Source organism: Alexandromys fortis, unplaced genomic scaffold, assembly GCF_014885135.2.
Source record: "Alexandromys fortis isolate MF-2015 unplaced genomic scaffold, M_Fortis_MF-2015_v1.1 scaffold_75, whole genome shotgun sequence".
Taxonomy (NCBI): Eukaryota; Metazoa; Chordata; class Mammalia; order Rodentia; family Cricetidae; genus Alexandromys; species Alexandromys fortis.
The window spans coordinates 8261933-8321147 of record NW_026067956.1 but is presented as its reverse complement, the minus strand read 5'-3'; the positions used below and the strand labels follow the sequence as shown (position 1 = coordinate 8321147).

The 59215-nt window shown below is 47.8% G+C and overlaps 1 protein-coding gene across 1 annotated transcript; it reads right to left on the bottom strand.

The window, feature by feature from the left end:
• Positions 1 to 2285: 2285 nt before the first annotated feature.
• Lats2 (large tumor suppressor kinase 2) lies at positions 2286 to 53479 on the bottom strand. The gene is made up of 8 exons (XM_050152165.1): positions 51358 to 53479; positions 39460 to 40001; positions 14682 to 14814; positions 11623 to 12917; positions 9592 to 10174; positions 8945 to 9127; positions 7162 to 7268; positions 2286 to 4400 (listed from the first exon to the last, which is right to left on the bottom strand). The coding sequence occupies exons 2-8, from the start codon at positions 39796 to 39798 to the stop codon at positions 3918 to 3920; spliced, it is 3123 nt and encodes a 1040-aa protein (XP_050008122.1). The 5' UTR covers positions 39799 to 40001; positions 51358 to 53479; the 3' UTR covers positions 2286 to 3917.
• Positions 53480 to 59215: the final 5736 nt, after the last annotated feature.

Sequence of the window (59215 nt, the reverse complement as noted above, 5' to 3'; positions counted from 1 at the left end):
AAAAACAAAAAAAAAAAAAAAAAAAAAAAAAAAAAAAAAAAAAAAAAAAAAACAAGCAAACAGATTGACATTAGATGCCTGTAACACTAAAAGCAGGGAAAAAAGGATGATGGACAAAGCCTGTATGCTCAATTTTCACTTTAGGATTTTATACCCAAGCACATTTTCAGTCTGGTAGAAAAGGGGGCATTTTCATCATACAAATATTTTTCCAGGCACAAGTCATAAAAGAAGGTCTGGCATCTGGCAAAAATGAGATCCAGCCCAGGAAGAGAGACAAAGAGAACGCCAGAGATGACAGCTCTTTGTCAGGGTTGGAGAGCAACCCCATCCAGGCTGGAGGAGGACGAGGCTCCTGGAAAACAGCCTGGCCCTGGGCAGATGCTCCCGAGAGACTGAAACAGGAAATGGGTGTGGGTGGGGTGAGCTGGAGGGTGGGTCCTTCACCCCCATAAAAGAGGAAAAACCTCAAACAAAACCAAACCCTCTGAAGGCTTAGACAGTAATGCAAGCTAGAAAAATAAGGTAACAATTCTAAAAGGGAAAAATAAACATAACCAAGATACATTATTTGGTTCAAAGACTACTTACATATGCTCTTAATATTACTTATATTGAAAACTCGTCATCTAAAGATTACGACAGAAATAGATTAAGAAACAGAGGTTGAAGTAGAGAATATTAAGAAATGACTGTAATACACAGCTAATAAAAGAAAATATTTAAAGTAAGTAAATCAAGATAAATCTTTAAAAACATGTAAAGGTTTTTTAAAGAATGGTTGTTTGGAGAGAAGTTGCAAGAGACGGAAAGATGACTTTTCCTTTTTCTTTTTGGTTCATTTTGGTTTTTCGAGACAGAATTTCTTTGTGTAGCTCTGGCTGTCCTGGAACTCACTCTGTAGACTAGGCTGGGCTTGAACTCACAGAGATCCGCCTGCCTCTGCCACCACCACCCGGCCAGTGCTGCATACTTTTTTTTTTTAAATATTTATTATGTACACAATATTCTGTCTGTGTGTATGCCTGCAGGCCAGAAGAGGGCACCAGACCCCATTACAGATGGTTGTGAGCCACCATGTGGTTGCTGGGAATTGAACTCAGGACCTTTGGAAGAGCAAGCAGTGCTCTTAACCTCTGAGCCATCTCTCCAGCCCGCTGCACACTTTTAATACCAGAATTTTTGAGAGGCAGAAGCAGGCAAATCTCTTTGAATTTGAAACCAGCCTGGTCTACACATAGAGAGTTCACGGACAGTCAAGACTGCATGATGAGACCCTATAACAAAATGAACTATCCCAGAAACTGAAGGCCAATGTGAGGGGGCTGTTTCCAAAACCTTACTAGAATACTATGCAGTAACAATAAAGAATGATGAGTTGGGATCTAGCTTAGTGTAGCACTAAGGTATGCATGAGGCCTTGGGTTCAAGCTCAGCATTGCAAGAATAAGTTTCCATGATGAAAAGGCACAGTATTCTTGCATGGTACAGCATGTTTCTCCGTATAGTGCTCTTCTCCCAGGATGCGCAATTATGACTACTTGTGGTCTGTAGGGAAATGAAATGACTTTTAAACCATAGTCAAAAGAAAGACTACCCCAGAGTAAACCAGACATCAGCCACTTCCAACATAAGGCTGTGAGCTCGCCATCATCGCTCACCAGTGTGACTGTTGAACGAGGGGGGGATTCTGGCTTATGGATGCAGAGGGCTCAATCTGTGGTCAGCCTGTTCCAAGTGAGGGCCTGAGGTGAGGCTGATCGCTCAGCGAAACAACCCACCCTACCAAGGACAAAGCAGAGAGCTAGGAAGGGGCGGGGCACAGCACGCACTGCAGGCTCTCAAGGGACCTGGGCACAGCATGCATCCCTAGGGTCTTCCTGGGGAAAGAGAGTACTTTCTACCACTTCCCAACCGTGAAAGACTCCAACATGGATTAAACCCGGGCTCAAGGCAGAGACCCTACCTTCCAGCTGCTGCTAACAGCACCACTAGCTTGAGGGGTACACCTAAACCCTAGCCGAGTTGCTCCTCCACCTGACTTGATTACCTATTGTCTCTGAATCTTAATCCGCTCAGAAACCCTGAACAGGCGTATTTATCCCCATTCTACAGATGACCGTTTACAGATGTCACATATTCTTAGGTTGATTTGCACTCTCTCTCTCTGGCCTCTGTTGTCAGAAACCCGGCGGCAGGTAAACCAGTAGGAAAACGTGGGAGGCTTCAGAATGCTTATTACGAAAGGCCTTACAGGTTCCAGCAAAACACCACCAACGAGAGACTTGGGTTTAAAGTTTTAATAATAAATTGTGCCAGTAGAAGCTTTCAAAGGCAATGATATATCAATAAATAATAGTTAAATCGAGTTCCTGAGAAAGAACCTACCACACGAAACTATATGAGAGCGTTGTAAATGACACGGCGTTACTCTAAACTAGCGAGAAGACTGTGAGTCACAATACAAGCACAGCAGACTTCAGAATTCGCCATTCATACAAATGTAAACCACGACACAGGAATGTTTCTTAGACATAGGTAAATTTGTCAGTGTTTCTGCCTAGATACATACTAAGTAATGGGTACACTATGCTAAGACCCTCGAGGAAAACATGTGGAATAGGATAATGGAAACGTGATGCATTCTTCTTTTAAAAAGCAAAAGAAATTGAATGTATTCAAATAGAAATCACTTTAAATAGGAACCATACTAATTTGAAATAGGAATATTTTGTGTTTATCTATAGTTATATATACACCTATATGTCTAAGAAAGAATGTATGGCTTGTTTTTATACTTCAATGTCACTCTGAAGAATCCTTTTCTTTTTACAAAGTTAAAAAATGCGTTGGTTAAGCCATATTAAGATTTGACACCTCAACATATGAAAGAAACACAGTCTCATGGTAACACCTTGGCTGACTGAGGTAACAGGAAACAACACTTACCTCGCCTGTAGGTGTGGGAACCCGTTAGTGAAAAAATGAAGTAGTAGGCTCCTGCCACACCTTCCACATACCAAGACTGACAGCGTACTGGACTACAGAAACGGACAGAGTGATGTGATTATGTCCAATGTTTTGGCAGAGCTGAATTAATCCCTTTTGATGTGTTTTATATATGACAAACGTTTACATTTGCCTCCAAAGAACCCAGTCATATGCAAGACACACACGTTAAAGAAAAGAAAAATCACACTTCAGTTACACATATGCATTTCTTTAACAATAAGGGCTACAATCATCACCCACACAATACATTATCAGCACACTTTCTAGAATACCTCATTTAAAAACATATTCACAGGACCTGCTGTGAACGGCAAGATACGGTAATTTTATATCAGGAACCCTGCCCGTGCAGCGCTTCCCACAATCAGACACTGGAGTCACCACCTTCTCTCTGCTCACTCTTCCTAGTATAATATGCAAAGGAAAAAGCACAAAAGCAGCTTTTAAACGTTACATCACAATTCTGAAATGTGGGGATATAAACAGAGCACTGTGTAGATGAACGGTCTCCGGGACCCGGAGCGGAGCGCGGTCTTGTTCTCACTTATTGCACAGACTTCTCATCACATGTTCTTTCTAAATGTGGACAAGTGCTATCAGATAAAAACACAAATGGAAGGAACAGCAGCATGATTTGTCAAAGTTAATCCTTATAATTTAGTAAGAAAAATGGGTGTCCATAAAATAAGTGCTCTTTCCATATTGTACTGGAGTTTTAAAAATATTGTTTTGACGCAGTGAAGGTCCTCAGAGGACCAATTCGAAGTCATGGTGACCCTCCCTGTTGCCCATTAACCAGAACTAGAAACGAAGGATCCCTAACTTGAGTTTGTCTTTAAAAAATCTTGTTTCGTGTTTTCTTGACAAAGATCAGAGTTTCACAAAATGTGAGGCCACTGGCACTTTTACACGTACACTGGCTGGCAGCTCTCGGTAGCACCCTCCAGCTCTGCATCCCCCTCATCTGTGCTCTCGGCTGGCTCTGACGGCTTCGGGCACCGGAAAGGGTAGCCGTTATCGTCGAAGAACCTGCGGAAGGTGAACTCGTAGAAGGCGTGCTCCGGGTGCTTGCTGTTGGGGGATGCCAGTGTGTCCCAGGCCTTGGTGCTCTCCCCGCTGGCCTCGTGCCAAGGGCTTTCTTCATCTACCGGGTCAAAATTGGAGGTGTCCATGGGGTGGCTGATGGTGGGGACGTATGGTGCGGGCTGCTTCCGTATGTCGCGGGAGAAGTCGATGGCGCTGAAGAACGGGTGTGCCTTGAGGTCGTCGGCCCCATCCCTGCCCAGGCGGTTGTCAGCTGAGCAGCACAGCCTGGTGATGAGGTCGCGGGCCTCGGCGCTCAGCTTCACCTGCGTTGGGATGTGTAGCGTGTTCTCCCAGTTGATCACCTGTGGGGAGCAGAGCTGGGGTTAGAGCTTCCGCAACCCAGGACTGCAAGGCTGCGGCCTCGGACAGCTAAGGGCTGAGCCTGTCACAAAAATCTTCAGCTACAGCAACAGGTTTCTGTTGGGCCACCACAGCGCTCACTTGGTGTTTACTGAGGCTGGTGGCTGGTCTCTGGGATTTTTCTTTTCTTTTGAGGTAACTGACACCAGCCGGCCTTGGCCTCATCTGGGTGGTCATTAAGTATGTCGGCATGAAGCCCTGCGTCCTTCCACACACTGTGAAGAAAAACCTAATGCTGTCTGCATTGCTCAGGCTCAGGCCCGGAGTGGGCCTGGGCAGTGGAGCTGTGGCTGCTGGGGAGGCCTGATCTGCAGCAAGGGTTTTAGGGGGACCAGAACTATGAGATGTGACCCGGGTCTTCTTGAATATGATACCAAGACACCAGCAGGAAAGAAACAGTATGTTGGATTTCATAAAAATCACAAACTTTTGTGTCGTATGATGGCACGCATCTAGCAATCTCAGCACTTCAGAAACAGGGCAGGCCAGCTGCAGGCTCAAGGCCAGGCTGGTCTATGCAGTGAGTTCTGGGTCAGCCAGGGGTATGAGATTGGGGTCACTAGCTGAACTTAGAATGAAGAGGCCAACCGTAAAGTAGACTGTGTCTGCACAGCACACGTGTGTAAAGGACTTAATATCTAGAATACAGAGAGAAAGAACTACACCAACATAATCTGAACTTTAAAATCAGGTTAAAGACTATGGGCCATTTCCATAAAAATACATGGGTGGTAAATGAATACAGGAACATATATGCTTGATACCACAAATGACCACGGAAATCTGAATGAAAACCTCACCCCCAACACACTACCTCACCCCCCCCCCATGAAGATGGCTGTTATTCCAAAAAGGGGGTTGGGCTGGGTGTGGTAGTGCATGCCTACAATCCCAGCACTCAGGAGGCTAAGGCAGGTGGACACTAGTAAGTGGTGGCAAAGATGTAGAGAAAATGAAGCCTGGGCACACTACTGGAGGGAAATGTCAAACAGAGGTTACCCAGCACGGGTGGTTCAATGTGTAATCTCAGAACTGAAGGAACCGGAAACTGAGACAGGAGGATGACTCAAGTTTAAGGTAGTCTGGTCTATATATAGTAAGACTGTTTCAAAATAAATAAATAGATAAAAGGATGGAAGAATGAATACATAAATATAAACAGTTTGGCAGTTCTACTAGGGAAACAGAATGACTGTGAGGAGGGCTTGAAAGAGAGGCGATGCACCTGTGTGCACTGAAGCAGGAGCCTCAGGAGCCGAGAGGCAGGAGACACCCAGACACCTGCCAACCGGTGAACGGAAAATAAACACACAGGACACTCACTAATTCAGTCTTAAAGGAAATCTATACATGCACAAACAGGGATGAGCTTTAGTATATTATGCTAAGTGAAAGAAGGCAGTTAAAATAAGACAACCAAGTGTAGAGTTCCACATCTGTGAGGTTCCTACAAATGGCCGGGGAGAGGGAATGGGAGAAGTTATTTAATGGGTACAAAGTTTCTGTGTGAGATGGAAATGTCCAGAAATGGTTTGCAGAGCCCTGTGTGAACACACTCAAGGTTAACAAATCACACACTTCAAAACTGTTGAACGTGAACTCCACGGCATACCCATGGCCACTAAAGAAAGGTCTGGCTTAGTGTCATGTAGGCACATCAGTGAGTGGTTCAGCAGTTCAACTGGTAAGCAGGAAATGCCAAAACCAACCGTTCTCTCTCTCTCTCTCTCTCTCTCTCTCTCTCTCTCTCTCTCTCTCTCTCTCTCTCTCTCTCTCTCCAGGATTTCGTTGTGTAGCCTTGGCTGTCCTGGAACTCCCTTTATAGATCATAGATCATGCTGGCCTTGAACTCAGATCCACCAGCCTCTGGCTCCCCAGGGATCAGAGGCCCGCACCACCACTTCCCTCCAGCCCTCTGTGGACCAGTGTCTTCCACTCCACCATGGACTAATCAGGATGTAAGCACCCTAGAACCCTGTTTCTGTAAGTTCACTAAAGAGCTCAGGTTTTCAGCTTAACTCTGAATTCAGAAAGTGGCTGTGAACCTAAAATGAATTATTAAATGATTAACTGACAGGTACAGTTTTTTCAGCGAGCACTGGGAATATACACAACTAGCCATGGTGACACAGTATCCAAATAAGCACACTGGCTTCTCTACCGTAGGGCTGGGTTTTTCTTCAGGGCCCAGACAGCGAGCTGCTCCACAGCCGCCACTTGGACTTCACTGTGTGTGGTTCCTGCTTGGGAACACCAAGAGGGCAGACAGATAGGTAACAATGGCCTAAAGAAAATTACAGGTATACAAAGACATTAAAACTCAGGCCTAGGGGCTGGAGAGATGGCTCAGTGGTTGAGAGCATTGCCTGCTCTTCCAAAGGTCCTGAGTTCAATTCCCAGCAACCACGTGGTGGATCACAGCCATCTGTAGGGGGGTCTGGCGTCTTCTTCTGTCCTTCAGGCATACAGACAGAATATTGTATACATAATAAATAAATATTAAAAAAAAAACTCAGGCCTAGCTCTGTTGTTTTAATATAAAAAATTCAAAGTATAGTAAGAATAAGAGAGTCTTTTCTTTGGACAACCTACTAAAATGACTTCCACTTTTATTCTAGTCAGAAGAGGAGACCCAAGGTGGACCAGGGCCGTGGAGAGCACAAGGCTCTGAGTCACACAGGCACACACGCCTTGCTTACTTACCTTCAGCTGGGTTTCCGTGGGGGTAGGTGCCAAGAAAGGGGGCTGCCCAACCAACATCTCAAAAAGAATCACGCCGACACTCCACCAGTCACAGAGCTGTGTGTACCCTGAAAGACAGCATTCCCTTAGTCCCTCAGCGCAGGCTCCCCTCGGCCTGAGCACCCAAGTGGGCTGGCTCAGAGGAGGCACTGTGCTAATAGAAGGAGAGATCTGTGGAAATGCACGCCCTCAGGCAGGGGGCTTAGTGCAGCTACAGTGGGGTCACACAAAAGGGCAAGAGACACGGCCACGGATACTGGGATTTCTTTATTTTTACTCACTGGTCTTCATAAACACAGGATGCTTTTAGAGTAAGGAGACAAGACAGTCATTAAATATTTTTATAACTTGAGTGTGTGCGTGTGTGTGTGGACACACTATGTCATATGTTTGAGGTCAGAGGACACCTTGTGGGAGTCCATTCCTTCTTTCTACCATGGGGTCTCAGGGATGGAACTCAGGCTTGGCAGTGCTTTACCCCCTGTTATGGGGCAGGTGTAGAAAGCAGGACAGCATCCTAGAGAATTACGTAACTTTGTTGAGGATGACACTGAAGATCGGGGTGGTGGGGCTGCCTACAAGGAGGCGGCGGAACAGGTTCAGTTATCTCCCATGCACTCGCACTTCTCAGTCAAGCCAGGTTTGCTAGTAGGCTCTACAGCAGGAACAGCCAGGAGGGGTTTTGGACTCTACCTTCATCTACCTCCTGGCACTGATGGCTGCTATAGAATACAGAACAGTATGCTGGAGTGCGGCACCTCTCCTGGGCACCAGAATTAGCATTTGTAAGCTCTCAGGAGATACCTTTGTGTACAGGGCTGAATGGATCAACAGCCTGTATCAGCACCACACTGAAGGAAAGTCTCATCCTGCGCCCAGTCAGACTAGGTCTAAAGGTACAATGTGAACAGAAAGACTGTGTCTGGATTAGCTGCAAGGTCAAGCTGACAGCCCACTGTCTCAGTGGACCACAAAAGACACACTCAGGGTTCCTCCAGGTCTGAAGCAAACATTGGGTCCAGACTATCTATCCAGGAAACCAATTTCACCAACTAGTAATCTGATGCCCATAAAGGTTTGCATATTATTACCTCCTAGGAGTTTTGGGCCTAACATGGAGAATTCATTTGCGTGGCAGACATGGAGTAATCCAGCCTGGACAAGGGAGAGATTAGTTAGAGCTTGAAAATGGTGGGCTAGGGAGGGTAGTGGCCCTAAGACCCCAACAGTTTCATCCGCTGACTGCATTTATTCATTTATTTTTGTGTCTGCATGTATGTGTGCAGCATGTGTATGCAGTGCCTGTGGAGATCAGAAGAGGGCACTGGATTCCCCTGGGACTACTATTAGCTGCGAGCAACCACAGAGGGGCTGGGAATTGAACCTGTGTCTTCTCAAAGAGCAGTCCATGCTCTTACCAGTGAGTCATCTGTCCAGCCCCTAGCTGGCCCTGAAAGTCAGTTAGTTGGAGAGTCATTTCCTTGGACCTCAGGTGGAAAGCCCACGACCCATACTCCTCAGTTAGAGGGTGAGGGAATACATCAGCTTAATCCTGGTGAAAGCAAAGGCCCCTCCAGATGAGAGGGAAGATGATGGATGGAGCTTTGTTGCTAGGGAAACCATCAAGCTCCCAGGCGTTCCTAAGCACAAAAATACAACAGGAATATTTAAGAGTCCTGGACACCTACTGCTGAAGCTCTTACAAGGCCAGACAGTGAGCTGGGGAGGGAGCAGGCTGGCATACCTTTGCGGAGAAGCACCTCGGGCGCGATGTAGTTTGGTGTCCCAACCAGAGAGTGAGCCAGACACCGCTGGTGCTGCTTCTGAGCTCTCTGCTCCAGGGTCTTCAGTCTGTCTCCACAACGACAGTTGGAAACATCATCCCAGAGGTCACCGGGCTCCATGCTGTCCTGTCTGATGTGGTTCCCTTTACCAGGGGAAAAGGTGTGGTGACAGAAAAGAGCAGAAAAGAATATCACTTCTGAGTCAGCACTGCAGCCAGTCCACAGCTTAGACAGAAAACCTAACTCTGGCCATGTCAGCACTCTCCTCCCACTGACAAACCCAGGCCTGCTGCATGCAGGAAGCCCTCTCTCACTGAACTACTCCAGCAGCTTTGAGATTGATTTTCCAAGGTTTCTTTTAATAGGACAGTGTGGAGGAAAGAACCCTTCAATGGTCAAAATCTATTGCAAGAAAGTCCACTAACAAAGAAAACACCCTTAGATATCATACTGCTCCCTTGGGAAGGAAAGACGCCACTCCAGATCACAGTAAACACACCAACAGGTAATTGTGAAATGAGTAGTTAGCATAAAGGCTATGCAACTGCCTGGTAGGGCTGTCCCCATGTGGGTGCGGGTGGTGCACACAGTAGGCCTGAAGCAGTACCTTTCTGGTAGTACTTGGAATTGTGAGTCCACCTGAATCCGGTGCAGAGGCCAAAATCTGTCAGCTTAATGTGGCCATCCAGGTCGATTAAGATGTTGTCGGGCTTGATGTCCCTGTGGATGAAGCCCATCTTGTGGACACTCTCAATGGCCAGAGTCAGTTCTGCGATGTAGAATCGGGCCAGGTGCTCAGGGAAGACCTCCATCCGGATGAGCAGGCTCATCATGTCCCCACCAGGGATGTAGTCCATCACGAAGTAGAGACTCTCCTTGTCCTGGAAGGAGTAGTACAGCTTCACCACCCACTCGTTGTCCGCCTCAGCCAGGATGTCCCTCTCGGCTTTGACGTGGGCCACCTGGTTCCGGTTCAGGACGTCTTTCTTCCTCAGAGTCTTCATGGCGTACAGGGCGTGAGTGTCCACCTTACAGGCAAGGCACACTTCTCCAAAGGCGCCAATGCCCAGAGTTTTGATTTTCACAAACATGGACTTGTCCATCTTGGCCCTCTTGAGTCTGTTGTAGTTGGACTCCTTCTGGTAGAGGATCTTCCTCATCTGCTCCTGCTCAGCCTCACAGAGTCCAGCCTGCACACGGGAAAACCAGAGAGTGGTGTTAGAAGGACCCACAGCAGCCAAGTGTGGGGCAGGGCCACCCTGGAACAGCGAGGACTCCTCAAAATGACGAGTCTACAGGCAAGACACCAACCAGCCTTGATCTGTGAACCTGAATGTGGACATCCACCTCTGCGTGCAACATCCATCCACACGTATGCAGATATGGAATCAAAGAAAAGTCTTTCTCTACGTGATTTTGGGTTCCTAAAACCCAGGGAAAACCACTACCATGACTATGACTAAGAAAATGTCTGTGGAAAACATCCTGGAGTCCACTGACTATTATCATTCTCTCTCCCTGAACTCACTAGCTACACTTCAGTAGCTTAAAGAAAATGGGAAAACACAAAACAAGCAATGAATCGGGACCAAAAGGAAATGAGAACACAAATTTAAGTTTTAGAATTTGAAATGACTGGTTTGTGCAATGTAAATTTAATATCTCTTTTACTTACTTATTTTTTTGTTTTTTCGAGACAGTTTCTCTGTATAACAGCCTCAGCTGTTCTGGAACTAGCTCTGTAGACCAGGTTGGTCTCGAACTCACAGAGATCCGCCTGCCTCTGCCTCCCAAGTGCTGGGATTAAAGGTCTGCACCACTGCTGCCAGGCATTTACTATCACATTTAAATTTAAAATAATGTCATAAAATTCAGAGGTCCCCAGTTCAGTCCCCAGCACCCACGTGGCGGCTCACCATGTAATTCTAGTCTATAATTTTAGTTCCAGGGGATCAAAAGTCCTCTTCTGACCTTCAGAGGCACAAGCATGGTATAGAGATATATATGCAAGCAAAACACTCACATGAAAAGAAAATCTAAAACAATACAACACACATACACAAACACACACACTATCTCCTGGGCATCTGAAGCTGCAGCAGGACTGGGAGACCCAGTTCTATGGGGGTTACAGGTGGACATGTGGTCTCAAAGAAACAAGCCCGAAAACACTATGATCCAAATTAGAAAAATGGACCAGCAATATTGTATTTCTCTCTCTCTAAAATATCTTTTTTTTTTTTTTTTTGGTTTTTTGAGACAGGGTTTCTCTGTGGCTTTGGAGCCTGTCCTCGAACTCACAGAGATCCGCCTGCCTCTGCTGTGCTGGGATTAAAGGCGTGCGCCACCATCGCCTGGCCCTCTCTAAAATATCTTAGAAAACTTTTTAAACATTCTTTTTAAATGTTAAGAGCAGGTAATCTTTGATGTGCTTTCTTCAAAAGTAAGGAAGGACACACATTAATCCATTTGCTGACTGACTTGCAGCCAGGGTCCTCAGAAGGGAGGCCACACACTGTGGCTTCTCCAAGTGTCTGGCTCATGCGGGGGTCTATGAGAGGGACGTGTGATGATGGTGCATAGCTGCTACAGTGGACAGGGGAGCTTGGAACAGAGTAAGGAGGAAGAGGGAAATTACTTTGGCCATTTCCTGCTCCAGCTGCAGCCTCCGGCTGACCTTCTGCTGGTAGGTTTTGATGACATTCTCTACATGTTGTTCCATGAAGAACTTGAAGGCACAGGGGGAATAGCTTTTGATGCGGGACTCTCTCTTCTCTTCCTCCTTGCTATTCTTGCGGACGGGCACCGGGGAGGTCTGGATCTGTTTTTTGTCCCTGCTAGCTTTGTCTCCCTTGGTACCCTTGTGGCTCTTGTCGCTCCTGTCCTGCTCGGCGCCCCCACGCAGACTCTGCTCGACACCTGCACATAGGCTATCCACATCCAGGTTGTATTGCTCGGCCTTGCTGGGTAGCAGCAGGTGCTTGGGGTAAGGTGGCGGTGGGCACCTGCGCTCAGAGCCACCATAGTCCACGTCCAGTGGGTGCTGGCCTGTGCTGCCTTCCTTGGTCTCCAGGCTCTCCGTGGAAGGTGCTGAGGGTGCAGGCACCCAGGCAGGGTGAGAGGGACCCACGGCTGTCTGGGGCTCGGGTCGCAGTACACGCACACTCTTTACAGGGTGCAGGATGTGCGCAGCCGTCACTGCGGTGACCGTGTTGGGGGCGGGCAGCGAGGGCTCGGGCTGTGGGCTGCTGAAGGAGTTGGTCCTGCTGGGCCCTGTCCGAAAGGCCACGTGCTGCCGGGCGGCCTCTAGACCCTGCTTCTGCAGCGAGTCACGGCGAGTCAGTGGGGCTGCAGACCAGGGTCCTGGGGAGCCCAGCTCATACAGGTCGGCATTGAGGCTGTTCCTGGATGGCGTCAGAACTGCCTGCGTGGGGCTATCGCCAGCGAAGGTGGGGCCCCGCGCACCCAACACATGCAGTGGGTGGGCCCCGGGAGCCACAGTGGCCGGCTTGTGGTGCGCAGTGGTATACAGCCCAGAGTGGGCAGGGAAGGCGAGGCTGGCAGGAGGGCCACCCTGGGCTTTGGCCAGGCCGGAATAGGCATCTGGTGGTGTCTTGCTCTGGAAGGAGGGGCTGCGCTGCACCCCGTATCCCGGCTGCTCCGCTACCAGATGAGTGCGACCATAGTGTGCGCCCGGGAAGTGTGCTCCAGCCTCCGCCGCTGCGCTGTAGCCTTTGGGAGGGTGCTGGTGACCAGGGGTGCTGTGCAGGCTGACCCCCGGGAAGAGGAAGTCTAAATATTGCCGTGGCATCTCCTCCAGCACAGCAGGGCCCTCATAGTTTGCACCTCCCAGCTGGTGGTAGGATGGGAATGCTTCCCCTGTGCCCTCGAAACTGGGCCTCCGTGTCACCGGGGTGGGCACCATGCCCTTTCCTGCAGAGGAAAGAATGAAAAGTCAGTTTAAAAGCACATAGGGCCAGTGGGCTGCTACTCACAGGTTGGTCCTCACACTAGCCCCAGCTTTGGGCAAATGTGTAAGGTCTACTGAGAGTCGCAGCAGAAACTGCTCTCTCTAAGGCGGCAGGCAAGGTAGGGGGGAGATGGATGATGGCGTTGAAGGCCAAAGAGCATTTGCAAAGTCATGGGTCAGAGGGGGTCCCCTGTCTTAGAGGGCACAGCACCCAAGGCCAGGCTCCAGCCATGCTAGGGAGCTACCTGGGCAGTCAACTCTGTTTTCTCCATGACGTGCAGTTCTTTGGGGAAGCCAAGTTTACTCACTGTCATGGTTTCAAAAGGGCAGAACTATACCCACTGTCCAAATAATCATCTTCCTTTCGCCTATTTCCCAAATTAAAGATTTGCTGGGTTTCTGTCTTCATTAAGGATAAACAAGGTAATATATACCCAACATAACTAAGAGCAAAACCATGAAGAGGAGATGGAGAGACAGGAAGAGTGCAGGGGACCCAAGTTTGGTTCCCAGCACCCGTATCAGGTAGCTTCCAACTGCCTGTAATTCCAGCCTTTGAGAATTCTGTCCTGGCACAATACTGCAGTCAAGTGCGCACGCGCACATACACACACACACCATTAAAAATAAAAATCTTTTTTTTTTTTAAATATTTATTTATTTATTATGTATACAATATTCTGTCTGTGTGTATGCCTGAAGACCAGAAGAGGGCGCCAGACCTCTTTACAGATGGTTGTGAGCCACCATGTGGTTGCTGGGAATTGAACTCAGGACCTTTGGAAGAGCAGGCTATGCTCCTAACCTCTGAGCCATCTCTCCAGCCCAAAAAAAAAAAAAAAATCTTTTAAAAACTCTTTAAAAACAACCCACAAAGTGTCCCCCTCTCTACAAACACCAGGCATGCGGATGGCTGCTGCTGCTTCCTTACTCCTGGCTTATCTGTTTTGAAAATCTTTCCTCATTTAAAGTGGATGCCTGGACAAGACAGAGGCCCCTTTCACTTTCCTACATGGACTCCTCTGCTCTGCCCCACCTGGCAGAGGACCCTGACGCCCAAAGGTTGTGTCTTAACCACTCGCAGCACCGCTCTCTGGGGCAGACCCCAGAATGCCAAGACCCAAGAAAGAAGGCCAGTCAGAGCTGGTGGGTACAATTCCTTTTCTCAAGAAACCAGAACTGTATATCCCCTAACAACACAAACACTTCGAAATCCCGAGATGTCCTCATGTAGGCTGTTCCTGAGGTCTTTACCGAGCAGGGATTACACACATCCTTTATCACACTCCAGGAACCACAGCCCATCCACTCCACCTCTGGAGAGGAGCATCCGGGCAGTAGGGGAAGCAGAGCCAGCAGCCCCTGTCCTTCCGGAGCTGACACACTGCTCACAGCTGCAGCCCTGAGAGCTGCCTGCTACCGGAGGTGAGAAAAGTGTGCTTGGAGTTGGAAAAGCCTTCCTTTTTGAAGACCCCCCCCAGGCCCAATAAAAGGTTTTAAAAACTTGAACCACCTCCCGCCCCCACTTAAAGATTGGAAAAATTCAACAGAAACATAAACCTTCTAGATAGTAACATAGGTGGCCATGAAGAGGAGTCAGAGGGTCAGGTGAGGTTAAATACCAGGACTGACCCTCAACCCCAGATCAACTTTCAGGGACAGGTCTGACTCCCTGTGTAGGCTCCACTCTCAGACCACAATAATTTCCAATTCACAGTCACCCTCACCTGGGGAGGTCTGCTTGATGACCCGGACAATCTGCTCATTCCTGGGGTCCAGGTAGCCCATCTTACTGATGTACTCCAAGGCTGCTTCAATACTCCTACTGCCTGTTTGCTTGAGAGCTCTGCCAGCCATCTCCTAGGAAGAAAGAAAGCAAGGGATATCACCAATGTCACTGTCATCACCGCCACCACCAAGCCCTGGTGACTCCTCTCTGTGGCTGCTGGGGCCCTGCCACATGCTGCAGAAGACCTGGAGCACACGTGGTGGTTGCAACCATCTGTCCACACCACACCATGTACCATGAAGAGCTTGGATCAAGCACGTGCAGGGCCCCTGATGGTGCCTAGAATGAAGTACACTGGCAGTAGGAAACTGGCCTTGATCCCAGCTGCTCAGCTCTATGCTGACTCTGGAATCAGCGGAAATGCACTGGGTGGGAACAGGGAGAAACTGCTGAAGCCATTTACGAGATGCTTACTGAAGGGCTCCTGCTGACAATGTCCTCTGCCATCTATAGCAGTAAGAAGCATAGCAGTCTCTGTGAAGCCCCTAGAGCTTTGTCTGCACAGGACATGTCCCTTATGCCTTTAATCCCAGAGACAGAACTCTGAGTTCAAGGCCAGCCTGGTTTATAGAGCAAGTTCCAGGACATACACAGTCTCAAGACAAAGCTGGGGCAACTGTGGGGTGCAGTCTTCAGGCACTTTGGGGTAGAGGAAAAGGAAGCAGAAGGGGGCAGAGCTAGGGCAGCTAAGCCCCTGAGTCTTTGGGGGCTGTGATAGGGTACCAAGCACCATAAGAAGAAAATGTGGGAAGAAGGCACTGAAAAGGGGGCAGGATGGCAGCAGGGGACACACAGAGGTGTTCAGCAGGAGGCAGGCTTGCTGTGGAGAAGAGAAATATTGGGGGGGGGCACTGTTCTTGCCGTTCCTGGCACCTGAAAATTTATTCCAGTCTGCTTCCGGGGAGAACTCAGGTATGGTGGTGACTAGGTAGGCACGTCTCTATAAGTCTGAAGCTAGCCTGCTCCACAATGCAAGTTCCAGGACAGCCAGAATTACACGAGAAAACCTGTCTTAGGGCAGAAACCTGTGAGTAATCTGGCAGGGTCTAAATCGCCACAACACACAGCTCCATCCACCCACTTCACACGGTGCCTAGAACAAACCAAGCACTTAATACTAACCATGTGGTCATCAACACTAAATCCTGTTCTCTGTTCTTGGCTGTGTGACAGCTGAGTGGTAAAACAAAAGGCGGGGGGGGGGGGGGGGGGGGGGGGGGGGGGGGGGGGGGGGGGGGGGCTGGACTCACTGTAAAGTCACTGGCCAGATCTGGGATTCTACAAGACTGCAGGGATGAGCCTAGATGGAGGTCCGTGGTGCCACTACAGAGAGGAGGGGCGGAAGCGAGAGCTCAAGAAGCAGGCTGGCCAGTGTTCACCATCTGCAGTTGCAGGGCTCAGACATGAAGCACTATCCGGCTCACCTGGAGCTGGTGGTGACATCTCAGCTTCCCGACCTCATGGCTAAGCTATGTGATGAGGTCATGTCTACACAACTCTCAGGACTCAGAGGAAGGCTGCCCTAAGACTGCATCTCAGCACACCACCTGAAGTCTTTTGTTCCCACCAAAAATGTGCCAAGTGGAGCTGCCCCTAACCACAGGCCTTTGGCAATAAGGGATCAGCTGCTTTATGGGTCTCTTGCAGGGTGGGCTATCGGCATAAGTTCCTTACTGTCAGGACCTGCCAACAGCAGGAGACAGAGCTTGTCACCTGTATATGAGGTCAAGCTCCGGGAGTTTACTGTGCTTCGGATCTAGGGACCTGGCCAGGAGTCTAGTGAAACCTCAGGGCAAGACTTGGAATGGCAGGCATGTTTGAAATCAGGAACCCAAGTGACATCCATGAACCAAGTTTATAAATAAAACCTTCACTTCTGCCCTTTGCATTGTCTGTCCATCTCCACACGGTTAGCAAACCCATACTTTCTACACACCAACTCTCAAATGTGCTCCTGCACATATTCTAAACGACTGTGGCTCTTGCTTCATTTTGTGGTGCTGGGGATGGGACCCAGGGCCTCACATAGGCCGGCAATGTTCCACCGCTGAGCTCCACCCCCAGTCCCCCACACTTGTGTGTTAAGAGCTAAAAGAAGCTCAGAATCTAAGTCCACCATGAGCGTAGGTCTCAGCAAGCAAGGACAATACATATTAAACTATGATGGGGTGCGGCAGGGGGTCTCCAGAGGACCCAGTGTGGCTGAACTCCAGCAGAGGAACCTGGCCTCTTCTCCTTTCTCAGAGCACTAAGCCAGTGTTCTGACCACTCCAAAAAGCCGTGCTGAGCTCAGAGACAGAGGCAAGCTACTCAGTACGTATGTGCACACATGCGCACACAAGCACACACTTGCGCATAGCTGCGCAGCCTTCACAAATCTACCTACTCTGACTCTGAGCACGTGTTTCCTCATCTGGGTAGCGGAGGTACCTAGGGCTGCACTAGGGATGGAAGGAGAAGATCTCCACGTCAGCTGCAATACTTCCCTTAAGTGTCTCTGGTAGAAGATATAAAGATGATATTTGTCCATTTTAAGAGCACCTGGGCCGGGCTATGGTGGCCTTTAATCCCAGCACTCGGGAGGCAGAGGCAGGCAGATCTCTGTGAGTTCGAGACCAGCCTGGTCTACAGAGCTAGTTCTACAATAGGCTCCAAAGCCACAGAGAAACCCTGTCTCGAAAAAAACCAAAAAAAAAAGAAAAAAAAAAGAAAAAAAAAGAGCACCTGGGATCAAAGACCTCTAATACTTCTTATTTTATTCTTTTAACCACAATTATCTAAAACAATGTGCTGAGCTCCTTTCACCAGCCTTGAATACCTACCTCTGGCTTTATCTAGATTACAAGCCCAGGTTAGGCTCATGGAAATGGCCAGGTCTTCCCTCTTGGTCCATATGGGGTCGCCAACAGCATGTACAGAGAATGTCCACCATAGCCCCGCCCACCCCACCACCATGATTAGTGCCTGGACATTGCTCCCTACAGAGACTGCACACTGAGAGCAGCTAAACCCGCTTCCTTGGACCAGCCGTACACTGTAAACCCCGCCTCCTTGTTTATCTAGCTGTGTAACCACATCTGCTCAGCTGTATGCAGCAACTCTGCCTCCATTCAACCATATAATAGACACACCACGGTTATCTCCACCTGAGAGTCCGACCCCCCACGCCAGCTTGTCTGTTTTTCTTCATTCTCTTGCCCCGCAGCCCAGTCGGGTCAAGTCCCTGGCTGCTGTACTCCATTCCTAGGCACCAGGCTCAGCTGCCCTCTTGATGCCCTGCCAGAGTCGCTCAAGGCTGGCCTCTCATGTGAGGGGATCTGCCCAGCTTCTCTTCTGCGGCAGCTGCATCGTCACTCACTGTCCTCTCTGTCCAAGCTAGGAAGCCTGCCCTGTCTGCCTGGCTACCCACATGACAAGAACCAACCAGCTGGGAGGCCCCCCCCCCCCGACATACTGGAAATGCCAGTGACTTCACTCTCTGTGGCCTGGGGGCTGCTGGGGGAGCGAATCTGTTGTTACAGGTTCACCCAGCGCCCAGGCAGGCAGAGGCTGGACTTCCAGCTGCTGTACAGCGGAATGGTTTCACTAGCATCCCTAGTGACTGCAAGTTATTTCAATTCAGTGACAATTTATTATGTATGGAGGAAAGAATTTCCTACGCAGATCCTCTCCCACCCCTTCCTGGTGAGGAAGCCGTATCCCATGCTTTAACACTCCAACAATGAGGTTTGGCTGGGACTGGAAATGAAGTGCTCTGGCCTTGCTAGTCTTCCAGCGCCCGCATCGGTCTGCAGCTGCCTGTTTCTGAGCCTCTCACAGAACTTGTGATTTTCGTCCACGGTTGGGAGAGTGGCTGGGTCCACAGACCATGGTGACTGTTACTTATTTCAAAGTCTGAAGGATTCCATTTCTTGGAGAACAAGAGCGCAAGGGAAGAATGAGTGGCTGCCCCGGCCCAGCTGGGTGGAATGGAGGGTGCCAGAGAGGCTTAAGCAGTGGTCGAGGCCTTCGGCTCCACCCACTGTCCTTCTCAGGCTGACTGCCTTTCTCTAAGTGGCTTCCAGGAACCTTCTGGAAGCACAGTGGAACACAGTGTTTCAGAATATCCCACTGACATTTGTCAGCCCTAACCAGAAACATGGCCCAGGGGGGACCCATGTGAGACTATTTCCACTGCCTTTGTACTTTCTGGAGAGAGCCTGGAGGGCTTAGCATGGGCCCTGAAAACATGCTCAAGCAAAGCCAGAAACAGGGAAGAAAATGGAAGCAGTCTGAGGGTTTCAATGGGTGGGCACGAAAGGGAGCTACGGCTTCACACGTGTGTGGTGCGGCCCAGCACATGTAGCGCGTTGGTGCAGACAGCAGCTTCCAAGTCTGCTGGGGAAGCTGCAGCTTGCTCATTGTACCATTCTCTTTAGCCCTGGGGCTGTATGCTAACCACGGCTGAGGAAAATATATTTTCAAAGGTATCTTACATGTGGGGAATGAGAAAGAAATTTGTTCTAAATCTAAACTAGCAAGAAAAATGGTCAGCTTTGCCAGTAGCATCTTCTATCTCGTCAGCACCAAAATAAGATTAGTAATTATTCAAGAAAAAAAAAGACTGGTATAGATTCACAGCCATGGTTCTGAAGCTGTAGAAATCGTAAAACCACTGGCAAGCAAAAATAAAAAAATAAATAAGAATAAAAAATTTGGAGCTAGAGAAATGGCTCAGTGCTTAAGAGCCCTTGTTGCTCTTGCAGAGGACCCAGCGCCCTCATGATGGCTCACAACCATTAGTAACTCCAGTTCCAGGGGACCCACGCCCTTTTTGATACCACATGTGGTATACAGACATACATGCAGGCAAAACATGCATGCACATAAAATAAATCTGTAAAAAAAATGAATAAAAGATTATCATGCTAGTAAGCTGTCTCAGGAGGAGAAGGCGTAGGCCATCGAGACTGACTCCCTGAGTTAGCAGGAGAAACTGAGCTTCTGCAGGCTGTTTCCACACATGTACATCCCTGCCAAGCAATACACCAGATAAATGTAATTAATTTAAAAATTGATACTTTTCTTCTCAAAATTTACTTTGAGGCTAATTTAAAAGAGCCAGTTAAAAAGTCTCTCTCCATTATGATGTCTGTCAGAGTCTATCTACAGAGTCGTAGGGGAGGAGCTGGGTAGAACAAGCCTGGATTTCTAGAAATGGAGAAGGCTGGTTAGTGTACTCCCGAGTACACACAGCACAGGCTGGTTAGTGTACTCCCGAGTATACACAGCACAGGCTAGTTAGTGTACTCCCGAGTACACACAGCACAGGCTGGTTAGTGTACTCCCGAGTACACACAGCACGGGCTGGTTAGTGTACTCCCGGGGTACACACAGCACAGGCTAGTTAGTGTACTCCCGAGTACACACAGCACGGGCTGGTTAGGGTACTCCCGGGGTACACACAGCACAGGGTGGGTAGTGTACTCCCAGAGTACACACAGCACAGGGTGGGTAGTGTACCCTCGGGGTACACACAGTACAGGCATGGAGAAACCCCAACAATCACAATTCTATCAACAGACAGACACTTGCAGAATACCAAGGCGAGCAAGGCTGGGAACACTCACTGTCTCCTGGTAACAACCAAGCAGGCTCGTGAACAAAAGCTCAATTAGAGCATGAGGCATAAATTTGCCTTAATTTGTTTTCATTTTGAATTAATGGCTTCTTTTTTGGTTAAAGACAAGAACATATTTACTTCAAGTCTCACTGTGATAAAACTGCCTATGCTATTTTATTTCCTAATTATGGATGGGCAGATCACAAAACTTCTCCAGATTAAAACTGAATCTGGGGCTGGAGAGATGGCTCAGTGGTTAAGAGCACTGACTGCTCTTCAAGAGGTTCTGAGTTCAATTCCCAGCAACCACATTGGTGGCTCACAGCCATCTGTAATGAGATCTGGCGCCCTCTTCAGGCCTGCAAGCATACATGGAGGCAGAATGTTGTATACATAATAAATAAATAAAATCTTTAAAAAAAAAACTGAATCTGAAGAGTGTGAGACAAGTAGCTACAAAGTTCCTTTCAGCTCTATAAACTCCAACACTGAGAGATGCCTGACAAAACAAAACACAACTCTGCCATCACAAACAAGAACGTGGGGTGTAGGGTTTTAGTCAATGTAATCTATCCACAACCCCCACAAGCTTTTACACAGCTGCATGCATACTTGACGGTTATGAGCCCACATTTCTGTTCTTGTGTCCCTGGCTATGTGAGCGACCAAACATGAGCGCCAGCAAGTCCTCCCGCCCCCGCCCCGCTCCGCTCGTCCACACGAGCTGAGGCTCTTCTATTTGCCCCAAACAATAGACTGGGATGAAGGAGTTCTACGCCGCCGTTCTGGGCTTCGCCCTCGTGCAGCCTTGCCATTTCAGCTTCCTCTCCTTGGGACCATATTGCTAGACACCCAGTTGACCCAGCCAGCCTGCTGCTGCTCTGACCCATGAGTGAAACTATTGTGCACGTCCAGCCCCAGCTGGGCAGTTGGGACCGGGCTACATGGAAGCGAGCAGAAGTGCCCAGCGGGGCCAAGCCAACCTAGGGTCATAAGCAAGGACAAGTCACTGCTGCTTTTAAGCCACAGGATGGCTTAAAAAACTGACAATTACTGCCTCTTCTGTACATCACCGGGAGACACACCCACCTGTTAATCTTAAATTTCAAATGATCTGATCTCCTAAATTTTATCTGGATAAATTTAAACTTGCTCTTCAGGATAAAATATTTTTATCTGCCAGGCGGTGGTGGCACACACTTTTAAACCCAGCATTGGGAGGCAGAGGCAGGTGGGTCTCTGTGAGTTTGAGGCTAGCCTGGTCTACAGAGTGAGTTCTAGGACAGCCAGGGCTACACTGGTTACAGAGACAAACCCTGTCTCAGAAAACAAAATGAAACCAGCAACAACAGAAGACAGAAAAGGCACTTACAAAATCACTCATGGACGGACATGGACACACAAACAGCCAGCTACTCCAGGTGTAGAAAAGCAGCCCCTCTACCAGCAGCAGGAAGGAAGTCCTTGGCTCACAACTTCAGGTGACACCAACTCACCCGAGATGACATACACTAGAGCCTCCCCCAGCAGGACCAACCATCCTCCTGATAGACATACCCTAGAGCCTCCCCCAGCAGGACCAACCATCCTCCTGATAAGACATACCCTAGAGCCTCCCCCAGCAGGACCAACCATCCTCCCGATCCTTCTAAACAAGACATCTCTACTTCTAAGGAGGACATGTGTATGGTCAGAGAGATGGATAAGTGGCCTTTTAAATAACAGGTCTGGTCCACTGAGATGGCTCAGCTAGGGCACAGACCTGAAGAGCAGAGTTCAGTCCCCAGATCCCATGTGCATCAGGGCAGACCAGCTCCCGAGAGTTGTCCTGACTGCCACATGTACACTGCGACATGTGCCCGAATGCGGCATATAAACACAAAATAGAAAAATTAATTAAAGGGGCCTTAAATTGATGTGATGCATGTGTGGGAACCGAGATACAAAGTACTTCCTATAAAACAATGAAGAGGACCAGTCATGTGTAGTTCTGGCTGCAGCTTTCTCCATGGCAACTGCTACCAATATTTGAATTAGTGCCTCTAGGTCTTCATCTCCCCCAGCAGGACCAACCACTGAAGGCTCTCAGGGCTGGAGGAAGGACATATGTGCAGGGACAGAGATCCTATGCGGCGACATCAGAAGAGACTCTCCTTAGAGTCCTGCGTTATTTGTACATTAGGGAAATAAAGGCAAAAGTGCCATTAGCATATTCTGCCCATGGCACACAGACAAGCAAGTAAGGCTTTGCCACTGCGGGAGAGGGCCCTGTACCTGTGTTCTCTCTTCTGCCGTATCACACGCTATGTTAACTTCCCTTAGCTGCCATTCCTTGTCCACTTGTGAGTGACCAACCATCCTTGAGACATGAGGTAAATCCCTTTGGATGTGCAAACAGACCCCTAACTTCCACCACCCAAAGGCTCAGAATGTTATCAGATGGCACGAGGCCAATGGCTGAGATCTTCCTGCCCTGTCTACCTGATGTTTCCACAGACCAACTTAGAAGGTGCCTTGCTTATGACTGTCTTTATTCTGTTACTATAAAACTTCATGACACTATTACCAAGTTAGAACATGTATTTAGGGTAACCATCATCACTCTGATTCTGGCTCCAGAATAAATGTGTCCTATTCCCTGTGAAGTGAGAGCCATGTTTCTGCACCCTCAACTAAAAGAGACAACCCAATTGCTCTGTGGAGAGCTACCCGAGAGGGCAGGGATGGGCAGCTGTACTGGCCACTGTATCCAGCCGCTATGGCCTGTCTCCACCCTGAGCTGCAGGTCCAGAGGGTTCTCCTGAGACTCCTGTGGGGGCTCCAGGAGGGTCTTGCCAGTCCCAACCAACCTCTTTGCCCAGCTCCAGCTGCTCCAGACATTGGGGTCTCACTGGTTGGCAGAACCCCTCAGAATGACTCAAGACAAAGACATGCTTAGAACCAGGAAATGAGCATGGTCCTTACTCCTCCTTATTCTAAATTGTGGCTATCTATCTTTCAAAACCAAGAGACCAACCAAAGATTTTGTTTATTTATTACGTATACAGTATTCTGTCCACATGTTTGCCTGCAGGCCAGAAGAGGACACCAGATCTCATTACAGATGGTTGTGAGCCACCATGTGGTTGCTGGGAATTGAACTCAGGTCCTCTGGAAGAGCAGCAGGGCTCTTAACCTCTGAGCCACCTCTCCAGCCCAAGACTGCTATTTTCAACGAAGCTACTGCACTCACATTACAGGGAAGGCTGAGGGGTGCATGCTGTGCACCATGGGTCCTGCAGTTACAGCAATGCTCTCAGCGTGCAGCCAGGGCAGGTTGAGGTGTGCATGCCATGCTCCTGGGTTCTGCAGAATGGCTAAGACTGTCTGCCTGGCAAATAAACACTGTCAAATTCACTTTGCCGGAAGACTATGATTCCACAGCCAGCATGGCTTCCTGTAGTCTGAAAGTCCACCCGAACAACGAAACAGGCATCACAGTGTAAACTGAGACCGCTCGTGCATTTCCCAACTGCTCAGACCCGAATAATCACACAGAGACTATATTAATTACAACACTGTTTGGCCAATGACGTTAGTGTATTCCTAGCCAGCTCTTACATCTTGAATTAACCCATTTCTGCTAATCTGTGTATTGCCACGAGGCTGTGGCCTACCAGTAAGGTACTGGCAGTACCATCTTTCTCTTTTGGCAGCTACATGGCATCTCTCTGACTCCGCCTACTCTCTCTCAATATTTCTGTTCAGATTTCCTGCCTGGCTTTGCTCTGCTAAGCCATTAGCCAAAACAGCTTATTCATTAACTAATGGTAATAAAACATATTCACAGCATACAGGGGGGAATCCCACATCATCATAGTGCCAAGGAAAGGAAGGACAATATGCTGAAAAGAAAGAGAAAAGGAAAAAAAGGGAAAGACTGCTTGCTGAGTGGTTACATTCATACATACAACCAAACTAGAGCTCCTTCCTCAGAAATGTACAAATAACAGTAACACTATTCTCCACCTCCAACAGCTACACTATTCTAAGATCTTTAAGAAAATTAAGCTGGTTTTAGAAAAAGGTGCAGACAGCACACTCTGCCTGGTGGATGAAGCTGGACCATAAGCTCCGAGAGGGCTCCTCAGGTCCTGTCATGGGAACCAGAGTCATAAAAGCAACTAGTAATACGCACTATGGCATTCTAGGTTAAAAGCAGACAGCTCTCTCAGTTGTCTGTGTGTACAACCGGACAGCTCTCTCAGTTGTCTGTGTGTACAACCGGACAGCTCTCTCAGTTGTCTGTGTGTACAACCAGACAGCTCTCTCAGTTGTCTGTGTGTACAACCGGACAGCTCTCTCAGTTGTCTGTATCTGATATATTCTTATATCAGAATTTGGGACCTATGGATTCAACCAGCCTTGATCAAGAAGGTCCAAAAACTTGGGGTACTGGCACACACCCTTAATCCCAGCATTCAAGAGGCAGAGGCAAGCAGATCTCTGTGCGTTAGAGGCTAGCCTGGTCTACATAGTGGATGCTAAAAATGTGGACACTACATAGTGAGGTCCTGTCTCAAATAACTAAATAATTGAGCCAGATGTGGTTGTCCACTGGGGAGGTAGAGGCAGGTAAATATCAGTGAGTTCAAGGTCAGCCTGGTCTATAAAGTTCCAGGACTGTTGCACAGAGAAAACCTGTCTTGAAAAACCACACACACACACACACACACACACACACACACACACACACACACACACACAGAGTATCCCAAACATATACTGGAGAAAAGACAGCTGGAAAACTGAATATCCATACGCTGAAGAATGAAACTAGACCTATCCTCTGCTCTGTTTAAAAAAGGAAAAAATGAGATCAAAGACCTTAGTGGAAGAGTTCAGAAGTGCTAGGATAAAACAGTTTAAGATAGACACAGGCAAGGATTTTTTTAAAAAGACTCTGATAGGCCAGGATAATTGAAAGGCTTGATGAGTGAGATTTTGTGGAATTAAAAGTTTCCTGCATAACAAAGGAAGTATGAGAGTAAAGAGAAAGCTTACAGGGTGGGGAGGGGGTGGGGAAATAGTTAGCTATACATTTGACAGGAACTTAATTTCCAAAATCTATAAAGATATAAAAACAAAACGGGCTGGAGAGATGGCTCAGTGGTTAAGAGCACTGTCTGCTCTTCCAGAGGTCCTGAGTTCAATTCCCAGCAACCACATGGTGGCTCACAACCATCTGTAATGAGATCTGGCGCACTCTTCTGGCCTGCAGGAATACACGGAGGCAGAATGTTGTATACTTAATAAATAAATAAATAAAATCTTAAAAAACAAAAAAACAAAACAAAAAAAACCCTAAACACCTGGAAAACCGAATCAATCAAGGAAGGAAGTGGACTGGAAGTTCTCTGAAGTACAGACAGCAGAGACCTATAAAGAAGGTTCTCCATCGCGGTCACCGAAACACTGCACAGGCTACTCCAGCCCCTCCACCCCACACAGAACGGGTGTCGTGATGGAAACAAATGGCCAGCACTGGTGAGGATGTCAAGAACAGGGCTGCTGTGAGGTAGCCTGATGCGGCTCCTATGGGCGTATGGGTGGAAATTCCTCAGGAAAGCTAGAAACAGAAGTGCTGTGACTCAGCCCTACATTCCTGGGTTCCCCCAGGAACCGAGGTCACAGACAACAAGCAGACCTGTGCTCACTGAGGCACTACTCACAACAGTCAAACTGCGGAACCAGTCTGACTGCCCATCAATAAATAGACAAAGGTAAACACAGCGGAGTTTTACTAGGCCATACAGAAGAACAAAGTCGTATTTGTTTAAAAAAACAAAATGGATGCAATCAGAGATCATCCCATGAGGCAAAATTAGCCAAGTTCAGAAAGATGTTTTCTCCCATTGGCAGAACCTAGCCTTAATACTATGTGAACACAAAGGGTTGTGAAGAGGGCTCCATGCCTGAGGTTCACGTGTGAAGACAGAGTTTGAGTTCCCGGAGCCTTGCAAAGCTGGAGCAGCGTGAGCATCCATGATCCCAGGGCTGCTACCTGGGAGATGGGAGGGAGACACAGAAGCCCCAGACACCTGCATGCATCTGGATTATGTGTCCCGAGGGAAAATGAGGACAATGACCTCTGTACACACACATGCCCACACTGCCTACAATCACAAATACTACACATGTGCACATACACACTGTGCAGATACATACACCCACACAAACACACATATATACAGATTATATAGTGAAAATTTAAAAATACGAATCTAAGACATGTAAGTTGGAGGAATTGGGGCATCAGGAGGAAGACAGGATAATGGAGGGAGTGTTCAAAGTACAGGATACACAAAAATGTCACCATGGAACCTGCTCTTTGTACAATGAACATGCTAATTGAAGAGACGACCTGGAGTTTCTTCTTGTTATTTACTAATAGAATGTGACAGCTGCTCAGTGCTGAGGATGCAGCTCAGTGACTGAACCCCAGCCTAATGCCCAAGACCCTGGGTGCAATCCCGGGACTATAAGCCAAGTATTCCTAAAGCATTTACATTCACACTGGACTTTAAGCCACTTAGAGATGGCCTGAGTCTGAGGAGGACTGCAGTTCATGGAGAAAAGACCTGAGCAACCTCAGATTTTAGTATCCATGGGTCCTGGAGCTGAGCCTTGTAATGGTTGTACTCATGAACTGACCAGCTCAAGATTTACCCCACCGCTTGAAAAACAGGCGTGAGGGCCACGAGTCACTGACAACTTCCCTTAGGACGACTCATTTCTGGCGCATGCATTTAATCCCAGCACTTGAGAGGCTGAGGCAGGCAGATCTCTGTCAGTTCAAGGCCAGCCTGGGCTACCTAATATACTTTTTTTTTTTAAAGATTTATTTATTATGTATACAACTTTCTGCCTCCATTCATACTCACATGCCAGAGGAGGGCGCCAGATCTCTTTACAGATGGTTGTGAGCCACCATGTGGTTGCTGGGAATTGAACTCAGGACCTCTGGAAGAGCAGACAGTGCTCTTACCCACTGAGCCATCTCTCCAGCCCCCCTAATATACTTTCAAAACGAGATGGCTCAGTGGTTAAGGGCACTGGCGGCTCTGGAGGACCTGGATTCAATTCGGAGCGCCCACAAGGTGGCTCACAGGCATCTGAACTTGAGTTCCAGGGGATCTGATGCCCTCTTCTGGCCTCCATAGCGCTGCACACATATGCAGGCAAAACACCATACATATAAAATAAAAATAAAGTTTAAAAAGGTGTTGGAAAGTACCCCTTCAGTGAAGTGGCAAGCTTCTTTGATGGAGGAAGGTAATTGGTTAATTATAATAAACCAACTGCTTGGCCTCATAGCTTAGAACATAGGTGGGTGGAATAAACAGAATAGGATGCTGGGCGGAAGAGGAAGTGAGGTCAGACTCTGCTCTGCTTCCTGAGACGCCATGCTCCGATCTCCTGGGCAGATGCATGCAATGAAGCTCCTCTCAGCTCCGAACCCAGGATGGACATAGGCTAGAATCTTCCCGGTAAGCGCACCTTGGGGTGCTTACACACATCATTAGAAATGGGCTAGTCCAGGTGCGAGAATTAGCCTATAAGGGTTAGAGTTCATGGGCCAAGCAGTTCTTAAATGAACACAGTTTGTGTGTTGTTATTTCGGGCATAAACTAGCCAAGCGGCCGGGGTGTTGGGGACGCAGCCCCGCCGCTCTTATTTCAACACTTCTTTGTCTAGCGTTAAACTGAAGGTGGCTAAGCCACCTCAGTGTCAGCTGTGTGGCCTGCTCTCCTTGGCTCCAGTTACACAGAAGATGTACACTTCGTTTTGCCTTGGAAAGAGGCTTTGGTTGTGGAGGGGTTAAAAAATATGTAAATTGGTAGAGACCTCTAAAACCTAGGCATTCTCTGAGAGGCAAGTGTAAAAATACTCAGAATTCAACTAGAATGTAAGCATTTACTAAAAACAAAACAAAACAACCGCCTTTCTGCTCTGGAGCAGAGCTGTAGCCATAGCAACTGTCATGTGTGGGTGCCGAGGTCCGTCTGCAATACCACAGAGTTTACTCTAGTCCAGCTGCGGGGACGAGAGGAGGCTCTGACACTGAGGGAAGCTGTGCCCAAGGCAGAGTAAGTGCTGAGAGGAGGGGAGAAGGTGAAATAGTTCAGCTGAGGCCACCTGGGCTGTGACAGAGTGGCTCACGGAGACCATGTCCACTGCATTCTGATATTCTTTACCCAGAGGTCCAAAAAGAAGCCATTGCACACGGACGCTCTCAGAGTCCCTTCATTCTGCAATTGGCACAGGGTTGAAATGCAGGAATTGAAAGACTTGAGCCTGAATCCTAGGCCAGCCATCTTTTATGCTGCCAAGGGAAGGAGGTTCCTTAATCCCTATGTGAACCTTTTGTGAGTGTGTGTGTGTGTGTGTCTGTGCGCGTGTGTACAAGAGCACAAGTGGAGGTCAGAGCACAACTTGTAGAAGCAAGCCAGTTTTCTCCTACCATGTGGGTCCTGGGAATCAAACTGAGGTCACCAGGCTTGGCCACAAGTGCTGTTCCCTACTGAGCCATCTCATAGCCCCCTCGTCAAACATCCTAAGATCAAAGCCCATGCCCGCTATAGAGTGGACCGCAAGTAACTGTTTACTATTGTGACAGAAGTAAGATCTTAAAATATGAACCATGCAAAGGAAATTATTTTGTATTTTTTCTGTTGTGAGTCTAGCCTTTAAGGACAGCCATCTCTACAGCCCCAAACTACTTATTTTTGTATTTTTAGTTGATTTTTTTTTTGTAGCACTGGTTTTGAATTCACAGAGATTCACTTGCCTCTGGCTCTCAAGTTTTTGTTTTCTGAGATAGGACTGTCACTGTACAGTCCAGGGTGACATCAGACGTCAAAAGGCTGGGATGACAGATGTGTCCACTGTGCCCATCTTGGATGAACATTTTCAATCTCTCAAACAAAGGTGAAGATTTCCCTGTGTGATGAAAGTGGTGGGTTTAGAGACCAGGCCTCAGGGCGTGGCCCAGGCTGACCCTGCACACCAGCACTTTACCCAGGAGCCGTCTCTCCAGCCCACGGTCTGTGCCTGTCACTGAGAGAGCAGTTGTCATGATGGACATCATGGCAGTATTTGCTTTTAAACTACCCAGCTACCACACCCCAGCTGAAGTTCTGCTTCTATCTAGAGACAGATGAAACAAGCAGCAGAGGGTATGCCAGCTTCATGTGCTGTTTGACTGTCTGAAAATCTGTAAAACAAGAAGTTACAAATTCACACAACCAAGTAACAACAGTGCCTCTGGGTGGGGAGCTGATGGCTCAGTTTCCTATGTGAGAATGTTACACTGTAGTTAAGTGGAGGGGACAGCTCCCTCCACCCCTTGAACTCAGCTGCACAGTGCCATAGCTCAACTGTGGACAAACTAGATGGAGGTGGTAATCCCTTCTAATCCCTAATAGAGGGAATCTACCGGGATTCCAAGCACAGCACCCACACAAACAGGAATCCAGAAAACCAAGAGGCCAGCTTGCACTGAATGAACCAAATGGTCGCAGGCATTACGGACAGTGGGGGTGTGACTATGTGGCTCGGGACAGTGGGGGTGTGACTATGTGGCTCGGGATGACAATGAGGAAAGCCAGAAAGGAGAGGGTCATAGAGCATGGGGACAGGGAAGCAGGACACTTGAACCAGTAATAGGTTGGAAGGAGTTGGAAGGAGTAAGGGACGCGGGCACCAAAGAGGAGCTGGAGGCCACAGATGCGGGTACCAAACAAGATGCAGGTACCAAACAAGATGCAGGAGGCCACATCTGGAAGCTTGCCAGAAGAGTCACTGTGTCAAGGCAACAGCAGGAGAGAACCTCCACATTCAGCAGATGGGCAGTGAAAACGCACGCTGGAAAGGCACTTCGACACAAGCAGGCGCACTGTGGAAAGCCCCACTAACACAATGACTAGCGCTACAAACACTGCCAACCCAAGTAGGCTATCCAGACACTAGGAAGAACGCCCAGGACTTCCCTGGGTCAGCGAGCGGATAAGGGGGCAGAAAGGACTTGCAGGAAGGGAGAAGCACTAGAGAGGGAAGCCAGGGCAGCAGAGCCTCCTCTCTGGGGAAAGACCCTGAAACCATCAATGGCATCTCAAAGAGGGACGGGCCTCTGCTTCTGATTCTCTGCTCTCTCTCCTGGGACACCCCGAGGCAGAGCTGTGAATATGGCCAACCAGAAGCCATCCTACCAAGACTCCCTGGCTCATCCCAGTCACGGGGGAGGGGGGGAGGGGAGGAGGCTGCGGCTGCTTGCCAGAACATTTCCAAAGTAAAACAGAAAACCAGGAAGCAACAGCAAGGCCAAATGGAGGCTGGAGTCAAAGTCAGAAGGTGGCGGAGCTACACAGCCTTCCTTGAAGCCATCTCTAAGACACCCCAAGAGTGAGAGCCGACCAGGTTCAATCTGTTCTATTCTGCCACATTCTTGGGACTCCTAGACGTCAAATGTCACCAGTCAAGGCTCTTTTGCTGGATAAAAGCTTTTATAAACCAAATGAAATTATGTCAAATTTACACTGAATGCTGACTTGCTGGCTGGGGCACAATTTGCGGTTAATTATCTATTCTTGTGCAAAACAACTTTTATGTCTAACACATGACTAATAATTTTTTAATATCATAGCCAGTCAAATGTATGTCTATCCAACCCAGAGGTCTCTGGGCTTGGGGAAATATTATCTATGTGATTCCATGGAAAAGGTGATCAGAACCCTGAAAGCTGGTCAAAGGACAATGACCCTGCGATTTAATAAAATATGGCAGATGGCATTGGGTGGTGCCACCACCTCCTAACATGTTCTAGCCATGTGCCAACCACCAAGCAGGCAGGCATCTTTTCTATTCCACAGATAGCTCATGATGCAGGAGTATTCGCCTCAATAGTCTACACAAGCTTCTCTGGTGAAACTGCCGGATGCGGCTGCACCACAGATCCTAACAAAAGCCACCTTTCTTTCTTCCTGATGGACAGCACACAGTTTTGCTAGTGGTCTTGTGCTGGTTGACAGGCCTGTTGCCAAGGCTCTTTGGCTCCCAGGTCCTGGCCTGGGAGGAGCAAGTGGAGTGGAAGCTCCCATTGCTCCACCTACTCCTGGGCATGATCCTGGATGAAAAAATGCCATTGGTGAAGGATGGACAAGACACACGAGTCCCCTATGTCAGCCACATTCCTCCTGCTCACTGCAGCTGCCCTTATCTATCTCCAGGCAGTGAGCCCCAGGGCGGGGGCGTATTGCCAGCCTTGACATGGCCAGCACACTCAGGAGGTGCTTTACAGTTGTCTGCCTGACACCTGGGCATCACTGAGCACCTTGCCCCTGACAGTGAGGCTGGTGCTACATAGTCCAGCAAAGATGTAAGGAACTTAACTCCATGTACATCTGAGCACTAAGTGCATGCAGTGCCTGAGAAGGCCAGAAGAGGGAGTCAGATTCCCCTAGAACCAGAGTTACAGAGAGTTGTGAGCTGTCAGTGTGGGTGCTGGGAATCAAATCCAGTGCTCTTAACTGCATCATCTCTCTAGTCCCTCTACTCTTTATCCACAAAATGCTTTGTTGGCAATCCAAACTGTCTTTAAAAGTCCCCAACAGTTGTGCAAACCCAAGGCTGAACTCAGAGCCTCACCCCCAAGACCCCTCCTGTCACGTTGCTATGATTCTTAACCTGAGATGCATCTATCTGTGTTACAGCTGGGAGCCCAGCTGACAACTACACAGCCGTTGGTGAATAGTGTTCGAAGGGTGTGACTTTTGTTTACGCTGCACTTGTTTAAGTCAGTGAAGCTGTGTTACTGTGCCTGTCTAAAACACCCGATGGTTTACTAAAGAGCTGACGTGAGGCAGGAGCAAGGGTAGGCAGGGCTGGCAGGCAGAGAGTGTAAAGAGAAGGGGAAATCTGGGAGCAAGGTGAAGAGGGGACACCAGGGGCCAGCCACCCAGCCAGCCACGGAGAAGGAGCGAAAGTAAGATGTACACAAGTAAGAAAAGGAAAAAGGCCAGAGGCAAAAGGTGGTTGGGAAAATTTAAGAAAAGCTGGCAAGAAACAAGCTAAGGCCGGGTATTCATAACTAAGAATAAGCCTCCATGTGTGATTTATTTGGGAGCTGGGTGATAGCCCCCCCCCAAAAGAATAAAATACCATTAACAACACATAATTGTGCCAGAGAACTGCAGGGTGAGAAAACAGGCTTTACGTAAGCTCTATTTGTAATTGCCAGCAATCTTCCCATTAGGGTACACACAGAAGATGCTTGCCCCAGACTGAGGGCTGGGATCAGGCCAAAGGCCACGAAAGCAGACAGAGGTCAGGCGCTCAGCTCCCTAAAGGCTATGAGGATGAACACCCTGCACACGAGCAGCTGCAGTGGGGAGGGGAAGCATGGCTCCAGGGTGCCTGCAGCTTGTCTCCCCCATCTGCCTGACCACTGCCAGCTCTCTTGCAAATTTAGATTTAGTGGGGTTCCAAAGTCAGCAAAGACTTGAGAGTTAGAGAGGAAATCACCCTTAAGTGTGGTCTGAATACAAGCAGGTCAGCCTGGACTCTCAGCGGGAACTCTAACAATGTAACAACTGCCAGCAATTTAAAGCCAGGACCATTCCCACTACCAGGAGCAAACATGATGGAACAACTACCCCAGTGCTTTCTTGGTCAAGGTGAGCAAGGATGGATGCTTAAGCACAATTTACTAACTCATAGGTAAAACTATAAAAATGCTATTACACTCATAATTCTACTTCTAAAATTTACACCAAGGAAATCAGTACCTTTTGTTTGTTTTGAGATGGAGTTTCTCTGCATAGCGGTGGCTGTCCTGGAACTCGCTCTATAGACCAGGTTGGTCACAAACTCAGAGAGACCTGCTTACCTCTGCCTTCCGAATGCTAGGATTAAAGGTGTGCGCCACCACCATCTGACTCAGTCCAGCTCTTTATGATAAAATAAAGAACTACAATGCAGGCCTTAAAAGCAACGTTTTATAATGGTACTAAATGACATGAACATTTTCATGCTGAAATGTAAGTTCCTTGGCTTGCTGTAGGCATCTCTGTGCTTGCTTGGCTCGGAGTTCCAGGAAGAGGCGGTTAGAACAAAGCTGTCTTCCTGGGCTACAAGTGAGGCCTCCAGTGCTCTCGGATAGATACTAGGAAGGAATGGCAGGCTAATGAGGGAACAGAGGAATCTAATTTAAACTGGAGGATGGGAAAGACTCACTCCAGTCACTGAAGACAGGCTGGGGAGGAGAGGACAGCACCAGGAAGTCTGAGAACAGAATCCCTAGGACTGGAGCAGGACAGAAGGGATAGGGGTAGCCTGAGGCTACAGGTGCTCAGAGCCTTCCCAGGATGGTGGGAATGTTTCCAGGAGTGAGAAGACCCTCGGGTGCTAAGGGAGCTTAGCAAACCTCTACAGCACTGTGAACCTACTTTGCTGTACCAAAACAAAACAAAAACAACAAAAGGGGGGGGGCATATATAGTACACCCATCCACTGTTAACCAATCACAGAATACACAGTCTTTAAATTAGGAAAACACTGCCCAGTTAAAAAACCTAGATGTAAAGAGCGGTTGGACCTGTGTCCATTAAATTACAAGCGATCTGCTTGCAGCTACAGCACGCTGGGATGGGAGAACCGTAGGTAGTCTGTTCTTGTCTTCACACTTCTCCCTGTTTGCTAGGCTTCCACAAAAGAGCACGCCGCACTCAGTAGTCAGGAAGAAGACTGCACAGCAGGGCCGACAGAGAGGAAACTCCTGGACCTCCTCAGTCATTTTATTTACTCACTTACTGGGCTTTCTAGGCACAAACTCTGCCACTGAATTACTCTTAGATACTTTTAAACTATCCTTTCTCAAAAAGTATGTGGTTTACCTTCTGGCAGGGCCAAATTTGTCTTGAAAGCCATTGGAAGGAGGTGCAGAGGCAAACAGCTGTCCCACCCAAAGACCATTGTAAGCCGTTTCCTGTACCAGCTGCACTCTGTAACAAGGCTTCCTCCTTCCCTGCTTATTAGTATTTCGCGTTGAAAAGTGGATCCCTTTCCAGAAAAAAGGAAAAAGGAGGAAATATCTGAGATCTAAATCCACTGTCCTTCCACTGGCCAATACCTGTACTTCAGAGACTCACAGGAGGCAGAGCCCATCACAAAGCCAAGAACAGCTTAGCCTTCTTCACACCCTCCTCGCTGCTTTGGGACAGCGACTCCCTATGTAGCCCAGGGAGGACTCAAACTCAGAGCCGGCTTACAGGTGTGCACACCACATCCAGCTCTCTATGGTTCTTTTCATGTTAACCAGATAAACTTCATAAGGAAGATCTGCTTTGTGGACTATCGATTATCCCTTATCTGGTGTGGGGGCGGTGGCAGAGGCTTTTGCCTAGACTAGTACGTGAATCGCATCTGCTTGGCAAATATTAAGCAGCAGCTGGGAGGCCTGTGGGAGAAGTCTTAGGAGCCCAGCCCAGGCCTGAGAGGAGGGAAGTCAGACAGCACTACTCACAGCCTGCCAACACAGGCCTCACGAGTCAAGTGCACTGGAGTTGGAAACAGGTTACTGTGGGGCTAAACAGGAACAGCTCCAGTCCACGGGGGGCTTCAGGAAAAGCCTGCTGCTAAAGCAAAACAAGCTTGGCAGATACTAGGATCCCTCTAGGAAGCTACGGAACGGCACCTTGAAAGCCCCCAAATAAACAGACGGGAAGTCTGTTCCGGAGGAGAATGGGCAGCTGGGAGTGTGCTGAGGACCACAGCTGCAGCTGGAGCGCTGGGTGCCAGCACTCACAAGGGCTGTGCACTCAACCAGCAAAATGCCAGAAGAGGAGGCGATAATAACCCACACCCTCAGTGGATACAGGGAACAAGATGGAAAGTCACAGCACACGGAAAACAGACTGTGAAAAGCCAGCAGCCATCCAACACTGAGCCTAGTGACAGACACTGTCCAAACCAGGATAGGCAGCCACCACTCAGGGAGTCAGGCACTCCAGACCTGCACTGGCAGGCACTCTGCAGGCAGGGCTCTCTCTGACTCCCCTAGAGCCATGTCACAGGGCTGCTGTGCATAGCTGTAACAAAGGACAAGCTGGGAGCACCTGCTGCCAAGAGCACTCACTCCTAAGTGAGCTCCGGGACACCGAGCCTCTGCCCCTTCAGGTGACTGCTGGAGAATTTCACGTTCTTCCTTTGATGGCTTAAAAATGTCACAAACTGACTTCCTTTGCTCATTTTCCACAGCATCCCACTCACCCCTTGTGGGCCTGCTGTCAGGAAGCCACTGTGAGAAGTCACATCCTGGCCACTGCCTATGCTCCCGTCCCTCTATAAAGAAGGTCTGTTTGTTTACACTCTCTCTACCCTGATCCCATTAAAGATCTGAATTACTAGAGCACATACGGAGTGGGTTAGGAAAATCACAGAAATCCAGGACCAAGGAACTGTTAAGGATGCGGAGACTACAGGCTGGTAACACAAACCACAGGAGTCTGGGGGAGGGGGGAGAGATCACTCCTCAAGGGAGGCAAAGCCATTTGGCATCTGAAAGAAACTTCTTATCTAAGTCTTCCTCTAGGGTACACAACCTGAGGAAGGTGCTATAGACAGGAGCCACGTGTCTGCACACCCCTCAAGACCTCAGGCTCCACAACACCTGGGGTTCCCTGAGAACAGGAAGCCAAGTAATACCCCATCCATCTCTGGATGCAGAAGCTGTCTACCAACCCAGCAACACCCCTGCACCTTAGCCATGCCACCTATCAACACTCTGTACCCACCCCCATGCAGGCACTCCACCTGTCACCCAGCAACACCCCTACATCTGCACCATATGGAAGCTCCTGTTACCAAGCAACACCTCTGTACCCCCGTGTACATGTTCTGCCTGTCACTCAACAACTCTGCAACCCTCCTCACCATGCAGGTGCTCCACATGACAATCCTCAACATCCACCTGGTTGTCACCCACTACAGCTTAGGGAGATAATGGAACAGAGATACGCTACCCACATGAACCAAGGCTGCAGAGTGTCACAATGGAATTGGACCCTTCCCTTCCAAGGCCTGAATCTCTAGCTGAAGATCAGCTAGCTTCTCCTAGAACAGTAACCTAGTTACCTACTTATCTCAGAAGGCTCTGTTAAGTTGGGAGCATAGCCCCCAGCCCCTGGCATCCATCTCAGCACTCCTGGCCTGGACTCCAAATCCCAGCATGCCAGGACCACTCCCACAGGGTATTTAAGTGTGCTCCCAGAGAAGAAACACATGGTTTTCGGGTCTGCATGGGCTCCCTGCTGTCCTGTCTCCCTGCCATGCGCTCGGCCACCCGAGAGCGTCATTCTTAATAAAACGATGGGCATTTTGATTCGGTTTGATTTGACCTAATTAGAGCTGTCTTATTATTTTTACTTAACAGGCTTCACGTCATCTTTTACAAAAGTTGGTTAAATGAGTAAGCAGTACATCATTTGGCAAACACATTACATTGAAAATACCCTAACGTCTTTCACTTTTTCCTGATACTTCCATTTTAAGAGGTTTGATTACAAAAGTACCCATGCATGCTAGATGGGTATAATTAATGTATGAAAATTAATGGGGCACGGGCTGGAGAGATGGCTCAGCGGTTAAGAGCATTGCCTGCTCTTCCAAAAGTCCTGAGTTCAATTTCCGGCAACCACATGGTGGCTCACAACCATCTGTAATGAGGTCTGATGCCCTCTTCTGACCTGCAGGCATACACACAGACAGAATATTGTATACATAATAAATAAATATTAAAAAAAATTAATGGGGCTGTAAGTTTATAAACTGTGCACATTTAAGATGTAAGTTTATTTTAACATTTAAAAGAAAATGCCCATTTCAAGCAGTCAAGTAAAAATTTTCAACTAGTCATAATACAAATAATATAGAAAAATACATGTGTGTGCGCACAGGCAATAAGCTATTACTTGTACAGTTAAATGTGGTAGAGCAAAAGGGGAGGGAGGGAGGGTGTGTGTGTGTGTGTGTGTGTGTGTGTGTGTATAAAAAGAATGGGCCACCACCACTAGGGAAACGTGGTGCTCTGGCCACTCAGTTGGGTTTCAGAAAACAAAGCCAGCACTTTAAGTCACATTAGTGAAGAACAAATTTGCATCTAAACACTGCACCTGATGGGACAGGGAGGGAGAAGAACACCCCTCACCTGGTAGAGCAGATTTTAACAAGAGCGTCAATCCACCCATGCACAGCTCCAGGGCACTGTCAATCTTCCCTTTCAATTTTCAATAATGAAAATTATGTGTTTTCATAATGACTTCCCACCAGAATCCCCAGAAAGCAAACGCACTCGCTCCTGAGGTGGAGGGGAAGAGGGGAGGGCGCAGCTGTTTTAAGTTTTAAAGTAACACTAGACAGCAGACTGAATTATTCCGGGAGCATTAATATGGTAAAAGGGAGGCCTTTCTGCTACAATGAACATAAATTGGATGTTGATGGGCCCTCTGCAAGCATCACGAGCTTTAGCTTCCCTGTATTTATGGTTCATGTATTAGAGAAGCAACCAGTTCATTCCTGGCTCTGCAATTAACACTAATGGGTTTTACTTTAGTCAGGATCCCACCTGTACTTTGGATTATTTGACTTCTTTCTCTTACATTTGAAATATAACTCCCAAAACACCAGGCTCTGATTGCCTCCTTTGTTTGCAAGTGATTTACATTAGAAGAGGATCTTAAAATTTGCTGTTGGCCTGAAAGCCCCCATTCAACCTCACAGGCTGTTTCCCTGGGCTTCCTCCCCTACTCTGTTAGGAAACCTAACTGAGTACTCTCACAAGGAGAGAGCCGGGCAGCTGAGGGCCTCAGCCTCCACTGCTAGCTCAGGAAGCTGAGCTGCACAGAAGGGGCTCACTGACCAAGCTAATCCAGCACAGCCCGAGTGTCAGAGAGGACAAGACATAAAGGTGAGGTGTTTCACAAACACATCATCCCAGTAATCAATTCTCTAAAACTACAAGAGGACTGACATTTCCTGTGGAAGTAAAGCGTGGCATGGTTAGCCTGTGCTATGACTGTGACCCAGTCATTAAATTATTTCTAAGAAACTAAAAGCATTTAAGCCAACCTGATGCTCTTTGAGCAAATCTTACTAATTGTCTAAGGCAGCAAGAAGACTTCACTTATTTCTAGTTCACACAACTGTGACTTGTACAGTGGTACATGGAAGTAAATTATGGGCTTTTACAAGTCGTTCCACAACACAGCTACATGTCTCTAATTACATTTTACTTGGTTGGACACTAGCTCCCTTTCTATGGTCCTGTCCCTCAACCTGGATTTCAGTCAGAGACACAGACTCTGAGGAGTTCTGAGTCGATGCTGTCATGTAATAACGTGCTCTCTGCTCCCTCAGTGCAGACTCTGACTCTATGCAGCCCCATGCTGATGACTGCCACACTGTCTGGCATAGCTTCTGCCTTTCTGAGCATGGTCATGACTTCTGGAACAGTACACACACTCTTTTAAATAGGAGAGGACAGCTGACTATGGCGGCACACCCCTACAATCCCAGGACTAGGGAGGTGCAGGCCGGAGGACCAACGCCAGCATGATATATGAGACTTTGTCTCAAAACAAGTAAGTCAAATAAATCAGAACAAACACAGGTATAAATTTGTCAGAGTAAAATTTTTAAGAAAACAAAAATAATAAACATTAGTAAGTACATGTTAAATAGCACTCCTACAGGAAGGAAACAAATGTACAAAGCAAAAACAAGGTAAGAGAAGTCACGCTCTTCCCCAGAGAAGCTCAAAATAATCCCAAGCAGGTCAAGGAAAGACTAAGAATAGAAGTGGAAGATGGCGTGGCTCAGTAGGGAAGCATAAGAGTGCACAGGGCCCTGGCTCTATACATGTGCACACAAACCATGACGGAACAACGTCAACAAGGAAAAGCACCTAAGATCTTCCCTTGGAGATAAGGTGCCCATCAGCTCAGGACACAGAAAAGGGCCGTGTGTTAAACAGTTGAAAGTTTGCACAGAACTGCTGAAGGGTGCTGGCGCCTGAACCCACCTGGTCACATCCGGCGTTCACCAACTCCTGAAGCATCTGCCGGTTTACTTCTGCTGTGGCCGAAGTGCCCGATTCATTGGCAAAAGGCAGTAGGGAATATCGGATTTCCCTGAGCGCTTTTTGGTAAGGTCCAAACTTGGGGGTGGCTCTCATCTGCTGCTGCCTGGAGGCATCTTTGCTCCCCAGGACTTTGGCGTCCAGGGAAGTATCACTGTTTGGTCCCACAGGCAGCCCTTGGGTGGAAGACTTGGACGGCTGCTTTAGCCCCTCACGGATCTCTTGCAATCGCTGCCGGCTATTTCCAGAGTAAGTTGTGGCAGGAAAAGTCTTTGGCCTCATCGTTAGTCCAGTTTCCTTTTACCATAAATACAATCTTCTCAATGTGTCTTATTATTTAAAAAGAGAACGGGCAATCGCATCAGTTAATTGTAAACATATTTTCAGAACAGCTTCCTTTCAAACATCTTCTGTCCTTCAATTTCTGTAGTTTCTAAAGAGAACCTAAAAATTTCCAGAGTTTTCATTTTGAAGATCATCATTCCCTGAAAAAGAAAACAGGACAAAAACATTCGTTTGGATTTCACATCCTGTTAAAGTTGCTTTGCAGAAATGCACGGTGATCTGGAGATATTCTACCCAGAGAGTAAAGAAGCAGCGCATTGCCTTCAGAAGCGTCAGTACTATCTTTCTTGCTCTAGAGCCACCCCAAGAAAGTTCCTGTAACAGGAAGCCTACAGCTGAGTGCACCCCCACAAACACCACGCGGGGCAACACTGTAGTCTCAACAACTGCCAGCTCACTGTCATGTAATTCTGGACACAGCTTGAGGATTTGGGGTTAAACATACTAAGTACATTTCTGGCTTGTCCCTAATATCAATCAATTCCTGATCCTCACCCCTGTCCCTGTGGCTCTCCTCAACATCCTCACCCACCTGTGGCTGTGATCCTTCACATTTTTTGAAAAATTTCCTGATGAAACCCTCTCCAATATTCTGAAAAATAAGGTCAAAACTCATCATATTGAAGGGATCTTCCACTGCAGTTCAAAGCTGTTTGCACTCAGTACCTTGAGTATGCTTTATGCTGAGAGATGGCTCAGAGGACCAGGATTCACTTCCCACCACCCACAGGGTAGGACACAACCACTGTAACTCCAGTTCAGGGGATCTAATGCCCTCTTCAGGCACCAGCCACAAATGTGGCGCACATACATACATACATGCAGGCAAAACTCATACGTGTGAAATAAATACATGTTTAAAAGGGAAGCAAGAGAGAGCCAGAGAGTCCCTCTTAGCAAAGTCGTGCTTAGGAGTGGGAGACTATCCTCAGGATGTGCACTGGGACTTGTCGCTGGCCTGGCTAACATGTGGTCTGCTCCTCTCGACGCTAGTCAGCAGCCCCAGCTACTAGCTGCTCCAGGATCACAAGGGAGAAGCATGACGCTCTGCAACATTCTGAGCTGTGAGGGTCTGTGGGTTGAATATATCTCCCGCTTACAGTATTTCCAACTTACGATGCATCTATCAAAAGGTAACCCAATCACACACCAAGAGGCACTGGCACCCACCACAGCGAAGCCTCGGCCCTCTCCACTGTGCCCTCTCACAACTGTCTTCACCCGCAGGGGCCCTTTACCTGTTGTCGTTTGCCCTCCCCCAACTCCCTCTCACTCTACAGAGCCCAGTAAGTTGACTTCAAAGGATAAACTTTTGAGTTTCAATAAACAAGGCTAAAACTACCTCCTCAAAGAATAGCCTCTAAAGAATCGGGGCTTCTAGCTTCAGTAGGTAACCCCACAACTACAAACAAGACCTTGTTTATAGACACCTTTATGTGTGGTAGAAATAAATAGTATTATCCAATACTGACTACAGGCCAGAGACTGTCACAAGTTTTACTTGAATTAACTCATGTTACATAACCACATACAGCAGGAAATACTAGAAATAACATTAAAATGACTGCTTTGTATGGGGACAGCGGTCTTTACTGCCACAACTTTCCACGTTATTGGAAGAACTGAGGAGAATCCACAAAAAGAACCAGACTAAATTCTCAACGTGAAATCTCTATTTTAATACAAGGTTTCTAGTACCCTGAGAGTCACTGAAATAGTTGTATAAGGCAATAAAGAGAGTGGGCTATGAGATCCAAACAGCTGAGCCCCTGGCCCAGGCTGGCTAAGGCCCAGGAGCCTAGAACTCTGCTGGGCTGGTGTAAAATGGGGCATATTACAAGCACATGCATCTCCAGGACTTCCTGGTCTGAGCATCTGTTTTGAAAGACCTAGATCTCTACAACCATAAGCTCACATTTCAACAAACCCGGAGGGCTCCTGAGAGCTCGCAGAGCACGTGCGGAGGGTCCTGGAGAGACTCGAAAGGCTGGGAACTCGAAAGGATACTGCTTTTCGCCCAGAATTCACACAGACATGTGGTGTCTAAGCTTCAATTTTCTTCCCTTTCTTTGAAAATACCTATGATAAACACTTGATAAAGGGCACTCGGGGAGAAAGGGTCTGCTTGGATCCAGGTTACAGCCCATCATTAAATGACACCTGTCAAACACAGAAAACGCAAGCGTTCCTGCTCCCTCAGCCCAGGATCCCCCAGAATGGTGGGGCTCACACGAGTGAGTCTTCTTCAGTGGAATACAATACAATCAAAACTGTCTCCACAGACATGCCCACGGGCCAAACTGACCAAGCAATCCCAATAAGACTCTTTCCCATGTGACTATGACAATTAATCTCACAGTGCTTTATAAGGCATGGACTTGACACAGTGCGTTTATGCTACCCTCTACTCAGTATCTAGCCTATCTACTCTGCAAACAGGGAAGGAAGTGTCTTTTTTAAAAAAGGTTTAAAAAATTTACTTTCTCCGCATAAATGTTTGCCTCTATGTATGTGTGTGCACCCGATGCATGCCTGGTTCCCGGAACTGGAGTGAGTGAGACCCATGCAGGTATTAGGGATGGGACCCTCATCCTCTAACCCCTGAGACATCTCCCCAGCTCCTGGGGGCATCTTTTTTGAGAGACGGCCTTGCTCTATAGCAAATATAGGAACTCCCAGTCCTGTTGCCTCAGCCTCCCCACAGCTTATGCCTACTAAGCTTCAGACAGTGACAGAATGAGCAGGAACCTCGCCTTCAGCAGTTCACAGTGAACTGGGGCAGAGGGTAAGGGAAGCAAGGACTGAGAGAAAGAGAAGCCCAAAGGAGAGGAATCCAGCACAGGATGGAGGATGGAGGGGAAAGTCAAAGAAGCAGAAGATAAGGAGTCTGACTGGGGGTGGGGATGGGGGTGGAATTCCAGCTGGAGGGAAGAAGGCAGGCTCCTCTACAGGGCTTAGGACAGTGAGGCTGGGGACAAACCAGAAGATTCTCTTGAAGTGCCTTTAGCAAATGTCATTCTAGTCTCGGTGCAGAAGCCAGGCTAGTAGCAGGGCCCTGACCAGAAATCTGGGGACTGATTGAGAGATGTGGAACAGGGAAGGGCTTCCGGACCTAGTCACACAAAGCCAGAGGTCTGGGCTTAAAGGCATAGGTAGCTATCGTCAGAGTCCCAGGTATTTAACCAGCCTGTAGGCTACCCATTCACACATGCCATAGGGTCATCAGGACAGAGAGTAGATGTCCCTCGGGAACTTTCCTTTAGGAAGGTACGGTCTGTACAGTCAGACTTTACTACAAAGGACCCTAGCGGACTACAGAAAACGAGAGCCCTTTCACACATCTCGCCAGGGCGAGGGCTGTGCAGAAAACAGCCATACAAAGTTCTGTTAAACGAGAGCAAGCCACATTTCCTGCCCATCCCATAGTGAAGGCTGGGTCACGGTAACAAAGAAAGCCCTGGTGGGCTCAGACCTTCCAAGTTTCCCTGGGATTTGTTCTGAAACAGAGGCTGCTCCCAAGAAAAAAAGGACTGGGGACCACGGGCAATCTTTTCCTAGCACACGATCATTAGGCTGACAGCATTCACAAGGAGCTCAGATGCTCAGAAACTACACCAGTCACATCAGACGGCACACCACCACCCCCCATGCCCAGATCGGGGACACCCATTTTCTTGACTTCTAATACCTAGGATCAGTCTGACCAGCTTTTGTACTTTCTACCATGTGGTTATTCAGCCTCTGGCTTCTGTTTCACCACTCTGGGCACGACGCTTGCTCACTCATCCATGCCACAAACGGCGGCAGCCCTCACCCATCGTTAGACGGTGCTGGTGCCTCTCAGGTCACTCTGGACCAGCTCAGGGCCTGTAGCAAGAGGCAGGGGCGAGGGGGTCTGCTCTAAGCCCTTGCTTCCCACATCAGCACTTGCTACGGGTTCCTGGGAGGCCATGGTAGCTGATGTGACATCTGTGAGGAAAGAAGAAGATGTGTTTCATTTCTACTGTGCAGCGGTTCTTGCCCCGGGACATTTCCCAAGGCTGGCAGGCACAGCCCTGACCACAGACAGCCAACTCTGATGCCGCCTGTCATAACCTGGCATGGAGTGGGACAGGAAGAGTCTAAACCAAAGGGATGGTGGGAACTGGACCAACTTCCAGACGTGGGAAAAACTGAAATGGGTCTCAGCAGCACAGGTCACAGAAGAGGCAGTCACGAGTACTGTGCAGAAAACGTTCACACCACCAGCGACGGTGACTGCTGCTGCCTGCGTCCTCTGAAGTGGCCCAGAGTCTCCAGTTATGCTGAACACGCACTCGAATGATGGCTATACTTGTGGTATGAGGCCCACCCTCATACATGTAGGACTTCTGACAGTCGACAAACTGAACTTCCATACAAGGGGTGCCTCTCACTGCTTAAGAATGAGATTCAGACTGTGCAGCTTAAACTTCAAGACGGAAGACAGACAAAATAACCAATTATTTAAGCACAAATGTGTTAATGAAAAATTGACAAAAACAAAGAATTCTAGGGCTCTAACACAGGCTAGTATCTGGAAGATAAAGAGAAGTGGCCCAGTCTAATAGCACTGAGAGGTAGCACCCATCAGACCTGGTGATGCTCACAGGAAGGGCTGAAGTAGTGTATCACAGCGATACACACCTAAGGGTTCAGAATGAGCAGGATAACATTTTACTCAGATCAGGAGACAAGAAGCAGCCAAAACTCAGCATGGTAACTGAAGACACCAAGCTGAATACAGAGGCAGAATGTCCATGTGTCTCCTTTGTCAGTCAGGGTGTGAGGATGGCCTGGGAAACTGAAAACGACTTCTGAGTGTGGAAGAGAAGAGCACAAGCGAAAAAAGCCACTCCAGCCGTGTCCCAAGCCAACTGAGACATGGACCTGAAGCCAAGCACTAGGTTGCACAGGTCTGAGCAGTAGCTCAGCTTCAGGAAGTGACCACAGCCCAACAGGCAGGTTGGAGTTGACTCTTAGGTCTCATGCAACTTAAAAGCACCAGGTCTGTCCTTGCATCTGAATGGCACAGGCCTATATGCCACTGAGAAGAGACAATCCTAATACCTGATGGCTCACTCCCCTGGACTGCAGGCAGGGTCTCCCTGGCTCAGCAACCTAAGGGACCTGCACTTCTACACCTACTCCAGTCTACAAACAATCTGAGAGATGGGCAGATGCATTTTTGTCTGCTCACCCCTCTGCTACCCGACATGCAGCCATATACACCCAGGATACGCCTGTTCAGAAGCAGTCCCCTAGAGCCTCAGCAGGTGCTGCAGAGCATGGAGCACTGGGCTGAGCAAGAATGCTCCATCCACAGGGAAGCCCTTTCTCTAAGCATAACTCCAATGGCCAAAACAAATGTGCCTGAGTGGGGTCAGGCATGGTGGTGTACCCCTTTAATCCCAGCGACAGAGGCAAGTGGATCTCTGTGAATCTGGGGCCAGCCTAGTTTACACAGCAAGTTCCAGGCCAGCCATTACATACTGAGACCCTGTCTCAACAAACCAACCAACCAAGCAAAAAAAAAAAAAAAAAAGTGGCTGGGGGAAGCTCTCACAAAACTGTCACAAATCATCACATGTCCATGCTGAGGAACAGTCTTTGTACACTGTAAATATGTATTGCTCTCATTGTTAATTTTGGGGCAGAAAATGCTGGGAAGAAGGAGGGCAGAGTCAGAGGGTTACCAGCAAGACAGAAAGGAAACAGGACATGCAGGAGAGGTGAAAGCCATGAGCCATAGGGCAGAATACAGATTAATATGAATGGATTAATTTAAGTTGTAAGAGCTAGTTAGAAATAAGCCTGAGCTATTGGCCAAGCACTTATAATTAATATTGAATCTCTTGTGGTTATTTGGGAGCAACTGCTAGAACATAGAAAAAAAACAAGCTACATGTCCATGTCCTAGTACTCAGCCATCAGAAGGAGGTCCCATTACAGGCCACACTGTAGATGATCTTAGAAATATCACGCTAGCATTGAGTTGAGTGAAATTAACTGCTCAGAAAATGAAATACCAGTGTGTGTGTGTGTGGGGGGGGTGGCATACACCTTTGATCCCAGCACTGGGGAGGTAGAGGCAGGCAGATCTCTGAGTTCAAGGCCAGACTGGTCTACATACGGAGCAAATTCCAGGACAGCCAGGGCTACACAGAGAAATCTTTCTTGGGAGAAAAGAAAAAAACAAACAAACAAAAAAATCCCATAGAATAATGTACCATTCCGTATATGTTGCATACCTAGAGGGGCAAGTTCAGACACAGAACAGAGATTAATCAGAAGCAAGAGGACAGAAGTGACTGTCTGATGGGTCCAGGAGAAAGTTTTAGGTATAGACAAGTGTTGCTTGTTGCAACAACAAGCATATATTTAATGTCATGGAACTAAACTGTACATCCTCGTAAATAGTTACACACACACGTTTCTCTTTCTAAATCATAGTTCCTAGATGAAAACGTGGCCCTAGTCACTGGTTCCCAAGAGTGGGGCAAAGTCCCACTCAGGCTGGAGTCTAAACTCTAGGGGCGGCTCACACACTATCCTAGCCCCTCTGTCACTCTAATACAGACACTGAAACACCAAGGGAGCGTGTCCATACAGCATCCTCACATGTGGGAGCGTATCCACACAGCATCCTCACATGTTCCACAAACACTCCAAGCATAAAGTCAGTCAGGGAACTGGAGGTGTGGGCAGCACCCACCTAGCAAGCAGGGGCTCTGAGTTCCAGCCACAACTACTCCAACTGCACAACCCACCCTCCCCAAACAAACAAACAAACAACCCACAAAGTTGGGCGTGCAGAGGGGAACAGCAAGTTTAGTCTTTGGCTACCTAGTCAATTTGCAGCTAGCCTAGACTACTGAGACCTTGTCTCAAAAGAAAACTGTTAACTAGAGCTAAGAAATACCAAGTGGTGGTGGCCTGGACCAGCAGCAGGGTCAGGGTTTTGCTGTTCCTCCCCTCTCCAGGCTCACAAAGCATGGGGAGCAGAGGATTTCAGTGACACCCATGAAGCTACCATCGGCTTTCTTGAGTGTTCTGATTTTTCTCCCCATCTCTCCCCACTTCTGTGGGAAGTGTTGGTCCCAGAACACCCCAAGAACGACGCTGTCTTTTTAAGAGGTAGACAGCACCCACCAGTGCCCCAGGTCCATGACGGAATCATCTAGAAAGAAGGCGGCTTTCGGTATCATTAAAAAGAGAATTCTTTTCTCAGCTTGGAGACTCTGCATTTTAAGGTTTAATTTGAAGACAGTTGGTTTTACAGCCAAATCTTGAACTTTTAAAAGAATTTTTTCATGGAAACATTCATCAGTCAAATGAAGACTACAGCTGGGGATGAGCTGCACTGGACTCCCATGCCATTTTAACAAGACCTGACAGATGAGAATGTCTCCTTCATCAATAAGTTTATAAATACGACCCTAAGGAATATTAAATAAAGTAAATCTATTTTTTAATTTGTTTGGCATTAACACCTGATTTAAATGTATTTTAAAGGAAACTGAGTAAGACACTAAAACTGAAAACCTGAAACAATTTAGTCAACTCACACCTGCGATCCCAGCATTTAGTCAGCTCACACGTGTGATCCCAGCATTTAGGAGCCAGGACAAGAAGACTGTTGAAAGTTCCAGGCCAGCCTGGCCTACATGGTGAATTCCAGGCTAGCCACAGCTTCCCAAAGAGATCCTATCTCAAAGAAAAGCAAAACAGAGACCCCCAAACATAAAACCTGTAACAACTCACAAGACAAAAGCACTTCACTGCAAAACTGAGCCCATTAGCAGCCCTTCTGCCTAGCTGGGCCGACCGGCAACCGAGTGCGGCATTTTAAGCATTCCTTCCATGCTTCCTCCCAAACCCAGTCCAGCCCTCGGCCTGATCCCAGAGAATGCTAGCAGATGTCCAAGGATTCTTACTCTCCCTTCTGCTTCCCAATCCAACCAGGCTGCATACACACACCAACCAGCAACCACCGAACCAGCCAAAACCTGTACCTGGTAGGAGAGTGCTAATGACACACACTGGCTCTAGTTTAATTTAGGGGTTTTATTTTAATTATAAAATTGTTTTCCCTTTGTTTGTATGTACGTGTGTGAACATCACATCACACCTGTGGAGGTCAGGGACAGCTTACAGAAGTCAGCTCTTTCCTTCCTTCTACCATGTAGGTTCTGGGGACTCAAACGCAGGTCACAGACTTGGGGCGGTGTGCCAGCCTTGTTTGTAACATGGTCTGTGTGGCCTGGACTGTTTTAGTGCCCCCACATTTGAAGGGCAAACGTATGCCACCCCGCTCTCAGTTCTCTTCATTTGCTCACATGGTTCAGGGGTTTGGGAGAGTGGGTATTTTAAAACACTATTTCTTGGACCCAAACCTCCAATTATTATTTAAATCACATTCCCACTATAAGCAACTAGCAAAGACGAAACTAGATCAAGTGGGTGGACAGGTCAGGCCTTGAGCCAGACACTAAATGTCAGCCTCGCATACCACCCCAGTCTCATCCAGGCCGGAAGGCCACAGGCTGAAACTGTCCCTGCTCTAAGGAGGGCAGCCATTGTCTTCCTAGAGGCTCAGGAAAACACCATTTTCCCACTCTCCAATAACCAGCATCCAGCCTTGGGTGCCTGTGCAGTGGCCAGAGTAGCCAAATGCATGCTCCTCCCTGCAGAATTCCTAAGAATGAGTAGCTAAAGCGGACAGGGCAGGCCACTCCCAGCAGGGCTGCACATCTCTGAGCGAGCTGTGCTTCCTCTGCACCCACCCCTCTCAAGTTCCCCCATATTCTCCACTTGGGAGTCAGAATGAATATCCCATTGGAGAATCACAGTGGTGATCAACCCAGCTAAAGAACCAGGTGTGTGTGCGTGTGCACGCACACGTACGTGTGTGTCCGCCTGTTGATGCAAGAGTCTTCCAGGCGGAAGACCACTTAGAGAAAACCCTCGGGAGGGAGGAAGAGCTGAAGGGCTCTGGCTGCTGGAGGAGTGTGGAGCAAATAATCTTGGAGTCTCCAACTTGAACATACGAGTGAAGAATGTATCCAGGGAGACAGACAATGCTGGGGAGGGGGCAGGTGCTGTCTGGAAGACTTTTAATATTTAAGAAAATAAAGCAGAAGAGCCAGGAGGTTGGGTGGAGTTCATTAGTAATGGGAAGCGCTAGCTCTCAGCGTTCTGGCTCCAGATAACTGCTGGAGGCAGGGAGCTTCCTGGTCTAAACCCAGGCCTACTTCAGTCAAAAGCAACTTCCACTCTTCAAGGTCTGACTTGGAGATCTGTGCGGTCTGCAATGGTATCTTAGCAATCAGGGCCAACAAGGAAAGCAATGAAATAAAACGACTTTCCTTCTTCAGCCAGAAAAATCCCATGTATGCCAAATATTGGCACATAAACAAAAAGTACTTATTAACTTTACAAAAAAACCCACCACTCTTACAATTAAGTCGACTGAGTCTAGACATTAACCAACATAAAGTATTTGCCAAATGAACGGCAAGCATTAAGGAATGCCAAATTTACTTCCTAATTTTAGCATCACCACCCAATTATCTTGATTTCCAACATTACTGTTTTATTATACCTTCAAGATGAGACAATAAATCAAGCACCATTCGGCTTCAAAGCATTGAGCTCAGGGACAGCAGCAACCCAAGCAGATCCTTAAACACTCAGGGCGCCCCTCAGAGGGTGGCCCTGAACTGACCCGAGGAAAGGAACAGCCCTCTACCACTGGAAGAGGTACTTCTCCGCACGCCAGCTGCTTCAGGGGAATCAGCAATCCACAGGCTTTTTAGAAGGACGGAGATTTCTGGGAATTCCTACAGCTTCCACAAAGCTGACCTCTGAGGACTACTTTAAAGTCTACCCTTTTGCAGAACTGATTTAGTCAAGACAATGTAAATACATCGCCTTCATCAATTGCAGTCCTTCGAGCATACTATTTTTAAATAGTATAGAATACTGCCTGGAAGTTTCATATTACAAGCACGAAACAGAAAACGTTGTATTGGTCTGGATTTCCCAACACAAACACAACACCCTCACCCCACTTTACCCTCCCCGCCCCCCCCCCCCCCCCCCCCCCCCCCCCCCCGCCGCCCCCCCCCCCCGCGACAAAGCTCCCCAAAAGCTTTCGTACACATGCTTAGGGTGGATTTATCAGTTTCAACCTCTCCATTCCACTCTCCAGTGGGCTTTAAGTACACAGGGCAGGCTATTTACAACACAGCATTTAAAATAACAAGGCATTTTATTGTAACGTGTTCCCCGCCCACCACTGAAAGTCCCTCCCACCAAAGCTGTGATTTGCTAAGAAAAGAAATACCGACAGACAGCTCCAATTTACACTTAATACTATTCCAACGAGATGGAGAGGCTGAAGAATATAACTCTTGGCTCAAAACTTCGGGGATTCTGTAACTGTTCTAGGAACTGCACAGCAGCCTCTGTTGGTACCATACGCAGCTGACACTTGAAACGCGGTAAAAGTTCAGCAATTTCAAAGGAACCATGGTAGATTTGTTCCACGGTCTTCTCTAGACCGGGATAACGAGACGATATTTTACAAGAGGCCGAATACTGTAATGTCTTGTTAATTGCAGTTAAGTTAAAACAGGCTTCCTAAGCGGCGTCTACATTCCTGTACCGGGAGATTTTTGTTAACGCCTTATTACAAAAGTTGCCAAGGGGGGGGGTGATCATAAAAAGTGGCTTAATCTCCAGATTTAGCCCTCAAAAATGGTGAGCATCATTTAACCATGGGTTAAACTAAAAATACGGCGCAAGATTTCCCACAAACCCCTAAATAAACAGCCACATTACGCACGCAGGAAAAGTTTAAAGAAGTAAAAGTCCTCCCTTAAACTTTTTGTCAACAAAATCTGCACGTCCCGTTCTCTCCCGTCCCCTCGCAGGCATTTTCACCCGGCGGCCTCGAGGACGAGGCGGTAGCGGAGGTCGCCCCGGGTGAGACCCGGGCCCCGCAGGCTCCTGTGTGGGTGACCTGGGCTGAGGACCAGCGCTACGAACTCAGGCCGCAGAGTGGCGGAGGGGAGGAGCAGCCGAGGCCGGCCGGGGAGAAGTCGGCTCCGGAGAGGCGTTACGCAACGGCCCCGCACAGGACGGCGCGGCCAGGGACGGGACACCGGGCGGGGATTGCGCCGCCGAGGGCCCGGGGACGGACGGCGCGCAAGGCCGCGAGCGCGCGTGGCGGACGGCGCGGCGCTCCGGAGGCCCAGGCTGGGCGGGGTCGGCGCCGCGGGACGCGGGGTCTCGGCCTCCGGACGCCGCCGAGCACAACAAAGCCGTCCCACCGCCTCCACCCACTGCCCCGCACCCGCCCGGTACCGGCCCGGTGGACTTTCCACGGCCCGCAGGGCTACTCGACCACGGGACCGGGCGGGACCGGGCGGGCGGAGCCCCGTCCGGACAAACTTCCCGGCCGCGGCCCCTCACCTCCGGGAGCGCTCTACACCCTCGGCGGCATCCTGGCCCGCGGCTCCGGGACCTCGCGCGCCGGGAGACCGGGCGCCGGTGGCGGCAGTGGTTGCTGACCCCGTAGGGTCGGGGGAGCCCGGAGAAGCGGTGGCGGCGCTGGTGGCGGCGGCGGCTCCATCTTCCCGGGGCGCTCACGCCGCGGTTCCGACGCACAGACCCGAGCGGGACATTCGCTACATTGTTGGCATTCCACGGGCGTCACGTGACCCCTCCTCCCGCGTCACTCCCGGCCGCATACCAGCCCGGGCGGGGCGCCCGCGGCCTCGTTCCCCGTCGCCCGCCCGCTCCGCCCCGCCGGCCGCTTCCTGCGTTGCCCGGCCCGGCCGCCGCCACCTGCCCTACGCGCGGTTCGCCTCGGAAGTCGCCGTTTCTCCCAAGCTCCTCGTACCAGTCGGCTAAAAAAATAAAAAAAAGTTCACGGGCTCCAGTGCCAGCCACGAAAAGTAGAGCCGGCTCCTGAGACCGGGGCGCCGAATAAAAAACCGGGACGCCTGACAATCCGTGCTTAATAGGACCCAGTTTAACCAGCTCTCTCCCCGGGCACGCATTCTGCAAAGTGCCTTATGGTTTTATAGAACAGAACACTACGAACCAACCAGAGAGACAGGCGCTTACACTTCGGCCACTCCTTTAGCCTCCATTTGGGGATTTGGTCCAGGGACAGATGCTGAGAAGAAATAACAGCGTGGAAGCCAAGTCCTCCATCTACTATTGGCTCTCTAACATCACACTTCCCACCACCTACGGTCTGTGGTAAGTGATGGTGAGGAATAATGGTTTTTAAAAGTCAACCTGGTTTCCTCTTTAATTAACAATCGTGACATTTGAAGTTTCAATTCCGGAAGAAACAATAACGAAGATCATTTGTTCCAGCTTTTATTTTATTTTCGTACTGGGAAAGGAACTCAAACTGTCTCTCCTGTACTAAATTCAGCGGAACTCTTGTCCTGATGGCTTAAACCGCTCGCCAAACCTTTAGCCCAGAACTGCCCCCTTTCCCAAATCCCTTGTCTTCCAGAGAATCTCCTCAGCTCTCATTTCTCCACCCATTGAACTTTAATAATTAGCATTCCTTTTCTTTTGTCAGTCCGACCCCGAGTGCTTACACTGACATCTTGCAGGGTGGTGGAAACCCAGTGCATCGCCAACAATTTAGTCTATAGAAGAGGAACCCACTGACACTCACCCGTGTACTCCTCCCCCCACGGCAAGCACACTGGCAGCCTTCACTGTGTGTTTAGAGTTCTTGCCTCTTGCCCTTTAAAGGTGTAAGAAACTTTGATCAAGCCAACTGTTAGTGGTGCACAATTATAAGCCCAGCCCTAGGAAGCAGAGGCAGGTGCGTCTCTGAGTTCGAGTCCAGCCTGATCAACAGCGTGCGTTCCAAGACAGCCATGGCTACTCAGAGAAACCAGTCTTGAAAAACAAGAAAAACAACAAAACAAAAGAAAGAAAAACTTTACTCAAATAAAAAAAAATGCTATAAAATGGTGTCATGGTTTAGATTGTAAATGCCCCTCAAAAGCACACGTATTCAGGGGGGCCATGGTGGCACACGCCTAATCTGAACGACTTGAGTGTGCAGCAGCAGAGAAGGAAAATTCACGTGGCGGTATACATATGGGCGCGAAGGAACTGACTTTGTTTCTGCCAAAGGATAAAGGACTGCAGATAGAATTCAGAACCAATGTGGAACAAAGAAAAGCAATTTGCAGAACTGTATATGTTATGACACCATATTCATAAGTACACAGAGCCTTTGGAACCTATACTAATATCTTGGGTGATTGTAAACTCTTACCAAATTCATGACAACTCTGGCCTATGTAGAGGGAATGGAAATTGGACTGAGGAGAGAAAAATCTTCAACCTAATTTATAGTGCTTGATTGGTTTAATCAAAAAGATGACAGTGGGGGCTGGAGAGCTGGCTCGGTGGTTAAGAGCATCGGGCTGCTCTTCCAGAGGACCTGGGTTCGATTCCCAGTACCCACATGGCAGCTCACAACTGTCTGTGATCTAGCACTCTTGCTCAAACTACACATGCAGGAGGAAATGTCAATGCACATTAAAAAATGTTTTTAAAGATGAAGGTAAATTGTTAACATTTAAAAATGTTTTTCCCTTTAGATTTGTGTGTGTGTTGCTTGACTGTAGGCATGTGCATCCCACCAGTGCCTGGTGCCCATGGGGGCAGGAAGGGCACTGGGTCCCCTGGAACCAGGATGACTGGAACTGAGTCACAAACAGCTTGAAGTTTTAAAATATTTTTAAATGCATGTATTTGAGACTAGAAACAAATTGAAAACAGATGTCAAAGACAGCCAATCAACTCAGGCGCTGTGGTGCGTGCTCATAGTCCCAGCACTCATGAGGTGGATGCAGGAGGATCAGAAGAAGTTTATGGTCATCCTAAGCTACATAGTGAATTCTAGTCCAGCTTTAAGGCCAGAGACCCTACCTTTAAAATAATAATAATAAATGTAATAATAGTAATAAACTATAGTCTCTGGATATAGTGATTCTAGGTGATTTTTTGTTGTAACTCTTGATACATCTATAGTAAGGTAGCCCACAACAAAAAATATTTTTTAATTAGTGAATTATATACACTCATATGATGTATGTAGCTGAGGAGAGAAAGATAACACAGGGTCGGCTGAGCACAGCGTCATCTTTGTGACAAAATGACCATGTATAGACGGATACATTATTTGTGTGTTCTGTGTCGTAGCCTTCTCCCTCCCAGTGAGGCGCTGGTGTTTCCGAGTTATCTAATCTCCAAAGTAACCTGTTATTAACCCTTTCTGATAGAAAACGACCTTGAAGTGCAGAGAGCCAAGTAATTTGCCCAGGATCAAAGAGCTGGGATTTGAATCTAGATAGCACTAACTGCGGAGCTTAGGAGCCCTGAATTACTAGGCTCTCTCGAGGTAATCACAAGACGTCATGATTACAATGTGCTTATAAATACAGAAACAAGTCAAATTAACCCCTTTATGCATTTAGTGTTGCCGGTTTGTTGTTGCATCGCTAGAGGTGACAGCCAGGGCCTTCCAGGTCTCTAGCATCAGTCAGAGCAGAGGGCTGTCATAGACCTGGCTAACACTGGAAGCCTGCTGGCCACGGAGGCTCCTGAGGTAAGGATACGATAGTTTAGGTGTCCGTCCAAGCAGAATATCCCCTAAGACTCACACCCTGCTTACGCTGTCTCTGAGTGATAATTTACTCAGCCCCTTCGTCCTGCGGCTCTTGCTACAGTAGGCGTTCGGAGAGCAGGCTCTGGCCTAAAGCTTATGCTTGTCTTTTATATGTCGCCTGTGTGATTGAGACTCGTGACATCTGCCTCACCAAAAAAAATGGTTCTCTCTGGACAGTCGTAAAAACATAGAGCAAGATGAGATCACAAAAGACCCGGATGACTGAGAAGAAGGCATGCCACACTGATTCTTTCCAGTTGGGGTTTGGTTTAGCCCATATGTTTTGTCTCATTAGCCAGACCACAGCTTCCTCCACGACCATAGACTGCACAGAATGTCTTCACTGACAAGCAAAGCAGATATACTTTAAAGCCATCTTTTGTTTGCCAGATATCAGCGCCTGAAGCATTAACCTTTTCTGGTCAAGTGTGGGGGTGCCAACCCGAATCCCATCACTCAGGGATTGAGGAAGGAAGACTGAGAGTTCCGGACCAGCGTGGACTACGTAGAGTCCTGTGTGCTGGGCTGGGTATGAATGAGCGGAGTGGACCTGTTCACCGAGGCAGCTAGGGAACGCTCCTCCATTGTTCTTTGGCTATTTCGGTTCTAAAAACAGAACTTTGAGAAAAGAGTTAACCATGTCGCTTTTGTTACTGAGGTGTTTTTTTGTTTGTTTGTTTGTTTGTTTTAGAAAAGGCAAAATAACCACAACAAAAATTACCATCTTAATCCAGGGCCTTTCAAGCACTCTACCTCCGAGGCACATTCCTAGCCCTTAACCATATTTAAGTATTTTGCTCAACAATGAAACGGTTTGGATATCAGAGCTAAATCCCTAGAATATCAGGTGTCTCACTCACTGTGCAGTGTTAAAGTTGGGGAGGTGAACTCTTCCCTGATTTTAAATTATTTCTAGTCATTTCTAGCTATTGTAGAAGAGAAACCCTCCTAGAAAAATGTTCACAAAGTGGTGCAGAGGAGCCGGGCTGTGGTGCCTTACACCTTTAATCCCAACACTCGGGAGGCAGAGACCAGCAGATCTCTCGAGTTTGAGGCCAGTCTGGTCTACAGAGTGAGTTCCAGGACAGCCAGGGCTCCACAGAGAAACCCTGTCTTAAAAACAGAAACAAAAATAAAGAAAAACAGCAGCTACGCAAGCTTCCCATGTCTGGCTGGAACAGTTCAGGAACCAGGGCCGTGGTGGTGGCCCCTGCAAATCCCTGAGACCTGCTCTTCCAGATGCCTGCAGGGATGCAAAGGCATCTTCATTCTCTGAATAGCCTCTCTGCTTCTCAGATGAGTAATAAAGTATGCGGTTGCATCAGCCAGCATTGCTCAATACTCTGAGATTTGTTCCCAGGAAAGTTCAAAGCAGCAACTTCTGCTTTTACACAATTTCTTTTAAGGATTCATGTTAGTCAGGAAATTGGTCGACATTCTCCTGTACACCCCCTCTTGCGCGCTCCTGGTTCTGCTTGACTATACTTGAGGATTCTTCATTGTGTTTGTGGTTTATGGTTGGCTGCAACGTCCATCACATCCAGAGATGAACAGAATGCTGCTCTGTCTGTATCTGGAAATGGTCCACTGAAAGATGCTACTTTACTTCTGTATGTTCTGAAACCTTCCATTAAAAAGTGTAAAACAGCGCACGCCTTTAATCCCAGCACTCGGGAGGCAGAGGCAGGCGGATCTCCGTGAGTTCGAGACCAGCCTGGTCTACAAGAGCTAGTTCCAGGACAGGCTCCAAAACCACAGAGAAACCCTGTCTCGGAAAAAAAAAAAAAAAGTGTAAAACAAGGTGGGGGGGTCATACATTTAATCCCAGCTCTAGGAGACAGAGGTAGATAGATGGATCTCTGTGAGTTCAAGGCCACCTTAGTCTATAGAATGAGTTCCAAGTCAGCCAGACCTACATAGAGAGATCCTGTCTAAATAATAACAAAGACATAAAACACATAAAGCGGGGACTAGAGAGATGGCACAGTGGTTAGCACAGACTGCTCTTCCTGATGACCCGCCTACCTGGCAGCTCACAACTGGCTGTAACTCCAGTTCCAGGGGATCTGATACCAACTTCTGATCTCTGCAGGCACCAAGACACAAAAGAGGTACACAGACATACATAAGAGAAAAGTTTTTTTGTTTTTGTTTTTGTTTTTTTTTTTTTTTGAGACAGGGTTTCTCTGTAGCTTTAGAGCCTGTCCTAGAAAGAGCTCTTATAGACCAGCCTGGCCTCGAACTCACAGAGATCCACCTGCCTCTGCCTCCCGAGTACTGGGATTAAAGGTGTGTGCCACCACCCAGTGAGAAAATATTTTTTAAAAAATGAATTGAAAAGACTTGAAACAGGCCAGGTATGGTGGTGTACAGCTTTAATTTCAGCACCTGGGAGGCAGGGGCAGGGAGATCTATGTGAGTTCCAGGCCAGCCTGGCCTGCAGAGGGAGAGATCTTGTCTCAGAAACAAAGACTAAAACACAATGAGCCAGTGCCTGTGGTCCACTCTGTGCCCAAACTTCTGCGCCCAAACAGTGTTGCCGCCCAGTCTCCCAGGCACTGGAGTCTATGCCCTCGGAGGCTCGGGCGGCTCATTAAAAACCTTTGTTTGTTCGTTCATTTATTTTTGAGATTGGGTCTCACATAGCTGATGATGACCCTGGACTCTTGATCCCCTGCCTCTGCTAACTGCTATACGGTGAGCTGGCACCCCTGCTAACAATTTGAATGGACTGTTTTGTAGCAGGTGTTGGTAAACTTTATGAAGAGTAAGTCCAAGGCCTTTGTCTTATCACAGCCAATTTCTGTAACAAAATGAATATTTCAGAGTTCTTGTGGGAACTTCCAGCCTGTCTAAATTTACAATAAATCGTTACTTGTATAACTGATGGTAAAGGAAATGTTTTTGTGATCTCTTTTTAAGTTTGACTTTAAAATGGACTGTGAAGTGCTGTTTGGGTGGTTAGCAGTTATGTTAACAACAAACTATTTCCATTAATCTACCAGGCACCGGATGAGAAACAGAAAAATGAAGTGTGTGTGAGTTCGAGACCAGCCTGGTCTACAAGAGCTAGTTCCAGGACAGGCTCCAAAACCACAGAGAAACCCTGTCTCGAAAAACCAAAAAAAAAAAAAAAAAAAAAAGGCATTACTAAGAAAGGAAATGTGATCTTTAGTACATTCCTTGAATTATAGTATCCAATATTTACAGCCACAATAAATACGAGTTGTTGGTTACATTGGAGGGGAGTATAGCAGAGAAGTAGGTCCTCCTGAATTGTAAGAGGTTGCCAGAGTTAGTCTAAAATTGAAGGTGAGTGAACAGTCAAATGGGGGTACTGAAGGGGAGAGTAACCATGTGATTGGAAGTATTCTTGGGGGTAATAGCAAGGATGGAGAAAGCATGAGGTGTGGGCTTTTTAATTGTGATTTTTATCACTATTCAATTACTATAAGTTGTCATTCATCCTTTATTCCCAATTACTAATGTAGAGCCTTTTTTTTCCCCCTGAAGGATGTGAAGCTTCTGACACATTGAGTGTTGGCTCATTGCCATCTTTTATTATTTGGTCCCTATGATACTATATACATGGAAGGAGTGGGGAGACCTGAGTAGTCCATTTGGAATGATGAATATAGGACAACTTGTTCCAAGATGGAACAGATAGCTAAGTCATCATATGATAATGTGTTTTTGGTCATAAAGCCAGCACTCTGGGAGTGGCTTATTGACTGTACTCTACAGGTTTAGACAAAATGAAAGTAAGATTGCCCTGAAGTTTCTATAACCAAAACATTATCCTTAATTATAAATTAAGTTGAGGTAGCCATGCAAGCAGACTATTTCATAATGCTAGAGTTATAGCCATGAACAATCTACTTGTACCAGAGAGAATTCTTTGGCCTCCAGGCTCAGAGCCCCCATGGGGTATGATAGAGTTGTGAATGTCTGCTGCTTGCTTCATTTATAGCTGAGTGTGGGCAGTCCTTGGGCAATTGAAAATTGTTGAGTTATATCCTCCTTACTGCTTGTCTGTTGGGTCAGAAAATCAAGCTCATTGGGATTCTTACATCTGCATTATTTGTAGGCTAAGAATTTGGCTCAGTTAGCATTTGTGAAGTCCTAGGTTTGATCCCCAAAACTATAACCTAGGCATGGTGGAACACACCTGTAATTCTAACACTTGGGAACTGAAAGCAGGAAGGACAGAAGTTCAAGGTCATATTTGGATCCCTAACAAGTTCAGGGCAGCCTGGGGATTCCTGAGACCTTGTCTGGAAAGAAAAGAAAAAGAGTATTTGAGACTTTGTTGTTGGTATGTTGTATCATATAGGAATTCTAGGCCTCATAGTGATAGACTGTAATTGTACCTCTTTTGTTTATTGATCTGTTTGTTTTGTGTGTTTGTTTGACAGAATGTAATGGAACAATTCAATCCTGGGCTACGAAACTTAATAAACCTAGGAAAAAATTATGAAAAAGCAGTGAATGGTAAGTCTTTTAATTTTTTTCTAAATTAATGTAAAGCACATGAAATCTATTAATATTTGATTTATCCTTTTTTTCTTTTTCTTTCTTTCTTTTTTTTTTATTTTTTTTTTATTTTTTTTTTTTTTT

What these genes read in the sequence shown, in the direction of transcription:
- Lats2 (XM_050152165.1), bottom strand. Translation starts at nt 39,798, where the DNA reads ATGAGGCCAAAGACTTTTCCTGCCACAACTTACTCTGGAAATAGCCGG. An exon ending in TGAACGCCGGATGTGACCAG is followed by an intron (nt 14,815 to 39,459) that starts GTGGGTTCAGGC and finishes CTTTCTTCCTAG; the next exon opens with GAGATGGCTGGCAGAGCTCT. An exon ending in TGGAGCAGGAAATGGCCAAA is followed by an intron (nt 10,175 to 11,622) that starts GTAATTTCCCTC and finishes TCCCGTGTGCAG; the next exon opens with GCTGGACTCTGTGAGGCTGA.